Here is a 54,090-nt window from a genome sequence, read left to right on the forward strand (position 1 = left end):
CAGTCGTCTACTTTGCTGAGTTCATGTTGGATCGTCTGCATAGTACTTCGTACATCACCAATGTCAGTCTTATAGATGACTTTTAAGTCATCAGCGTAAAGGTAGGTCTTACCTGTGGTAAAGCACTTGCATATATTGTTGATATAAATTATAAAGAGCAATGGGCCCAGGACACTACCCTGAACAACACCACTGGTTATTGGTCGAGGTGTAGATGTTGTAGAGTTAAGCTTGGTTATTTGGTATCTGTTTGTGAGGAAAGACTGAATCCATTGCAATAGGGGGTCTACTAAGACAACCTTTAACATGCTAACTCGGACTTTTACATGAACACTGTGTGGCAGGCATCGGATGATGAAAAAAAACCGACTGTAAAGGATATGGTTGCTATTTTACTTAACACTACTCTCTATATGCACTCTCTGTTCTTCCTCATTCCAACCTTGACTTCCCTCCTTCATTGGAACCTACTCCACCTTGATAAATATCACAACTCATTGTTCTTTATTACTGCCTTCTCTCTTCTGGAGCCCGTAATCGCAGTTCACTCTTGCAATATGAGCTAGTATCAATTTAATCTAATAATTTGTCATACCTCCATCTGTTCCACTAATAAATGTTAAGCATTGATTATCGCTCATATCCAAATGCCTTGCTGCTCCTCGGTTTCTCTTTTATTTTTTCTCTTCAGAATCTTGCTCTGAGGGTGAAGCTATGTAACTTCGGACATCTGGAACAAGCTTGACGAACGCGCTTTCCCAAGGCCATAGCTCGAACCAGGCGCTCCACAAGCCTACTTTATAACAACTATAAACTTAAAAAGCTGCATTACATAAATACTTAGCACTACCGAAACCCTATTACACTTTTTGTCGAGATTGGATCTGGTATATAACGTGGACGCTATGCCCCTTTGGAAACTATTCTTATGAAAACACATTATATCTGAACGAATGAACTGCTATCAACTTTTATAGATTATAATTACTAAACAACCTTGCTTGGGATGCATACTGTGAACCAGTGTATGTTGTAAATTGTAGATCATCCCTGTAAAAATGGCGTGTACCTGCTAATGCAGAAATATATTATTATTATTATTATTATTACTGACTACGAATGAGATAACACAGTCCAAATCGCTGTTAGTACAACAACTAGTTACAGTAACTGTGCAACGGATAACGGTAACACTGGTCATAACAATTATCCAACTGACCACACACTTAATGTCGATATGTTCGAACCTTGCAAACCATCGCGAGCATGTTTAACAACGCACGATCCTCCCCCAAATTACGAAGGAGCCAAAATCAAACACAAACCTCAGAAATAAGCATCTAGAACATACTCAATGTTCTATTTTTCTAACCCTGAAAATTTTACAATCTAGTCTTTCATATCCCCTGGTTTGCTACTAGTCCTTACCATCTCTTAACCACATATAATCTGACATGTCTCGTATAACTTTTACCATTAGTTGTCTTCATAGCAGTAAGATATATTATATGGATGTCCAACCCATAATACTAATGCTTTGCCATCTGATTTGCTTGTAACATGGAACTTGTAGAAACAGTGCATTCCAACTATGGTCCTTGATTAAAGCAATATTCATACTGACCGCAAACTGTCTGATAACCGTACAGTAAACAGTTAGTTTGCAACTTACTTACTTACGCCTGTTACCTCTCGTCGAGGATCATAGGCCGCTCACCAGCATTCTCCATCCAACTCTGTCCTGAGCCTTCTTTTCCAGTTCTTTCCGGTTGCTATTCATCCTTTTCATATCTGCTTCTATTTCCCGGCGTAGTGTTATTTGGCCTTCCTCTTTTCCGCTTCCCTTCCGGATTCCAAGTTAGGGATTGAGTCGTGATGCACATTGGTGATTTCCTTAATGTATGTCCGATCCACTTCCAACGTCTTTTCCTAATTTCTTCTTCAGCTGGAAGCTGGTTTGTCCTCTCCCATAAAACGTTGTTGCTGATAGTATCAGGCCAATGGATGTTGAGTATTTTACGTAGACAACTATTTAAAAATACTTGTACCTAATTGATGATGGTCGTGGTGGTTCTCCACGTTTCAGCTCCATACAGTAATAATAATAATAATATATTTCTGCATTAGCAGGTACACGCCATTTTTACAGGGATGATCTACAATTTACAACATACACTGGTTCACAGTATGCATCCCAAGCAAGGTTGTTTAGTAATTATAATCTATAAAAGTTGATAGCAGTTCATTCGTTCAGATATAATGTGTTTTCATAAGAATAGTTTCCAAAGGGGCATAGCGTCCACGTTATATACCAGATCCAATCTCGACAAAAAGTGTAATAGGGTTTCGGTAGTGCTAAGTATTTATGTAATGCAGCTTTTTAAGTTTATAGTTGTTATAAAGTAGGCTTGTGGAGCGCCTGGTTCGAGCTATGACCTTGGGAAAGCGCGTTCGTCAAGCTTGTTCCAGATGTCCGAAGTTACATAGCTTCACCCTCAGAGCAAGATTCTGAAGAGAAAAAATAAAAGAGAAACCGAGGAGCAGCAAGGCATTTGGATATGAGCGATAATCAATGCTTAACATTTATTAGTGGAACAGATGGAGGTATTACAAATTATTAGATTAAATTGATACTAGCTCATATTGCAAGAGTGAACTGCGATTACGGGCTCCAGAAGAGAGAAGGCAGTAATAAAGAACAATGAGTTGTGATATTTATCAAGGTGGAGTAGGTTCCAATGAAGGAGGGAAGTCAAGGTTGGAATGAGGAAGAACAGAGAGTGCATATAGAGAGTAGTGTTAAGTAAAATAGCAACCATATCCTTTACAGTCGGTTTTTTTTCATCATCCGATGCCTGCCACACAGTGTTCATGTAAAAGTCCGAGTTAGCATGTTAAAGGTTGTCTTAGTAGAATAGTTAATCCAGCACAAAAATTAGAAACATGAGTCTTAATGGTGAGTGTAGGTGAACAATCTCAATATCACAGATCTATTGACTTGTTCTCATCCATAAAGAGCCTGACACAAACAAAATGTTCTGCCCTACAAACACGGGTGGATTGAAATCATCGCCCACACCATCAGTGCTTGCTGGTCAGTAACTCCACCCTCCCTCCTTTTGTGATGTTAGGCTCATTTACGCTTATTTTTTGGATACATATCATACCTCACACAATGCTCTGTGTTTCACATCCTGTTGGAAAACACTATTTCTATAAGTACCATGTTACAAGCTTATCAGACAGTTACAAATTATGGACTGTGGGTAAGGCTTCGATGCAATGTTTTTATTGACTATATAGTGAAGTGTAGGTTACAAATCAGAGTATAGGCATTAGGAAGGGTATAGTGTAGGATATTTGTTTACCATAGTAGGCGGAAAAGTGTAGATTTATATTAGTTACAGATAAGGTAAGATAACGAGTGGTGAAATAATATTAATGGCAAGGCAACATAGTGTACAGATGAGTAAAAAGCTGATAAAGAATAGACAAGAAGTAACTCACACTAAATTCGCGCTGAGTTTGTTTTGTTCTATGCTAACCGGTTGATGGGTGACAGGTTCTGTGGTTGTACGACAACTGGCAGTAGGCAGTCGATTGTGCGTTTCTTCTGATGTTTTAGGGTGTTTATAAGCGTCGTTTAGCGACCGAGTATTGATAGATCCAGTGAGTTGCCTGTCTACTTCAATTGAAAAGAATTAGTGAGGGGAAAGTATCTAATACAACTACAAGGTATGGAAATAAGGCGATTCAGACTATATATGTAGAGAGCCAATGATGTCTGTGTGGGACGTGGATTTGTTCGTTTGCACCAGATCTATGCAGGTGAGGGGTTGATTAATGAGTCTTGTAAACGTATGTAATTTGTCTGCCATGCGTACTTCAGAAGGCAGACTGTTCCATATCAATGCGTACTTGATAAGGAAGAAGTTTTCACGTGTTTTTGATCTGTGTTTTTCAATTTTGACAGTGGATACTTTGTCTCGAAGGTTGTATCCATGTGAGTCTTGGTAGAGAGCTATATTACATGTGGAATAAGTAAGGTTTTTAAGGAGTTTGAAATAAAGAATTAAGTTAGACCTAAGCCTTCTTTTCCAGAGGGGTTCTAGTCCTAAGATATGGCATCTGGATTTGTAGTCAGTGAGTTGGTCATTCTTAAGTATTTTGCGAGTAAAGTCTCGCTGTATTCCTTCCACCTTAAGTATATCAGATAGGCGTAGGTTGGAAAATAAGAACGAGCAGTATTCGACGATGGGTCTTACGCAGGTTTTATACAGGATGATTTTAGTTTCCTTTTGAAAGAAATTACGAAGTATGAAGTAAAACTACTTAGAGTTGAATCTATGTCAACATTCTTAGAAGGATGGACACCACCTAGATCTGGATTATTTTCTTGTGGATTTTGAACTTTGGGAGATTCAGGGTAGTTTTTCGGTAGTTGCATATTCGTAACGTTAGATGTACTATTAGAATCGGACTTAGTTTTATGACATTTAGTATTATGATACGCTTGGCAGTTTCATGCTGGTAGCCTGCAGTTAACTCTGCCTATTTTTCGATGGCATGGTGTTCTATCTGGTAGGATCATAATATCCTCGAAAATCTGCTTTTGTCTCAGCGAATTGGAGGAATTTAAAAACTCACTAGCGTTTGCAGGTGAGTTGAATTTGAACAAGATCGGCTAGTGAATATCAGGGTGAGTTCATTTTACTCTTGTTCATACACATACTATGTGTGTCATATTGCTGGCTCTAAGCAGACTAGATTTGATATTTTCAAGGGCATATGTGTACGGTATATTAAACAGAGTTGCATTGCTAGATCGTCTTTTTCTTTCAAATACCTCTGATGCAACACGATCTAGGAAGTTATTTATGTCGTTCGTTTGATCTGGATTCTCTGTGAGGTTACGGTTGATGAGATACTTGAGTGAATTGAGAATGTTCATGTCCACTTGCAACCTTTTTATATCATTCCTATGGTTGCAGTTGTGATTATCATAATTGTTTACCAACAGAGTCTTCAACACGTCTGGAATGGAGACAACTGGTAAAAGCTTGTCCGCTTCCGGACGAACGGAGTAGCTCGTCTCGTTGAAACTGTCAGTAGCAATCTTAGATTGTGTCGTTTTCTCACGTTTGGCTGGACACCTACAAGCAGGGGTCTTTATTTTCTTTTGTGGCATGATAAGGAAGTGACGCACAGCAGATGGATTGAACAAAATTTTTGAAGTAGAAATGAATGACAAAATCAATGCCGACGGCTGAATTCTAGAAATCAAAACCTATGTTTAACACAAGGGTGAGTGTATCGTGAGGATCGGTGAAAGTCTCAAAAACAATAGATGAGAATAGCAGGAAGATATTAGCGGTGATATAGTATGTTAGTGTATGTGTGAAGGAAAAACAGAACATAATGGAGCACGTTGTGTAAATTTTAACATATGTATGCACGGAAAGATAGCCTTGTAAATAAATCAATTTAGAAGTGTTGATAATTAGTATCAAACAATCAAAGTGGGTATAGTATGTGGCATATATATAAACTGAGATCCTGCATTAGTAAAAATTGGGAGGTGTAGATATAAGTAGTTTAGAAGACAATTACCATCCGAGATTATTGTGTTGCCCTATGACCAAATATATGAAACAGCCTTTTGGACAAAAAATACTGTCAAAAAACTATGACAGACGCACCTAATTGGACAGGTAATTCCGGAAATTAAGTGAGTTATAGTATCCAAGTACGATTTTAATGAAAGTATATAGAACAGTGGGTACAGTGCTTTGTCATTCACGATTATATATATTTCTTGATATTAGGTAGAGATCCAAATAGATCCTGTTAATACATAAAGTACGTGTGTTATAGCGTCCAAACACGATATGAGGAATAGAATACAAATATGAAGTTTAATTCCTCGTCGAATATGATTATATATGGTTTTAAAAATGGCAAAGGATGGTTATAACGTATAGCCAAAATAAATATGCAATTATTTGCTTATAACTTATTGTATGAATATGATCATATATACCATCAATAAATTAGACTCAGATTTTATCATATAGCTTGAAGTTTGCAGCTTAAATATAAACAGATCAGAATTGAGTTATCTTCCGTAACTCCAAGAAAAGATAGTCCATCCAGCTCAGTGAGAATCCTAGAAAAAGAAAACTGAAGGCCTCGGCCAAAAAGTAACGTACACTTCGTGGCGCACAGCAACTCTCATTTCTGAATTTACACTTCCCAGAACACAATGGACACAGCGAATTCAAAATAATGACCGATCAGTATACTTTCCAGGCTGGAGCGTTGAAATACACAGAATGAGTCTGCTTTGGTAGGCGAGCTTTCATCCTTATTAAATAAGCCTTGAGGTTATACATATTTTCTTGACTGTTAACCATCGAATATGTGTTACCAGTGGTCTGGACTGCTTGAATTGTTAACACGGTTGTCTTTTTGTGTGCTAGTTGCCGTGGGACTGATAAACCGAAAACTTTCAGGTAGTATATTGCGAGCACTGTCTTATGAGCAATTAATAAAGTTTTTTGAGGCAACTGGTACACAATTACAATTTTGTAAAAAATTGCCATTTTGTAGGAAACCGTGGTCTTAGCATAAATCCTGGACGAAATTTAGTGTGAACACTTAGCAAGACCTTCAAAATCAGCCCTAATTTTGTGCTGATTTCGGAGGAAAACCGTTATTTTGAGAAGTTCCTAAGGAAATTCATAGCATCTGCCTGAAGTTCATTAAAAAGATGTAAAACGTTTTGAGCAATATTCTCACTTCTACTTGAAGTTCTGAAAAAATGTCAAATCAAGGTTTTTATTTTATTTCAACCAAGGTTTCTGACCGACAATAAACTGACCTTAGTTTTTGATACTCCCAAGGGTAAAGTGCGAGGGTACGACCAAAGGTATTCGGGAAATAGTAATTGATTTGTGTTGTTTTAATATGTGCTCAATCTGTTCACAGTTAAACTTTCTTTCTATCGAAATAATTAACTCACTGTAAATCGTTTCCATACGAGATCTGAATAGTGAAGTTTCATGGGAAGCATTTAATTCTGATTAGATTTGGAATTCTTACCACTGCACGAGATCATTCTGTCAAAACTTCTCAGTAAGTCGTCCAACTGGTGCCTAACAATTTGTTTTGCTAGACAACTTCACATTGATACATAATTAATTGAAATCACTGTGTTGGTGTGAGAACTCCCAACCAGATTTGGTTTCAGATTTATGTAGTAAGGATGCGAATCTCACTGCCTATATTTTACCTTCTCTAGTATGCTTCTGTGAGTGTTTAATTTTCTCTCGAATGAGTCAATTGAAGGTACGGTCATCAATGCTTCGGGTAACAGGTTCCGAAAATTGATAACTAGGTGTGAAAACCTGTGTGTATGGATACTTTGTTCATTCTGGGCTTTTCTGCTCTCCTTCTATATCCTCTGAGACGTCCTGGGTAATATAAATTTATGAACACCTTTTTTACATGCTGCACAACACCCAATCATTCTCACGAAATAGAGAACAAGCCCAAGTAGGACCAGGAAAACGGCGAATCCATAGATAGTTACATCGGTACTCTGAGAGTAGTTGTTTAGCATGACACATGCAATTAACTCAGCGGCAAGAAACACTGTCCCGCACAACTATCTCAATCAAATAATATACTAAAAGTATAGTAAAAGGTCAGACCAATAAATTATTAGTGCAGAAGTAGAGTTATGAAGAGCCTAATATTTGAAGTGACTAATATGACAGCTTTATGAGAACCGGTGTGCTATGTCGCGAACTGCATTTCTGAGAAAACCGGCCAGACGAATCATTAAACCTAACATTTATGGATTGTATTTATAGGACGGAAAGCGAGTCAATATTCTTTCAGTGTGAGAAACTGTTTACTGACACTCGACCAATTAAAAAATGTTATAGTGATAAACTAAGGCTAGGGAATATATAGTTATCCTACAGTATGAAACTATTACGGCTCCTACAGAAAAATGTACAACGTTAACCATGATATGAATCATTCATACGTGAAATTCAAACAAACCGTTCAGCTCCGTCATCATAGAACCTTGTATATTTCTACCAAGGCATATCTATTTCTTATTTCCTGATAAGGAATATTTTTTAACTGTATTTTGCATAAATAAGTTCGCATCAATGCAGTTGGTTCGTGACATTCCACTTGGCATAAGGAGCCGTAATTTAACATGTTCTGCCTTACAGACACGGGTGGATTGAAGCTATCTCCCCACCATGTTCCTCATCACTCCATTATTTGCTTTTGTGTGCTCGACTTGTGCCTTGACCTTCTCTGTTCTTGTTCTATAGATGTTAACTGATGTATCCTTGTTCTTTTCTCTTGAATATTTTTTAAGGTATCCATATAGATCACCTCTTCGAGCTGGTGATACTCCCGGTTCAACACCAAACACTTTGATGTCATTGCTTTCTTGATCCCTTTTCAGTTGTTCCCCATAGTGCTTTCCTTTTTGAATAGAAACTGTAAGACGTTTTGTAAGGGGTTATCACAGACTTATTTTTTGAATAATTCTTTTTATTGTTCATATTTTTTGTGGTCTTGCTTGCTCTATACGATCACTGTTTTGACTGCGGAAGTATTGGACAAATTTGACTTTGCTTTCTCGTCAAAGTTTTTGTCTCTGCTTCAATGACGTTGAACATCGTTCGCAGATGCACTGCCGTAGATATAGTTCTCTTAGTCATTTAATAAGCAGCTATATTATTAGACCTTCAATATAATTGCCATGTTTGTTTAAAGATCACATTAGTGTCCATAGCGCTGAAAGTTGATGCAGAAATGACCACCAGTGTAATGATTGATTACAAAAATATTAGGATCGATAGTTATTATACAGGCCTACATGAATTAATGGGCGAGTATTACAAGTGCGATAGTAGACGGAATAATATTGAACTATTGCAGGATAGGAATACATGTTATAACTACGTACTGTTTATATAGATATAACACCGGTCGTGAACAGAGATATTAGAATCAATAGTTATGATCCAGAGGTACACTGTCTTTAACAATTTTACTTCCAAGGTCCTTGTTATCGTTTTTACCATGGTCTCTTCGACATTTTGGTTTACTTATTTCACTATCTGAGTTGATTCAGATTTAACTGCTGTTGCTGATCCCACAACTTACAAATCATTTTTGTTAGGGCGTTGACACTACATATAGTCTGTCAGATAACATCTATCAGATAAATTACGGGTCCATTAGCGCATTCCGATTTCGACTTAGTCTTTTTTATAGATTCCGACTGATGATTTACATCAAACTTTCTAGGTGGAAATGAACAGTTTTTCCGTCAGTAGGATACTTCATTCCACGAGATTTCCATTATGATAATATTATATTGCCATTTCAAACTCTCAGATGCTCTTTGTGGTTTATAACGCCGACCAAACTTGCAGCAGTAAAATACATACTTGTAGTTCGATTCTTGATTTTTTTACGCATTGCAAACTTCTTGACGACGTTATGAACAAACGTTCCGTGAAAACATTATGTAGTTTTAGAAGACACACCATTTACAGAAGATATAACGCTCCTTCTATATTTTTTTATGTCACAAATTTTGTAGTTTTCCAAGATTTTTTATTGTAGATGATTCTTGTAAACTGGTACAACCATAAAGAAAATGAACTATATCATATGTCATTCTTGATTACACAGAAAATGTTATAGATTCCATTACTGAGAAGTTGACCTGAAATTCGAAAGTTATTTATTCCTACGAACGAGTAATCCTGGCATTAGATTGACAGACTGGATGTAATGCTTCATTGACTAGTTTAGAATGCTTGTAATAACCTTACTCAACTTAATCCGTAATGGCTTGAAATTTTTTATTGTTGATACTTCGTCTGAATTGTGGCCAGTTTCTAGTTGACACATATGAACTCTGTGGGGTTTTCCTCGATACAACCATCGGATCACAGGTTTTTATATTAAACCTTCCTACCTAGGGTAATAAGTTGTGACAAAGTAACCATGATGATGGATAGTAAAGTTGGATCACTGAGACTTCACTTTTATTACTAAAATACATCAATGAGGACTTTCTGTTTTAGCGGAATATGGACTAACACACATATTTGGGCAAACTTTATCGTGGTTACAATTCATAGGCTCTATGTTTCCCTGTCGACAGCGACAGCCGTTTGATATTCTGCCGAGTCTTTCCAAAGTAGCCTATACAGTCACTTGGTCTGAGAAGGTAGGTGCTTCTATTATTTAAAACATTTTTTCCTTAAGTTTTTAAATAGAAGAATAAGAGTTACACATTTCCGTAATATGGAAATTCCGCTCGCTGTATAGATTTCGGTGAAAAACCAGTTCGCTATTTTTTCTTGGCAATGTTGCAAAAATCGAAAGTATAATGATAAGTGGAGACAGCTTTAATCGATCCCGCGGTATTGTCTATACGCCAGAATTCTAGATACTTGCTCACCACTAGTTTAACCGCTTCTACAGAGAACGAAGCTTGTTTTCTGCAATTTACATGAAGTTCAAGATGTCACAGGTATGTGGAGTTTGACGTCTTTACACGTAACACTATTATGATCGAAGTATATTAAAACTCGGTCAAATCAGATGTTAGAAATGGAGTGGTTTGAAGATATATTTAGGAGACTATCAATATGTTAGGAAGTGTTTGGTCTGAGCTGGGTAACAGTCGCAAGGTATGCTTAGCACGGCGTACTAACTCGTGATCTGGTGCAGATGCATGACCAAGTACTCTCGGCTAGGTGTGTCCAGTAAAACAAATGAGGTCAGAATCAATGTCTAAAGCTTACATAACAATTTATTTCGGGGATTTATAATTTCAGCTTACACTCCTCTTATTGGGGTAGTGATGATCCTAAGACGTAGCAGACCAGAAGTTTAAACTCAAACAGCTTGAATTGGTAGAAATTACTCTGATAGCTTACCACCAAACCAAGATGAGCGTGACTGAAAAGGGACTAGGGAGTCGCAAGAAACCCAAGGGACATTTGTTGTGTCTAATTATACTGGGTTTCTTTCAGCTTATAGAACTGTTTATGTTTGTGATATATTTGCCGCTACAAAGTATTGAGATCCGTTAAAAGTGTCATTCAAGTATTGATCATTTGAGGCCTATATACATGAGTCTATGTGGCATTTGTGGTGCTTTTGTCGCCATTAGGGTGCCCAGGTCCTATTTGAGGAAGATATACACTGCACTAACAACTCCGAATTGCCAAACCAGAATGAATGAATAATAAATGGCACAAGAACCAGTTTTATCTGGAAAATATAAGAAGATTAAATCACTGATGAAATGAAGATTGTTTGACAACAATTACAGTCACGATTGTCACAATAACAATTTAAAGAACAAGTGTGATTCCTACTTTCGTTGGATGCTTTCACAAGTCCTGAAATCCAACAACAACTTGTAGAATCGCTACACATATCACATACTACAATCGGAGCCGCAACAATGGGGATGTGGTGGCATTGGGCTCGAACCACATAATCCTCAAAACTGTACACAAGACAACTGGGAAAATAGATATTCAATTTTTAACTCAGAGAAAAGCCCAACGATGGAGAGGAAGGGAAGAATGAATTCAAATTCATCAAATGATATGGCTTGGCCTTGCAGGTGTGATCATTTTTGTGTAGCCTATACCTTTTATTCATATGAAGCACATTGTTCTATCTTCAACCTAAATGTGTTCTGCATCATATATTGGTGATTGTTACGATGCGATGAGTCAATGTGATGTGACTTCCACGTAAGATCTTATAAATTGAGAACTTTAATCATGACAAATCTACAACTGTAGGGTTAGGTATATTATTAGAGCAGTACCAATAATGAAGTAGATCATAATTCTGCAGATGTGCTAATACCAAAAATGGAACATTTTCGCGATTGTGTAAGACTAATGTTGTTAACAATGGATAACACTCTGCGGCTATATTTACACAGGCACATTTGGTTGCCGCAATTCTAAATGTGAGGTATGTATTCGCTTTATTTTCAAAAGAAACTCGGACTGGATTCAGTGAGATGATGAGGGAATATTTTAAATATTCTGAATACTGACAGTGTCCAGGGTTATTATGATGGCAACATCCATATCTACCGAATCTCATGATGCAAGGATATAAAGTATTGCATATTTGCCAAAACTCTTGAAATTCGGAACACAAAATAGATTTCCTGCAGGTCTTTGGATGCTCCCCGAATATTTCTTACATTTGTGTGGTACTCACTGTGCGTCACTGTGCCCTAGATAAATTATTAGTTAGATCGAAGCATCTCTACATTTGATGATGGACCACTGGTCGTTAAACAGACTATGAGCAGCATCAAGGTTAAGGATGAGTAACACGAGTTATTCAATTGCACATCCATTGCTTGACTAACCAATGCAAAAGTGGTGGCTCCCTCCTTCACTAACTTATCCTTACTAACCCGTTTCTTCAATAACGTTATGCTTGTTTTATAAGGTCATAAAAGAAGCCTCAGTTTCTGAAGAGTATGGAATGTTTATTCGCGTCAGGCATTAACCTTGAGGTGCGACATTCACGTGGTCCGGGTGACCCCGTAATTGTAGTTGACGACGATCATTTAGGTAGATAGCTTTCATTGATGATCTGTACGTTTTAGGAAAACGTGATTTAGTGAGTGAAATGAATTCGGATGGTAGTGGAGTCAGGATCTCTCAAACAGTGTCGGTTTACCCTCAAACACTCAATAAAGACCTGGTAAAGTTTTCAATTCCTCTAAGTGGGTTACGATACGAGTCTTTAAAACCTGTCAATATATGTTTTAGATCAATCATTTCCGTGGATTTTTCTGTTCATTTAGTGGATGAGAGATGCATACAAGAGCCTTATTTTCAATGATAATTTCATTCGAAGACCTAGTGTTTACTTTATTCGCTTTTCATGCTAGAAGCTCAGATACGCTATGGTCACACATTCATAGTAAACATCTGTAGATAGTTGTTAATAAGCAAAACAAAATCGCAAACAAAAGCCATACTCCAATCTGCTGCACTAACACACTAAACGAACGGAAAGATGCCCCCAAATGCTAAATATCCCACCTTTGTTTTAGGTTTGACGCGCGCGTTTCACAAAGGGCAGTGACTTCATACTTGTGATTGTCGTTGCTTTTGTGTGCTTGTTGCATCTAAAAGCATCATTGGTCCAATTTCACTTGAAGTATTTCGGTTAGGGTTTGAAGGTTTACTAAACTTTGTATTGTGGTACCTTCTTTCTTATTGACTCTGACACTTATGTTCATATTGTAATAATACTGTGTTTCAAACCATAATCTGATTGCAGTGGTTGGCAGTACTTATAAATGTGGACAGCTGAACTGCTTATTCCCCGTGGAGAAAGGAATGCAATGTGATGAGTATAAGAAGTGGTTCCATAAGATATGTACCCGTTTAAGTCCCACCGCATACAAAAGACGCTTGAAGCCTAACCCGCATTCGCTTTGCATGTTTTGCTGTATAAATAAGACGTTAATAATCCAGGAGGCTATGGGCCTATTAACTTTGACCTGTAAGAAGGAAGATGGTGGTCGCGCTGATAACAGTGTCAGTGTTGTACGTGCTGTTACAGGACGCGTAAAACTCCCGACTGTGATTGACGGAAAAGTGAGATCTCCGTTGGAACTAATGAAGAGTGGAGCGCCACTTGATATTGACATGGGTAGTCATGCATCTTTGGTGGAAATTGAAGACCCAGATGAAACTGTTACCGTTCTACATAATTCCGGTGTGGCTGTCCTGAGTGATGAAAATGGACGGACGGAGAAAGAGGTGAAAAAAATCTAAAGTAATACTCACTTGGTTGGCAAGTCACTGGGGAACTGGCACTCTGAGTCACACTACACACTACCAAACTCTGATAATAAGGCAGAACTCCATCGTGGCATGACTGAGAAGAATTTAATCCCGTCGAATATTATTGTGATTTGCTGGAGTCGAACGAGCCCGATCCCCGGATTAGACACGTGCATGATTTGGAGAAGCTTGTAGAATATATTCGTAGCATCTTATTATTATTATTAGCTTTATTCAATATTATATTATTCGGTACAGAATCGAATTCTCAGCATAAAGTATTTCAACATGTTTACGTTTCTTATTTCTTCGTTTCTCCTGATGATAAATATTCAGTGATCGCCAGTTAGATGTCAGCAGTTCAGTCAATCGACATATGAATAATGTATATTCTTTTTGCTGCATGTTCCCAGCAAACACGATATTTCTAATTAGGCCTTTTGTAACCTTTACAGCGAAAGGTTGTACAGTTTTCAGAAACGCACCTGAATAGGTTGTGTGTTTAATAGCCATAATGATGTATTAAAACAAACAATATTAGGTAACTTGTTGAAATATATAGATGACAGGAACAGGTAGCCCAGATGTTTGAGCAGGCCACCCAGATAACTGTAAAGGAGTTCAGGTCCAAAAGTTGGTTAGAAAAGGTAAGAGAGCCGACGATAGTGTTCAACCCCGACTATACAGACTCCTTATCTTAATCATAGGGTCGGAGAAACAACATAATCTTCCTTTAAGTAGCGCTCGTAGTCACGACGATTCCGACACTCAGGTAAGATTTGACAAGTCTCTTGAAAATAGAATATAAAGGGAGACAGGACCGGCTGAACTAGAAACCCGTCGACAGAATGGTGAGGAAAGTCTGCCATTAGGGGGCTTTCGAATAATCACGTCTTGGGAGTGAATGCTGCCAAGGCCTGTGTCCATAGATCGTCCTCCCTAGGAGTTTTATATGCCAACGCTCGTAGTCTAAGACATATATTCTATGAACTGGGAGTGTTAGTGAACAAATTAGGGCCACTCAGTGTAGCTGTGTCGGAAACTTGGTTAGTCCATGACTTCGACATTACCCCAGAATTATCCGGACACCATTGCTTAAGAAATGATGGATATAGATGCAGGAAAGGAAGTGACGTCTTTTTTATACATAACCAATAATATAAATTTCCGCTCCTCTGTTTGCGAATCCTATGATAATGGAACTTGTGAAGTCATTAGCTGTGAGCTCACTATCAGATGTTGTACATTTGTACTCGGTGTCATCTATCGCAGCCCAATCTGCTCAGCTAACGACTTTATTTTAGAGCACATTCAGCTATGGTGTGCAAATAACAGATACTTGATATTGGAAGAAACTCCGCCTGTAGCTCCTCTGGAGACTACTGACGGTCCCAAGCCCGGGTAAAGGAGGAGGGTTGGGCATGGGGTTAGCGACCCCATCCCGTAGAAAATCAACTCGCTAAAAAAACGCTTACCAGAAAAAATCATTCAAACCATTTAAACTCTGCCCTAGGAGTAGAAGGAATAATTATGACGTCTCATGATGAAAGCCGAGTTCCTTCGGAAGTCATGAGGCCGATGCACCTTCTTACAACCAGAGCGACAATTTTTATAGGTACATGGAATGTCCGAACAATGTGGGAGACCGGAAGAGTCTTCCAAATTGCTGCAGAAATGAGAAAATACAACCTGGAGGTGCTTGGAATCAGCGAAACACATTGGACGCAGGTTGGACAAAAACGACTGTCTTGAGGAGAACTTTTGTTATACTCCGGTGATGAAGAGGAAAATGCCCTACATACACAAGGAGTTGAATTGATGCTGTCCAGAAAAGCACAAAATGAACTTATTGGATGGGAATCTCATGGACCAAGGATCATCAAAGCCTCCTTCAAAACAAAGAGAGAGGGCATTACAATAAACGTCATCCAATGCTATGCGCCTACCAACGGCCAATTCTACGATCAAGAGCGGCAAAGCAGCGGGACCAGACAACATTCCGACAGAGGCACTGAAAGCAAATGTAGCAGCAACTGCCAAGATACTCCACATCCTCTTCAGTAAGATTTGGGATGAAGAACAAGTACCAATAGACTGGAAAAAAGGACTTCTGATCAAGATACCAAAGAAAGGCGATCTCAGCAAGTGCGACAACTACAGGGGCATCACTCTTCTCTCAATACCAGGAAAAGTCTTCAACAGAGTATTGTTAAACAGGATGAAGAATTCCGTAGACGCCCAACTTCGAGATCAACAAGTTGGATTTCGTAAGGATAGATCGTGTACAGACCAAATCGCAACTCTACGTATCATTGTGGAACAATCAATCGAATGGAATTCATCACTCTACATCAACTTCATCGACTACGAGAAGGCATTTGATAGCGTGGACAGGACGACACTATGGAGGCTTCTTCAACACTATGACGTGCCTGAGAAGATAGTCAATATCATACGGAACTCCTATGATGGATTAAACTGCCAAATCGTCCATGGACGACAACTCACCGACTCATTTGAGGTGAAGACCGGTGTTAGGCAAGGTTGCTTACTCTCACCCTTTCTCTTTCTCCTGGTGATCGACTGGATCATGAAGACGTCAACATCTGGAGGGAAGCACGGGATACAGTGGACAGGTAGGATGCAGCTTGACGATTTAGACTTCGCGGATGATCTGGCTCTTGTATCACAAACGCAACAACAAATGCAGGAGAAAACGACCAGTGTAGCAGCAGCCTCAGCAGCAGTAGGTCTCAATATGAACAAAGGGAAGAGCAAGACTCTCCGATACAATACAACATGCACTAATCAAATTACACTTGACGGAGAAGCTTTGGAAGATGTGAAAACCTTTACATATCTGGGTAGCATCATTGATGAACACGGTGGATCAGATGCAGATGTGAGGGCGAGGATCGGTAAAGCAAGAGCAGTATATCTAGAACTGAAGAACATCTGGAACTCAAAACAATTGTCAACCAAAACCAAGATCACAATTTTCAATACAAATGTCAAGACAGTTCTACTGTATGAGGCGGAGACGTGGAGAACTACGAAAGCCATCATCCAGAAGATACAGGTGTTTATTAACAGTTGTCTACGCAAGATACTTCGGATCCATTGGCCAGACACTATCAGCAAGTTACTGTGGGAGACAACAAACCAGATTCCAGCGCAAGAAGAAATCAGGAAGAAGCGCTGGAAGTGGATTGGGCACACTTTGAGGAAATCACCCAATTGCGTCACAAGAGAAGCCCTCGCATGGAATCCTGAAGGCCAAAGGAGAAGAGGAAGATCAAAGAACACGTTACGCCTAGAAATAGAGACGGACATAAGAATGAACAAAAACTGGATAGAACTAGAAAAGAAGGCCCAGGACAGTGGGTTGGAGAAAGCTGGTCGGTGGCCTATGCTCCATTGGGAGTAACAGGCGTAAGTAAGTAAGTAAGTAAGATATTGGAAGACTTGAATTTACCTGACATTAGTTGGATTGAGATGACCACGGAAGAATCTATAAAATCCTTTGATAGTAGGTTCCTGGTAGCAGTAATGGAGCATGCATTAGTACGGTATGCATCCAAACCCACACGTTTCGGTGTAAACCAACGTTCTTCTCTATTGGAATTGGTAATCACTCATGCGACTGAGGATATTGCAAACCTAAATATTCTTTCACCGTTAGTGAATAGCAATTACGCTTAGAGCTAGTGACACGATATACGATCAGGTTAACCTTCGCCCAGATTTATGGAAAGCTGACATATCAGCCATTCAGGAGTGCGCTGCTAAGCCAGATTGTTCAGTGGATACTAGCTCATCAGTTGAAGAAGAATGGTCCATATTTAAGGACAGGTTTGGTTCAGTTACATCCTCGTTCATACTATGCCTGGTACCATGCAGGCCGAATAATAGTCCACTATGGATAAATAAACAAGTCAAAAAACTTCCTAGACGTAGGAAGAAGCACTGGAATATGTTCATCCTTACTGGCTAAGAACAGTACAGATCCAGTTATTGTAAGATTAGGAATGCTTGTAATGCGTTAATAAGTAAGACCAGACGGTCATATGAAAAATAATTGTTTGGGGATTGTAAATATAGCCCGAGACGGTCATCTTAGTGAATAAAAAGGTGAACTGAGAGAAGTTATGGAATCGCATCACTTTTGGTGCAAGAAAACCCATTTTGTTGGCAAGAAATGATACTGAAAAAGCTGAAGCTTTATCGAAATATTTCAGCAACGTATTTTTATCAGTAATATGGAACGACCAACGATTCATCGTGACTGCGGCGGCTTGTTGATGGACCATGCAGTTATTGAGAAAGGTACTGTCTTAAAACTACTTCAACATCTCAAACCTGATAAGTCCAGTGGTCTTGATGATATTCATCATAAGATTATGAAAGCCCTATCAGATGTAATTGCTGAATCTTTAGCGATACTGTTTAATATGTCCCTGTGGCAGTCCAGCTTGCTCAGGGACTGGAAAGACGCAATAAGTAGTCCGGTGTATAAGGCTGGGAGTAGAGTAACTATCTACCCGTCAGCCTAACTAGTGCACTTGTGAAACTGATGGAAAAAATTATTTGGATGGCCTTTATAAACTATGTGGAAGGACATAATCTTTTATCAAGGAAACAATATGGTTTTCCGAAGGATCTATCATGTTTGACAAATCTCATTGCAAGAGAAGATTGGGATGAGGCAAAAGATCGAAATGTTCCCGTAAATTTTCATGTATCTAGGTAAAGCCTTTGATAAAGTCTCCCATTTCAGTCTTAAATTAAAACTGGAAACTTTTGGAATTCATTATGCAGTCATAGACTGGGTAAGAGACTTTCTACATGACGGGAGACCAGGAGTAAAAGTAAATGGAGCTCTCTCATCGTGGGAACCTGTGAAAAGTGGATTTCCGTGAGACACAATCCTCGGTTCTCTTCTCTTTTTATTTCATTTAAATGAATTACCAACTGTAGCTAATTCATCCGTTCTACTCTTTGCCGATGACATAAAGGTTTGGAGACCCATATACAGTATGTCAGATAGAATGTTATTACGGGATGATCTCATCTCATTAGTGGCATGGATGGACGGGTGGTCACTGGAAGCGAATCCTAACAAGAGTGTGGTGGTGCAATTAAACAACTGTGATGATTCATATTAGTACACAATATGTGGATTCGTGTTATCCAAGGTAAGAAACTATAAAGATTTAGGAGTCATACTAAGCAATTATCTCAAAGCTACCGGTCATTGTAAGGCTGCTGCCGCAGAAGGCTACAGGGTATTATGGTCTATTCGAAGATTATACCCGACTTTCGTGCGACCACATTTGGAATACGGGATTCAAGCAGCGAGTCCTTGTTTTAAATATGAGGCGGATATTCTGGGACGAGTCCAACACCGAGGGACTAAAATGGTAAAAGGTTTATCTGGCCTATATTATGAAGTCATACTGAAACACCTCAACTTATTTCCGTAATCTTACAGTAGGATACGGGGTGATATCATATTGACTTATCGTATCCTGAACGATGACCTTAATATTAATGTCTTACCTTTTCCTTCCGTCTCGGACTGATCATTTGAGAGGACATTCGAAGGAAGTTCAAAAACCTAGGTCGAATCGTCTACGTACAGAGTTTCGTTCCTCGTATCGAGTAGTGAATTATTGAAATTCTCTACCAGAACACGTAATATCAGCACCTTCTGTTGATATATTCAAAACGAGATTAGTCCTCGAAGACCAATCTGTGGATTCACAGTGTTATAAACTGAAAGGATTAATATAGGTCAGTAGACCTCCTATCCTTATTAATGAAAACTGAAGGTATGGTCATCGCGATTCCTTATAAGACCTTGTACTGAGATAGAATAATTCAAGGCGGGTCTTCAAAGTTGCAACTATGACCTTGGAGAAGTAAGTCTCGTTCGGCTTCAAAGCCTGTCTCTAGTGGCACTTTCGACGGAGTTCAAATCAAGCCTATAGTATCTGACGAGCCTGTGCTTAACTTAATTTCGCCACACCCTTTTAGATCATAGTGGTTGTAATCGGGGTAATTAAAAGAGAAGATTTATCAGTTATCGTTTTTTCAGAGTGGTAAATTACACTATAGTGCATTGAAGGTATAGTTTCATTTAATGTCAGCCTACTTTAAAGAGGGCTTAAACACTTCTTTTGGCACTTGAAGTATACCGTCCTGCTATTCTGATAAATAGTAACTTAAAATTGATCAGTTCGTAAGCTTTTCTGCTCCCTTTTCTTTCTGTCTCAAATGAGATTTCATTGTATTTCAACATGCTTCGTAATAAGTTGTTTGTCATAATAGAGGTTTGATTGAAAGTGGCCTTCAAGTAATGGTTAACAATGCTTGGTAAACTCACTGTGACCAACGTAAGTTACGGGCTTCTTGACCCTGATAACTACTCATGTAGTCATGCCTAAAAGTAGGGTGTCTAGCGCCTTAAAATTCCTTTACATTGAACCTAACTCCAGGAGCTTTCTTGTTTGTATTTTGTCCTGTTATCTTTGAATTTCTTCTGAAGAATCATTTGTTTTTACTGTCCTGGATTAATTTGCTGTGTAACGTAAACACAAGCAACTAGAATAAAATAAGGTTCCTTACTAACCATACTCTGGCCTTATTTAGAGTCCATATTCACACAATAGTGGATCTTGTCAAAGTTAAAAAGCAGGTAATGGCTGTAATTATGTGATAATTGGTATTTTTGGGTCCTTGACGGCATTCACATATTACTGACCCAAGCTTGAAAATTAAATTTGGTTATCCAGCTACAATTTCCCATTTACTTTTAAATTCATCATAAGCTTGCCTTGAACATTTTCCTCCTAAAAACCTTACCTATTACGTCCTAGTGACTTTCTTTAGTAAGTCTTGCCTGAATCCACGGTTTGCTTCCTGGCGAAAACAAAATACTTAATGGTAATTTCCCGTCATGCAGTTGAACTTTATTTCATTTCCGACTTGGTTGTTTCCAAAAAGTTGTAAATTTATTCAGCAATTTATTTTCTACATCAGTTAATAAACAAGTGAACTGTGTTTAGTCTGCTACATTCGTAAATAAAAAGGACGGCAGGGAAATAAGAAGGCCAGAAAGTTATTACTAAAAAAACATGCTGGTTAAATAGTCGGCAAATACTCTCTAATGTTGGCAGAATAATGACTGTAGTCGGGTTTACAAGCAAAAGGACTTTTATTTGTTGTCACTTTCTCGAATAGTCCACCGAAGCCTTTTTGAAACCTCAACTAACTCGCTTGTCTCCCAAATATATGCTTATAAGTCAAGTAGCAACTTGAAAGTGAAGGACTTATGTTTTGCTTTGTTTGTCTTATCTAATAATTGTAATATCATTATTTGGATGATTTTCTGCATCCGTCTCATTAATTGTGCATTTAAACTGATCTTTTTTGTAACCAAGTAATCTAAATTTCGTGGATATTCCCCTGCCGTATAAACCTCCTATTGTGGACACTAAAATATTGCTTTAATAATCAGGCTAAGCATATTGTTCTGTCAGCTTAAAATCTAAATTACTGTCTAAATATGGTCGGTCTTCATGTATAGTATGATTCTTTTAAACGCAGTTTATTTTTACACGGATTTATGTTGTTTTTTGTTTATGTCTTCTAGAACGTATCTACTCAGTCGGCTAATAAAATACCTTCCTTACAAAAGTTTCATTTCATTCCAAAGATATTTTTGTTCAAGTGCAAATTTACCAAACAAAGATCCTGCTTCTGATTCAGACAAGTTAACAGAGTTTTTAAATAAGGCTGAGCATTCAACAATTGAGGATAAAGATTTCTGTGATAATAGCCAAAGTTCTGTATACAAGACGAATGATGATTCTAAATCAACTGTTGATCCGTCTCCCATTTCTAATTTTCAGGAGAATTCTAGTGGAAAGGTATATTCTATGTAGTCAGTGATTGAATTTTCGTTTTATTTTAGGATAAGTTCGAAGAGAAAAGAGTTGTGTCTTCAGTTTCATTTGTTCCATGGACAATGAGTTTATTTCTAAAGGAGATGGATATTTCAAAGTTGCTTTCTGAACGTTCCGAAAGTCCAGAAAAGTCTTTTCCTACCTTATTGCGCTATAGCCCATTCATTCAGCTTGGAAATTTCAGGTCTCGTGAGGTGAGTTTTTTATACTTTTACTTCTGTCACCTAAATCCTGAGTCAAATATCATTCCTAACTTTTTGTTCAACTTTATTTGTTCCTTTTAAAACGTATTTATCATGCTTAGACTTCAAACAGGGTTGATGTTATTTCCTGCCAGTTGCTTCTCTTCTGGTCGATTTCCTCCCTTTTAATTCTGAAATAAGTTATAGCAAGTTAGTCCAATACACATCTGTGCCAGGTTCTATGCTGTGTGTAACTGACTGGAAACCAGATTCGGTTAAACTATGGTGGAATATTCACATATTGCATTCAAGAAATTTATTATTTATTTATTTAAACACATAAATATTGGTACAAAAAAGCACCAGATATATATGCGCCTCACAAATCTCATTCGATTTGTGTGACGGCTGTGATACTTCCCAGGTGCCCAAACTGAAGCAGGTGGTTTTCTTAGGGGGCCACACCCCGAGCCTTTGACCTGAAGGTCTAGTCCACAAGGCAGTGGAGCATCGTGAGGAGATGCAGTCCCATGGTAGCCGGTGATCAATGATTGATTCATACGCCATTTGTTCCTTCAGGATACTGGAGCCCATGTGCACCATTGGTTTGGAATCAGGGTTTTCCAACTCCCCTAAGTGGACTCGCCTTGTCCACCAACCCGGTTAAAGCACCGGACATTCGCTTTTCGTCCTCAATTTCGTAAACAACACCCCCGCCACGAGAAGGCAAGAAATGGTTGTAATGATAAAATATAATAGTGTCTTTTTGCTATTAGGTATACGACACTTTAATTTAAAAGCGTAACAATTCTACTAGCATTAATGCAAGATTATTTGCCACTTCTGAGGACACAGTTAAGACAATTGTAAACTTCTGAATAAAAAAGCAAGACATGCAATAAAATTTCCACCTCAACATTCGTATCCATTATATTTGGTGCGGGAAGAACTTAGATTGGCAGATTTTGTAGTAGGTTTTTGTGAATAGCTATGGCTTAGTGGTTAAAACACTTCAACAGTATCATCAACCTCCACAAAGAGTGTTTAACTCAAGATTGATAGCTGGTTTCATGAAGACAGTCGTCCTATTAGTAACTTGACATCAGTGACTAGTGAAATGAGAAGACGAATTTTGTGAGATAGTACCATTTCGTGCTTTCTCGTCAGTCACATACAAGCAACATGTTATTCGTGTAAATACAGTTTTGAAGATAAGGTCAAAATTTCTTATTTAGCATGACATTCACTCACTAGAACCATGGTAAACAAAGGTCAACGTACAGTTGTTTTTGAACACATAAAGTTGGACTTTTCCGACCAATCAAGATAGCTTCGAGTAGTTTGAGTGTGTGTGGGTTTTGATGACATGTCACAACTCTAAAGGCTGATTTTGGGTCAATTTGATGACCACTCATCATTAGATGTTTTGCAATGGACGAGGCTGGGTTTCTTGATCGATCTTGAGATGACGGGCTAGGTGGATGAATCATGGATTTGATTAACCATCTTGGAATATGTTCCCCTATCCTGTCCTCCAATCGGCGATCTGTCCTACCTAAGTAACTTTCTCCGCAGTTACATGTGAATTGGTAAATACAGTGGGATTTGGACTGAATCGGTCTTGGAGACTTGATAGGGTTAACTGAGATCGATTGAGTTGTTGTGATAAGCCTCAGATTAGCTGCATTGAAGGTCTTTTTTATTGCAGCTGCAGTCTGTTTGGTTGTAATTTTCATGCAATAATCACCCTTGAAAGGTAACTGTAGGCATACTGGTTTCTTGGGCACATCCGTTGCTATCAGTTTCGTCGTATTTGTGTTCTGATGACCAATAAACGTTTCAGGATATCCGTTTAATTTAAGTATCTCAGTAATAAACTTAAATTCGTCGTCCAATGTATCTACAGTGCAGATTCTACTTGCCCGAGCGAATAAAGTTTTGACAATAGAACGTTTATATTGTATAGGGCAGAAACTAGTGAAGTGGAGGTACTGTCCCGACCAGGTGGGTTTGCGATGTACTCTGCGTCTGATGGAGCAGGATGTCGAGGAAAGCTAGTTCATTATTGTTTTCTTCCTCATAAGTGACTTTCAGATTCGGGTGAATTGCATTAAATAAATCATTGACTTGATTAATATCTGTAGACTGTGGTAATATGACAAGAATATCGTCGATATATCGTTTGTAAAGTGTAATACCATCAATGAAGTGACTCACTTGCCTTTCTATCATTCCCATGAATATGTTTGCTAAAACAGGTCCAAGAGGGCTTCCCATAGCCACTCCATCGATTTGCATATATGCTTTACCTTGGAAATAGAATTTTATATTCTGTGTGCACAGCAAAATTAGATCTCGAAGATAGGTAGGAATGGGCATTCTTATGTTGTGTGAAGTTATGAAATCACAAATAAATTCCACAGTTTCTTCGAGAGGTACATTTGTGAACAAAGAGTTTACATCGAAAGAACACATCCGACTATTAGAAATATTCAAGTGTTCCAAGGTTGGGAGAAGTTCAAAAGAATCAATGACAGTATGTGTCGACAGTTGTTTACAAACAGGATCCAAAATTCCTTTCAACCACTTTGCTAGCTTATGGTATGGTGAATTTATCATGGACAAAATTGGTCTCATAGGTGTTCCAGGCTTATGCAGTTTCGGTAAGCCATACATTTCTGGTGTGCATGTACCAATGGGCTTGAACATTTTATAATGGGCCTCGGTTATAAAATGCTCAAGTTTACAAGGGTCTATCAGTGCAATAGATGTCACAGAAATCCACTGGTTTTTCGTAGCCCTTTGGTTCAAATCAGATGTCGCTTATGTTCCTACAACTGTTCGTATATCTTCCCGAGCAACATGTATGTCAGCCTCGTTTTCGAGATTGTCTAAATGTGACTTCAATTGTTCCTGGAATTTATCTTTGGCTTTCTCATCGTTGAGTACAACTCTGATGGGTCTTCGTAATGTGGCTTTTATGCATCCAGTAAGGCACAAGCAAATGTGTGCTCGTATGGGGACATGATCAAAGTCTAAATATGTACTCCAGAACGAGTGGCAGTCTTCTATCGAACCCCTCCAATGATGACTGATGGCAATATGGTCTATTTGAGTCCATCGTTGGTTTGGTGCAGGGGGTCACCATGTTAGATGCTATCTCTCCTTATGCTTAAAATTAGTGCTTGTTAAAAATAAGTGGTTGTTTGAGTACAACTGCACCATTATATGTTCACTGAGCCGAAATACTAAAATACCTGCCTGAATGTCTCTGTTTGGTTTAAGCTATCTACTTGAGCATTAAAGTCACCTGTTACAAGTACTATGTCTGAGTATTTAGCTTTTTGAAGAAGTTCAGAAAGCTTTCTGTAAAAGTCATCTTTCACTTCATCTGGGAGCGTAGGCAGAAAGGACGAAAAGGCGACGACGTGTGTCCCTATCCTTCAAAGTTCTTACAGAGCAGTTTAGCCGAATAACACATAGGCGACTGTCAACGGGGATCCATTCTAATAGTGCTTGTTCTGCCCTCGCACTTAGTGCTATGCCTACACCCGCCAGTTTACGAGAACTAGCCATCGGGTCGCTAAATACACGGAGAGTGTATCTTGTGGGCTCTCCGTTTTGGCGAGATGAGGTTAAGTGATCTGAGAGTGTGACCGCAGTGTCAAAAAGACAACTACTTGAGGTCGGTCACACACGATCTTTTCGTGAGTAATTTTAGTGTTAGCTCCGTACTTGCTGAGACCTTACCGCCGGAGATGGATGTCCGTGGGATAAGGCGATGTGTGCATTTATATGGTCAACCTTTTTTAACCCTACCCTTTCTTGTGGTAAGGTAGCATCGCTGTTATGCTGGTTGTCTGAATGAAACACCTTACTGCCGTCACACCTCTGTACAGTCAGCAGTACGACTTCGCCCTTGGGCCTTGGGTTTGCTGCTTTTAGTCTTACCGCTCTTCAACCAACCTCTTTGGCATGGTAGGACCTTGAGGAAAAATTATTCCAGCCAGCATAGCTCGATTGGTTCATCACGATAGGCATGCCCGACTACCACGTCAAAATAGCAGCAAAGGGCGGAAAAACCTATAGTGGGGTTATAGACATTTAAAAACAATTTCCGAAGTGCTTTCCCATCTGTTTATTGTGACTTGGGTTAGTAAAGGATTAGGTATATTGGTAATCGAAATGCCACATAACGCTCACTAATCAAGTTATTTTGAATCTTTTCTAACGCGTTGATAAAAGGATTCTTATCTAGCTTGCTCTGTAAGATGATAGACAATGTCCATTGATATTATGTACTTCCTCAATCTAACTCCGAATAATAAATATTTTGCTTTAAATCATCGTAATTTGTATATATTCACCGGCGTTATTATGATTTTAAGCTGTGTTTGTAGTAACATATACTTCTTAGTCACGTCAGCTTCTCATGGCATACTATGTAGCATAAACTTTCTGTGATAATTAGGAGTATTTGAATTATAGTATAAACTAGTAATCCCAGAAAACAACACAATTTAATCAAGTAGTATTAGATGAACACGAACAAATGTACTGTATTTGGAATTCAAAATCAAGAAGTCACCAATACAAAGGAATCATTGGTTCAGATAAACACTACACTTTCCTTATGACAGTAAATCCATTTGGTAAGAACACATTAAAAATCCGTATCTTATTTTATTCATTTTTGTCTTTTTTTAGTTGTAAATTTCTCTTGTAGTATTCTAGGTTTTTACTCTGTTTGTTTAGCTAATTGGTGTTGTTATTGACAACGTAGATGACACTGATCTTTACATAGATTTTGGTGGAAAATTTCACTGTGTTTGTTCTCAACCGGCTAACCAATTTTATCCACGTGGAAGCTTAGTGTGTATACGCTTAAAAAACCCTGAGTTAACAGGCAAATTTATGGTAAACACTAAGGGCGTTTCAATTTTCGAAGCAGATGCTACACTTCTAGGACCGTATAAAGGCCAACTTGTTAGGACTATACCTGATGAAGAAAAAATGATAACAACAAATGCAGATGGTGTTAAAAGATGGCGTTCCGCTACAGATGAAGACAATGTGGCTTTGGAACATTGGTGCCTCAAATAGCATTTTGTGTAATACTTTTCCTTTTGTATATACATGTTGTCTAGACTAAGTTGATCAATCATGTAATCTCACTATTGTATAAATAAACTAGTTACCCTTTGAAAAAATTCTTTTGGTAGGACTGTTTTAGTTTTCACTTCGTTTAAAGACCATTCACTTTCCGTTTAATACACTCATAATCTGCACCTCATTTAATTTCGACAATGTCCCTTCACTCAGTGCAATTTGTCATTTTAGCATGAATGACACGGATTTCCACAACTATTTTATGAGAACTATCGAATTCTATGCAAACTTATCATATTGGATCCAATCAGTTATACGTTCACACAATCATAAGTGCACTAATAATGCCAATACATCGTAGCTATAACTATCAAGAAAATAGACTCAGCTAATTCCGACAACGAATGTAGAGACAAAGGCCTTTGAACCTCACAAAATTAAGTGAGGTTCATATCATAGTCATAGTTACTGACTGTCAGGTGATTACGTGCAGTTTGACTAGTCTGTTGTTTTCTAGTTGGGGGTCCATCGAATATTCACGACTGAGAGTTTCACCCGTACTTAACACAAGCTACTATCACAAAGTTTCTCAGGGTAATTTAACAATGCTATCTACAATGGAGTTAACAATGAATGGTAAAATCGACCAACCCTTCCCAACCCCCAGTCACTGGAAACAATTGATATTATCTTCCGCGTATTTTAAGGAATTTGACACACTATTTCGAAGCTGTTATTAAACCATATGGTATGACAATAGTCAATATGTCAGACTCACTTCAATATTCCGTGATAATTCCCACATACCTCAAGCAGATTATTTTAAAGATAAGTAGTTTGTTAGCTTCACTAAAGAATCATGGAATAATAAAATATAATCCCAAACAATTCCTCTGTAGAATGACAGTCATTTGTGCTAGGTTTCTTGTGATGTTAGATTACACCTTGCTCTTCTTAAATTTTAATTTTGTTGGTTCGATTAGTAGTGGACAATCGTCTAATGAAGTATACTGAATGAATAGGTTCTCAAAGGGTTTAGCTTCTGGATGCCTTAAAATATCATTGACCAAAATTGAATCGACCTCGCAAGCTGAATTATAAACCCAAAACCTCTTGGAGCTAAGACACGCAATGTATAGAAGTTTCCGTCGAATGTTAGTTGTAACTATTGGCCGTATGTCGGTACACTACTAAATTACTGTAACTCAGTATGAAATAGTATGTTATTTGTAATAGTCGATATGGGCATTCTGTGTAAGAAATACAGCCAATGCACATCTATATTTTCTGTTAGGTTGACAGATATATTGTAATACATTTCGGTCCTGTAACTAGTTGCTATACCAAGTCTATGACTGGAGTTAGCTGAAACAAATCTTTGTACGATTATGATTCTTCATAGATAATTTTGTTTCTCTACTATGTGTCCTATTCAGAAAAGCACATGTATACAAATCTATGTATAATTATCAATAAATGACAAAACATTTCTCCACCTTGAGTTTTTAAATCACTGTTCTTAACAAATTTATTCCACTTAGTTAATTCAGTGTTAACAACCTATGGTTCATCAAATAATGATGGAGAGGAGTTGGTTTATTCGAATAATAAAACTACAACATATAAATCAGAAAACGATACAGGGGTCTATCAAGTGTTAATATAAGCAAATTACTCACTCCTGTCAACTCTCATGGTGTATAGGGTACTGACACGGAATCTCCAACCAACTCTGTCATGGGCTCTCCTCTCCATTTGTACTCAAGTGCTATTCATTCTCTTGATATCCGCCTCCAATGCTCAGCACAATATGTCCTCTAATCTGTCTCTTTCTTATTCCTTCAGGGTTCTAAGTTAGCACTTGCCTCGTGATACAGTTTGATGATGTCTGTAGTGTAATTTATCCGTTTCCAGCATCTTTTTCTAATTTATTCTTCAGCTATAAGCTGGTTTCTTCTATGCCAGAGTAGGTTTTTACTAATGGTGTCTAGCTAACAGATCTAGAGTGTCTTGCATATACAGCTATTGATAAATACCTCTACCTTTATGATGATGGTTGTGTAGGAAGCAATTTCTTACATGTGCAACTCTGCTATTCCTTAGACTGTCGAGCACAGTCTTGGTTTGGCCAAAGTCAGAACAAGTAAGCTATTTGGCTTAATAAACTTATCTGTTTCTAAAACGTAAGTTAACAATGTTTGTATACATTACAGTCTATTACATAGGAAAAAGGAGAGATATAAATAACATACCGAACAGTAACTAGAGCATAAGAAAAATGAGTCAACAAGGCGAATATTGTTTTACAGTAGACATAAAATTGTGATTGGTGGATAAACAAGACATAGTCATACAAAGTTAAAGAAAGTTAATATAATGGTGTGCATTTCACCTTATCATTGATGTGTTCGTTAATCGATCCCACTTTACAGGTTGTGTATTCATACAAGTTTAAGCTCCGTACAGTAGAACTGTCTTGACGTTCGTATTGAAGATTTTGACTTTGATGTTTGTTGACAGTTGTTTTGAGTTCTAGATGTTCAACTATAGGAATGATGCCGTTGTTTTACCAATCCGTGTCTTCACATCTGCATTAAGCCCTCCTTGTTTGTCAACGATACTGCCCAGGTACGTATAGGCTTCCGCCTCTTCCAGAGCTTCTCCATCAGTTTTGAATTGGTTGGTGCCGACTGTATCGCATTTGGGGACATTGTTGTTTTTTCCCTTGTTAATGTTGAGACTTACTGGTGCAGAGGCTGGTGCTACACTGTCTGTCTTCACCCGGATTAGCTGCTGTGTATGTGATAGAGGGACTAGGTGATCTACAAAGTCCAAACCGTCTAGCTGCATGCTAGCTGTCCATTGCATTGCGTGATTTTTCGTAAATATGGAGATCTTCATAGTCATGTTGACCACTTGAAAGAAGAGAAAGGGTAGGAACAATCAGCCTTGTCTAGCACTGACCTCCACCCGGTATGTATTCGTGAGCTGCCCTTCATTCATGACTTAACAGTGCAGTCCATCGTATGAGTTCCGTATGATGTTGATGATATCAGGTACACCATAGTGTTGAAGAAGGTTGCATAAAGTCCTGTTGTTCACACTGTCAAATGCGTTCTCATAATCAAGTAAGTTGATGTATAGTGATGAGTTTCATTCCGGTGGTTGTTCAGCAATGAACCGTTGGTTACGATATAGTAGGTACGAAAGCCAGCCTGTCGATATCGATATTATGGGTCTTCTAAGTCTTCCGTCCGGTTTATTTACACTATTGGAAACTTTACTTGGTAATAATAGTAGTCTGATGCCCTTGTAGTTCTCACACTTACTAAGATATCAGGAAATATCGTGAATAAATTCGACCACAGACCAACTGTCCCAGATAAGGAGGAATAGACTATGGAAAGTCAAAATGTACTATTGGGATGGGAAGGGATATCTGTAAAATTAAACTGGGATTATACATGGATGACATAAATGGTTCATTTTGACACGTTGCTGTTCGCAAACGAGATAAATGGCTGGATGTAACAAGCTACTTACTAGTAATAGGTAGTATCGCTACGATAAAGTTAAAATGAGCTTAGACAATGAGGAGCATGCTAGTATAAACCTTACAAATTTTATAAATAGTCAGTGGTTGAGGGGGAACTATTTGTATTCAGCTTGGATCACAAATATTTCATCGCAGTTCACAGCTATTTCTCTTCACAGACTGAAATCAACAAACAAATTATTGGAAATCATAGAATAATAAACATCTGTCTCAATCTAGTAGTATGACGTAGAGCGATGAGATTAGTGGATTCAGTGAGTTTTGTTCCCCTCAGTTTACTGTTTTTGTAAACCTCTTTAGGATAATTGTTTGTAAACAACGTTTTAGGTCAATTTGTGAGCCTCTGTCTAGGTCATCTGTGTTGATACTTTATGTAATAACGCATCATCCATTTGAATATTGAACAGTAGCACAAAGGTAGATTTTCCTTCCAAATGTACCCCTGTACTAACAAGCTGTCGAAATCATTATATGGATATGCGAACATGCTGACAGTCAAGTTGTGAACGGTTGTTACTTTATAGTCCATATGAATCACCCCATCTGGCCGTGGGGATGCACAACATACTGCTGGGTGCTTTCAAGTTAACACTTGTACATAATTTTATGATCTGAAGTCAAACTAAAGAAAAACAACTCGTAGAACTGTCTCACATCCATGGGATACATATACATTTTTAGCAATCGTACTTATTGCTAGTATCGAGGGAAAAAGAGAGTCTAGAATGATCCGTAGTACTTTGTGTAATTAATAAAGCAGAAATCCTCATATTGCTTTGAATCATATTCTAGTAGTCACGAACTGACTAGCTCTTGAAGAGAGAAGATGATCGTGAACTCACACACATACTTTATAATAAAATATTAATAAGAGGAGGCAATCATATACAAAATATTTTTCATTTAACACGAATACCACATACTGTTCAAATAGTAGTTACACTACATCTACTTTTCCTACAAACCCATAAGCTTCAATACGGTGCTGTTTACTCTTCGCTTACTTTGTGATAGAGGAGTGGATTGTGAACCTGGTCTTTATCATGTTGGGTACAGTCTCTATGGGTTGGACACCTTTTTCGCAAGGTTCTAAAACTTAATGACTTGAGGGATTAGCAGGCATTCTGAACAATAATAATTTCCTATCATATTTAAAATGACCAAATTTCCTCATAGAGTGGAGTTCATTCCAGTTGCGTTCTACCTGATTCTATAGTTTTCATTATTTTCCATACATCTCCCATTTTGTATTTCATGATTATCCCATTTCTATTGCGTCACAATAGTGTCGTTTCGTTTGTGCAATAACTGTCTTCGCGTCCTACTATATCACATTTTTTGTATAAGATAAAAGGTCGAGATCAAGAGGATATTTATTGTTTGCCATTATATTTAAAATATTAGGGATTCCCATCGTGAAAATTAGAACAACACATGTAAGCGAAAACAATTGTTCGGTTACATGTGCCATTATATTTAATTTGTCAAAGAATAATCTGCTTCACTGTTTGTATACGATGCTGTCTATTTAGACACAATATCAATACCTATCCTAATCAATACACTGGAATGTCAAACATGAAGTAGTTTTATAATAGAAATGTTTTTTCGATTTCCCAATGAGTAAAAAGAATTACAATTTCCGACTTTTCATTACTCAGTGTAAACTACTACTGAGAATAAATAAATCAACAAATTAAATTGACCCAACCTTAAATAGTACAAGGTAATAAAACAAAAATATCTAGTACAATTAATTAAAAACAGGTTTGACCAAGTCATTGTTATGTCAAGGTGATTTATGTAAGACATGTTTATGTATGCATGTGTATGTTAATGGATGAAAAATGTGACATTTATGATGTGAAAGGATAGAGTTGAATTCTTATGTGTGATAATGGTGTGAGACATGAATGGAATCAGATGTGGTTGCTTGGATAGTTAATCCGAGTTAAAAGGATGTTAAGGCCTTCTTTTTTATTGAGGGCAGTAGGATTTAGCAATATAAGGAAGGCTTCAGCTACTAGCCTATTTTGTAATTGAAAAAAAGCCTTTTTGCACTATTTATTATCGAATTGATGGTTATTAAATGTGTCATGGATTTTCTATAACGACTTAGTGTTTGAAGTTCTTAAGGATTATTAGACAATCTTTTGTATAGCTTCGATACTGTTTAGATCAAGTCAAGATTTAAAGAGATGTGTTGGTTTTCGGTAGATGGCTAGATATGTGGATGATACTTTTATGATCATAAAAAAGACTTACCTATGATCTTTTTATAAACTGATCAATAGACTCTCATCCCACATTAAATTCACTTCAGAAAGTAAAAATAAGTACAGTAAGCTGTCATTTTTAGATTGTTTAGTTGAAAAAAAAATCTAAATGGAACTCTAAATCTAACCATCTACAGAAAACCAACACACTCAAATCGGTATATCGACTTCGAACCAGCCTATTCATTCAGTGCAAAAATCTCTTTGGACTTAAATCTCTTCAGAAAAGCAAACAATATTATTACATCTGAAGAGGACAAACAAAATAAACAAACGCATATAATTAACATCTTACAACTCAATAACTTTCTTATAAAGACTACTAAAAGTACAACAAAACGAGATATTTTACTTCTAAATAGTAATCCGAAAGAAATACCATGGATTAGTATTGTAGTTTTATCATACCGCGACGGTACAACAGAACTCCAAAGAGTCTCAAGCACAACACAATTAAAGCATACTACAAAGTTACTAACACCGTCTTACAAACGCTTTAGTTCGTGTAAGAGATAATAAAAATAATAATTTAAATTCACTTGGTATAGGGAAGATTCAAGTAAAACAATAATAAGCTTTACTCCGATTGCACAAGCAAGTGGCTATCAGGATTCAATAGCTAAGTGGACAGCTTGAACGGTACTGGGTTCGAGTTCCAGAGTGAACATCAACTTTGAGATGCAAATACATCCAGCTAACGAGTCCCAAATAGGACGAAACGCGTGTCCTGGATTCCACTGCTAGCCATTATCCATCTTTGGTTATAACTATATCAATATTTGTGAATTTGCTAAATTTTGTTTCTTGTATGAAATTTATCAGAATAATAAATTATATTAGATGTATAAAGTAGTGTTCTTCAGAATAATTTATACTGGTCAATCGATCAGTAAATGACAATTGGGTGATCTTTTACATTGTCTTTGAGTAATTGATGAAACGTCTAAGCAAATTTAGTTCATTTAAAAATGAGTTGTACTTTATTTTATGGAAATTTAATATCTACATTTGAATTGTAAAGATATAAAAAATATTGTCCGTTTACAACCATATTACATGTCTGCAGTTATCACATAAATCAGCTCAGTTACCTACGGAGAAAACCACTATACACTAGTGTTTTGAAGTTTGTATTTAAAATGTAATGCTTAAGTTTGAATTTCAAGAATAAAATGTAACTAGTACAGTGATTTGATTGCTCACGCTTTTTTATTAGAGAATCACAAGGCTAAATGATATAGCAGATATCTTCACTTGAAAATCTTATACAGATTTGTTTATCTAGCCCGGCATATTTAGAGAACCTGGATCTGTAACAGAACAATTCGGTTAATCATCCATTATACTAATCTAGGTATTCCAGAGGGAAAAGTTATCACTATCCTCAGTCCATCATATCTTAACCGGTTAATTGAGCATTATTCTTTGGGTATCTTCAAGAATTCAGTTAAAGTGAGTGATGGTTCTTCGTACTTTAATAGATCATTGATTGTCTGTATATCCAATGAATGAAATAAAGTAAGGCGAAACCAGTAATACTATATAAGGAAATAGATCATGTAAATTTAAATTTACTTTCAAAAGCACCTGAATTTCAGAGAACAAATAAGAAGAATCAACACAGAATATATTGGACCACAAATAATTTATTACGCATTTATTGGGAAATGGACTTCATCAAAATCAATCAGTTACATTGAAGTACTATAATTTGATTACTTAACGTACGGTTAACAATATGTATTTCAGGACACCGCAGTTCATTATTAGCCGGTAAATTTGGAATCGAAGGATATACCAGTCGAACACTAACTGAAGAACAAATATATCTGAAGTCCAGAACGAAGTTAGATGTTGTGTATCGCATTAGTACAATGACGAATGTAGGAAAACCTGGAGCTCTTCGTACGAATACACCATAGTAGTACTTTTCATACTAGGAAGAAAAGAGTAAAATAATTGGCTCAGTACTGTTGCAAAACGAAAGACAGGTAGGGACAACCAAATAAATCATGAGACAAACTTACACAGTATCTTGGTAAAATATGAGAAACATACATTAATACTTCATTTGAAAACTCCCATCATTTGCCTTTCATATTCTGTATCATTCTTTAGATTCACAATTCCTTTCTAATTCTGTTTCTATTTTCTTCAAGTCGACCTTTATAGCCTCCTGCTGCCAGGTTTTCCACTTCCGATCGGTGTTACATACTTCTTATGTCTGTCGACATAAGTAGCATACACCATAGTACCACTAACTTTATATTCATCTCAAGGAGACAATAAATAAAATGATAAGAGTCCCGTATGGATCCTTTTCTCAGTTGAAATATCTCAGACATATAAGCTAAATGTGCTGTCAAGCACATTCGACCAAAAAGTTTACAAATATTCTAAGCTTCCAAGTGTTATACTAAGGAATTACTCTCTTCATTTAAACCCATAGCTCAATACAACTGATTATTTCTATGTATATATGTATGTGGTTATAATCATATATTTGGTCTGGTTACAGACTACATTTCTCAGGCAAAACACCCAACTAGGTAACAGTACAGTCTCAATATTCATTTATAAACTCCATTGTAAGAATTTTCTGTCGAATAGTTCAAACACGCACCTTCATCACATTTTCGGTACACAAATAATGCTACAAAATATCAGTACTTTTTATCATGTCTATAAAGTTTTCAATGGAACTAATCGATCACATTTGAAACTCTGCTTAACATAGTTTGAAATAAATACTATGAAAGAATAATAAAGTGATGATAATGGTTTACAGTATTTCATCATTGAACGATCTTCGTACAAATATTTATTTAGTGAACACTGTCGAAAAACAGTTGAAAATATGTAATTTAACGAATATAAAATTTCTTGAGGGTAATGTTTGAGTCCGAAGATAGAAAAATAACTTACATCTTTAAAGCTGCTTAGTTCCTCCATTGTTCCCGATTTGAAGGTCGGATTTTGACGCAAATTGATCAGTCTTTGAACGAGATCGTAAACCGTTTGTTCGCATTGTCTACCAACTACATTCTATGAAGTAAAAGAGACTATTATGTGTGGCAGAAATTATATATTTGCTTTTAGTATTAATTTAGTAGCTGACTCAGTACAATACAGTTCAAAAGTAATGGTTTTCAATTGAAAGTAACTGATCAACACAAAATAATTAAATAATTTGAACTCTCTCTCAAAACTTATTTCACATCATTTAAGATATTTGCATTTCAAAATGGAATGAAATTACGTTTTCCAGATTGATCAAAGAAATTATTTCCAGGTTGAATCAGTTTCAAAATGTTTGAGAGTTCCAAAAATACTCCTCGGAAAAGTCAATAAGAGGCCAGAAAATGTTTGGAAACATTTCATCCAGTCAGGATTGAATAGAGTTACTTGAAAACATCTAGAAGGAAAACAGATCACTTGCCACTGTTTTGCTTGGGTGATTACCTCCTTACTGCTATATTTAGTATGCTACTTGAGCCTTCTCAACGATCAAAGTCACAATAAATAGTGTAAATATGCACAATTTGTTGTACACATCTCAGCCTTAGAGTAAAGCTTTATTTTGTACTTTCCTCCTTTTATTTTGTGTTCAAGTTACCGTGTACACTAATTCTGGGGTTAATAGGAGCGACTAGGAAACAGGATAATAATAAATAATCATAAATTACTTAAATTATCAGTTTATGCAAGTCTAACTGGACGGTTTGGCGATTTACTTACGTATATCATAAAGTGCAACTCATAAAAAGTTGGAACATAGACCGTAATCATTCGTTTTTTGTTTATAAGTAGAAATCTTCTTTCATATGGTTTACTAGATTTCTCTCAACGATGAACTTGGATATGAGATAGCCCACTGTTGAGTTGCTTTCCTTTTGACACATAACAATAGCTATTTCACTGGTAATATGACACCTTTACAAAGTGTAATCACAAAATCTGGGGTAATGAACAGATGACAATCTGAAAGTAGTCACAACCAAACTTTCTGTATTCGTACTTTTCAAATTAAGATATCAATAAATATAACCAATATCATCGTCTAAATCAGTCAGTAATTCATTATGGACTTATCAAATAAACAGTTAAGAAAACTAATCAAAAAATGTGTAAATGCATAAAGGTTTATTGTATACTTACCTCTACAACCTCACTTTTAATATTTTTTTTCACGTAATCTTTGAAGCTGGAATCGTTTATTGCTCCTGAAAATCTCTGTCCACTTGTATCCCATGGCATTGGTTGGTGAGATAGTATTGAACCATAATCGAGTAGATCCTCATTATGGTAGCTTTTTCCTTGTGGATACAACTTTTCTGGTCGACGTCCTCTATTTAAACTAGCCATACCAAGCTCAGCTCCATAATAAATTATAGGTATTCCTGTAGAGTCAACAGAAAGTAGGACAGAATGTAATTTATACTAATTAATGAAGACAGTGTTTATTTCAATATGAAGTTTTTTAATCCATTCGTTATGATTTACACAATGAATACTCCATTCCGTCAAGTGAGCTGAATCAATGGAGTTAAGACAAACTTCAAAACTCAAAGATAATCATTATGGTTTCTGTCACCACAATCCAAACTAAAAATATAAAATATTTAAGCATGGTTTTAGTTCATACAAAAGTGTTACAGATGCTTCTTATGATATTTCGTCAGGATTTTGATACTCTTCAGTATTACTTGGAGTACTAGTCGGTCGGTATCGATGATTCTTGAGATTTATTAAAGTGTTGTCCGTTAATATCTTAGTTGTTTCAAATTCCGTTTTCGTTTCACTTTTCCTGAAATATTAACTTTTCGAAATCTATTACTGGAAGGAAAGAATGCTAAGCTAGTCTTTGAAATTTAAATAAACATTCATTGTAGAAGAATTCAAAGGTCATTGTAAGAGAGTTTGAAACAACACTTTTTTTCTTACACAACTGATCTATTAACTGAATATGAAATATTATTCTACTAATGAAAGATAGGTTTTCCATTTTTTAACAAAAATGAATAATAAAATGGTAAATGTAAATCATAAGTTAAGGAACTCTGTTTAACTCATGTCGAAAAGGATGAGGTCTTAAGGCTGGTTAACGAGTTGATTTAAAAGAAATCTCGACAGAAGTTTTACTGTCTCTTCATTTTTATAAGTTTGAGTATTCTAAAATGAGTTTTGATAATCACACAATGTGGGTTTTAAATATGAGTAATGTTATGCATTTTCTTCAATTAACTTAACAACTCTAAAGTGAGAGTGAATTTCACAAATTGTAGTCCCCGAACTGTAGACCCATTTTCAAAGTGAACTAAAGCCTCTTCAAATAATATCACTGTAAAATACGGATGGAATCTTATTTTTTGAAATACGTTATTTCCCAGCATGTAATATATATCTGTTTCTTTGTTCTAATAAATATGTAGGTGAACTGTATTTTATTGTCAGGGATCGAAACAGCTGTCTTTTAACAACAGACATTATATAAACTTCTATACTAGAACCCTATTCATACCAGTTAGCCTGGTATTCAGATATTCGTCCCGAAGAAAAGCGTTGATGTATAACCTGGGAATATTCCTGGAGAGAAACGAATTTCTGAGTAATGTGATAAGGAGTGGGCACTTTTGTAATCGGAACTTACCTGGTAATAATAATGAGGCAGCTAGGGACAGCACGTCTTTTCTGGAGGGGAAGCTTGAAGTGGATACAGTTAACCCTAACTTCTGCTTATAAGCATCTTGGTAACTGTGATACTTGCATGTTAGGTTCTTCGTTGTAGGAAAGTTTTCTTTACAACCCCTGTTTGGTAAAAATTCACGGATGATTATCACATCTGCTACTTCTCGAAAGATCAACATTGGATCAGGTCTGCCGGTCAAATCACACCACGTATCTCCTGCGTTTACACCCAGTAATCTATGGAAGATATGTTGAATGAAACAATATCGTTATGATAAATGTTATCTAAAATTAAACGGGCTATCGCGCGTGATTTACAGCGTAAAGACTGACATTCCTTGTTTACGAAATAAGTATTTTGGTTTTTCAGTACATTTCTCAAGCACATGAAGAATTATTTAAATTTCAGTTCGGTGGTTCTGTTTTTATCCAAGTTGAACCATAATTCCTTCTTTGTTAGTCCTCTCAATATGATGAAACATGTATGTTGAAAACCGTTAGCGTGAAAAGAAAACCGTTACAACAATAAGGATAAAAAACTCACACTTTTTTTCCGCTGGTCTTCATCCACTTATCGATTTCTTGTCTGACTTTTCGATGAACTCACAACTTCCCATATGTATATGTTTCTTCTGCTTGAGGACAGGAAAATACCTGGTAATATGGAGAAAACAGAGTTAAGGGAATGAATATTACCAATACGAGCTTAAGAGATCTACCTTCTTTTGTGTTTCTTGTCGCTCCTCTTGTTCAACAAAATATGCAGCGTTGTCTAGCAGAATTCCGTCAATTCCCTCTCTCATCCAATAATGAACAACATCCTAGAGATAAAATGATTGTTATAAATGTAATAATTAAAACCTACAAATATGGCATTCTGAGTGTTAATATCAGTCAAATCAAGGTCTACACTCGGTGATCCGAATACCGAATAATACTTCTGAGCATAGATATCTACACTGGGTGATTTTCCATATCTTGATATCTTCGTGCAAATAAAGTGCAATAAGAAAATCAAACCAAAACAAAAATGTTACTTTATTCTTTAAACTATTGTCGAATAATTTTGGTTTGATACGGTCTTCTTTGATCCACTTATGATCGATAGATACTGAATTGAAATCGAAAGTCAAAACAACCTTCAAATCCTTCTCATGAAATCGTCTTAGGAGATGACGAAAATCGTTTATTGTACCAACTGCCTCATCTAACTCCTCATAATCCTCTACCAATCCGATCATATTATGTGGATTACTATAGAATCCTTTTGTGATAGGGCCCAAAATCACAAATCCCGAACCAATCACACCTTTTATATAATTCACTTCAGATAAAAAACCTATTGAGGGAAGTAGAAAGACTGATAAGAATGGCGCTTTAGTTCTGATTACCATTTAGATCGCCAACTAAATCCCCATTGGAATCTTTGAAAGCAAATACATCTACCCAGTAGCCAACTTCAGAGTTCCAGAACGGTAATTTCGATATAGGTGTGGATTTCCTCCAACCAGTTATGTAAAGAGTCAACCAAACCAATAGGCCAAGGCATAATAAAGATACGACAGTAGATAATACAATCACAATGTATTTCCATGTTGAATGAGTTTCATCTAAATTCGTTAGTTCTGAACAACTCTCCACCTGAGATATCTTCTCAAATGACGTTGATGTGTCACTTATTGATTGATTATTTTCATCTTCCGAATCTGGTTCAACCGGTACGCGTTTGCGTATTTCTTCCAACAGCCTTTCTCTTGGGGACTTAAAATTATTTTTAAAATTCTTCATTTTCTTGACTCAATTCTGTAGTTTATTTACAATTTGCTGCATGAGCTATTACTACAGTAAATATTATTTGTTACTTCTTACTCCTGGCATTTCTTGTCTGATTCTGTACAAATATATACAACTATCATCGTGAAAAAATGCTGTAAATATGTTGAAAATAGTGAAACTGTGCCAAACAACCCAATTGACTACTTGTTTTATTGAACATCTCTCTCTAGTAATTGGGTCGTCAAGGTATGTAAGAACTAAACTAGTGAAGTAAATCAACTTATTAGTGAAAATGAAGTAGATATGATTAATTAGACTACATTGTTTTGAAAATGCAGAGTTATTTTCATTAAAACAATAAATATTTTTGTCAGCTTTAATTAAGCAAGACTACCTTTGTACCAATCAGACTATTTTAACAGACAAATTCTACCGATTTGTTTATAGATCGTGTTCTATATCGTATCACTTTGTCAACATAGTAATTTCTTATCAATGTGTATCGAACGATTATTTCTGGTTACACTGTGGTTATATTTTTTCTATATGAATCAAGTTTTGTTTCTCATAAGATGATTACGTGATCATAACAATCTTTATCCAAAGATGTTTATTAGGAAACGTAGAAAGTAATTAGGAAGTAGAAATTGTTCTTTCACTGTAGATTAACAGGTAAAACTCATTTAAAGACAAAGAATATTTAGAGCAAATATTGTTCTCAATAAATTCTTCAGGTTCATGAATAATGGATCATAATAGACATTATACTACGAGATACATAAAGAACCTTTGGTTGAAGTATTCAATACCACAATTTGAAACTAATGAGTCTCATATCGATCGATTCCTAAATATTTCCAGAATAAATAGTTAATAAAAGTGAAGGCTAAAATAAGTTAGGTTAGAAGTAAGTATGTCTGAAGGTTCTAGTTAGTAGATTAGATTAATATAAAATAATAAACATTGGAAGAGATGTGTCTCGATTATTTTGAAAACAATAATATGATGTGGAATAAAGAAACAAATATCCCATTAAAAATGTCATAGGAAGAGGTAGATCAATGACTAACATATAAAAGAGTTGATGATAATAGATTATATTGTTTAGTCAGCTATACCAATTAGATTATGAATATGATAGCTAATAAGTGTACATGGTGAATTGTGTTGTATTTGCATTAGAGCCATGGAAGTTTGAAAAGATTTTTTGACATCACGACAGGACTTTTTTTGAAAATCACATTATGTGTTGAGCAGTTTCAGAGTATAAAATATTAAGTAGGTCAAAATTATCCTCTTGGATATATGGTGTGGCACAATATTTGATGATGGAAAGAATGTAAAAATACTTGTGCGGTGGAAAGTGTATATATATATATATATATATATATATATATATATATATATATATATATATATAAAGTGCCCTCACCAAAAATAAGCTCATAAAACACAGGTTCTGTAGTGAGTAGATGTATTCAGAACATATGATGTAGTTTAGTTGAACTGAAAAACTTGACGATTGAGTAGTGAAGCAGCACTGATCAGTCTATCGCTTAGCCTAAGTAACATGTCTTATTTAACGAAGTAATTTCACTAAATTAAAATTAGAAATTATAACCAGTGCTAAAATATATACATGAAATCAGTGATAAAAACAAAACTGGTTTATTCAGATCCAAATACAAATACTCAAATTAGTCCAAGAATTGACTGACCTGGCTTGGTAGATCTAACCACAACTAGTAATTGGTTGGTCCCAATGAAATGGGATAAATTTGACATATCTATGTAAGAAGTCTGAACCGTCCTAACTTATTCAATCATCTGACTCGTTCACTTACATTCTGATTCTGGTCGTTAATTAAATTTGGTAAGGCTATAGTAAATTGGATCAATGGGTGCCTCAGTGCTTTCCTCTTTTCGAAGCATGTATTATGAATGAATTGTGCTTTAAGAAGAAATGTTGATGTCGATGTAAAATGACTCCATACAACCTAAAATTACAATTATTAATATAATTATTAAAAAATATTTGATATGCTTTATTTGGTGAGGTTTAGATGAGTGTTGAAACCAACCAAATCAGAATAACATAAAGAAAAAGATACGAAGAGTATAAATGAATATAGTTAAGATCGATATGTACTTATATACTTGAAAGTAGTACGGCTGTGTAGAATAGGTGTTATAGTTCCCAGTATTCATAATCAAGATGAAAGAGGTTGTGAAAGAGTAATGAAATTAATAAGTGACTGGATACATACTTAACATGATAAAATAATAAATATGTGAACATCAATAAGATTATGTAACTATCAGAAGACGTAAACAGAGGAAGAGGGTTGGGAAAAGAATTAATAAAGATAATCTGGTAAAAATCCAGTTACAAAGACAAAGAAAGGCTAGTCACCCATACCATCTGTACATATAAGTCAGGTTGGAAACGTTTAGTCATGATTGCTTTTGAAAAACGAAGTTGGTGCTCTTTGTCTGTCAATTATTTTGAATACATTACTGGATTCACATCACTTTCACTAACCAAAAGGGTATCCATTAGAAAGGATGCGAGCAAAAACGTGTATGAGAAAAGTGTGGTTATAACGGTAGCGGCCATCAAAAGGACGACTACCAAAAGGGTGTGTATTAATAAGAGTGAGCATTGTAAGGGCAGATGACATTTTTAAACGTAGGATATCTGTTTAACTTACTCTCTGTCCCTCTGACTCTACGATTAATCGGAAACGTAGTTGCATGAATGTCTAATACAAATACTATAACTGTTCGAATTTGATAATGATTTGTTATTCTTGTCACCTAAGTCACATTATCTCGTACGTCCATTTCGAATAGCTAGGGGATAGCTTATTTAGAGGGATGTTTCAGGTGCTTGAGAAACGTTTGCTGAATTTTAATATGGATGAGTTTCAATATATATTTCTTTTAAAATTACAAAGGTCATATTCGGTATTTTTTATTACATGCATTCCCGAAAACATTATCTTTTATCTTTACGGAGAAACTAAATGAACTTCCACTCTGTAGGTTATCGACATCCGTGATAATTAGAGCTAAATGACTGGGTTTGTTTAATATTAGGTAGATGAACAGATGGAACTTATTAGACGGGCCTGATGTAATTATTATTAAGTGTTTCTACAGGTTAGACTATAGTCTTTTCCAATTAAAACCATACTCAGATTTAAGTTTGATAGGCAGAAACGTTGACATAGTTTTTAAAGTTAGTCAGCTTAATTCACAAATTCGTCCATATTGTAGCAGTATCTTATTGATGATTTCTCTGCTAAGGCGTTAGCAATTCATCATTTTAAACTTCATATGTGTATGAAAAAGCATTGCGTGGAAGCTATCCTCATATTATGACTCTAACACCTTATTTTTCATGCATAGTCTATTTGTTTTTGATACTTCATTCTAATGTTTTTAATGTTTAACCATTTGTTATTACCACCCTCATGCTTTTAATTTATTCATTATCTTTCTCATACTCGTTAAATAAATGATAATAATCCTTACACTCGAGTTTATTTTATTATTTTTCTTTTCGATTGTTATACAACCGTATTTTGATCCTTGAAATTATGGTTTACTCTTCATATTTTTCAACGGACTACGAGAGGTGACAAAAGTAAGTATGTAAAAGGCATAAGCATTTGAAATTTGAACTCTGACTCTTAGAGTTGATATCTCCTCAGTTTAAAAGGGCGATTTATTAATACAATAAGATATTCCCAACAATTTGTTAACTGACTAAATATAATAAATAAAAAGAGCATCTTAAAGGGGTGACATCAGTTCAATATAGGTGTAAATGGTAATTATATTATAAAAATTTCGTAACATAGTTTAACATGGTCAGATAAATAAATTCAAACTATGTGCTACTCCATGAAAACAGTCTATTGTCTATCTGTTTCCGTAATCCTGTAAGACTAGTTTGATACGTACTGCTACCTCCTTATATACATTTTTAGGTGATGCCATTGGATTCCTGCAACAAACTGTTCGATTTTCAATACGTTTAGATTCTCTTCTTTTTTTGGAGCATTACTAAATTTCCATATGCTTGGATAAGCTGAGCCATTAGTTTGGATAAAGAAGATTTGTAGCTCAGTTGGATGAGTTTGATGGAGTTTTGTTCTCTGAGTTGGATGGTGAATTGGACGATGAAAGCTCCACGACCTAACCATCCAGATCAAAAAACAAAACTCAATCAAAATTTGGATAAAGCCTCTTTGCCAACCATTCACAGAAAGATTGTGGACATTTTATAAGGTAATTTGAAAAACTGGTTTACTGTGACCACCATGTTATCCTGATCTTCGAAATAGTTTGTTAACTCTTTGATTTCCTCTTCAGTCTCTATGTAGAATATCAACTCCATTAGACTACCAAATGCAGCTATGATATCGGCGACTGGTACGAAAGCCGACGCTTTCGAATGATGAATCCGCAAAGTAGAATTTTCGTCTATCCTATGAGGTTGTTGAGGGTTCGTTGATTGTTGAAGTCTCCGCAGTCAGTCATGATAACTGATGCATTTAAGGCTTGATGCAGTCCATTTAATTTGTTAGATATGTGAACATCTGAATTCCTACTTTTGTCATTCAAAGGAATGTAAAGCAATGGAAATACCGTATCGAATTTCATACCATGAATTGTGTAGAGCTGTTTAACTAAAGGTGGGGAGATCTCGAATTTCTCATCAGCATATCACTGAGGACACTACAAAACAATTTAAAATCCCTAGATATAAAAAATATTGAAAAGTTTTCCACTTGGTTCACTGTCATGAAGCAGGAAATTCTCTCTCCCCATAGTTATTTCATTTTCAGAGGGTGGCTTTAATACATTCAGGGGACTAGGACTTGGTAAGAACGCCTTATTGTTATATCACACTCACCGAGTGATCTGTTTCATTAGGTTGACGGCTGGAAATTCAGTTGATACTGCATACGATAAATCGGTTGACACTGTATCCACTGTTTAATGAGCAGCTTCTGTTAAGAAAGCTGCTAGGTCTTTTATTCCGTTCGCTGCTTTTACTGCATCTACTTAAGCTTTGTCTGGAACAAGATAGTATACCGTTGGCTATTGTGTGATATGACAGCGCGACCTACCTTCGAAGTACAATATTACATATACTTTTAAATACTCTTGTTGTTTATTACTTTCTAGTAATAAACTCAAAAATATCATTTTTTTTAGTCATGAAACGTTACAAATACACTCTGGAGTACCACAAAAATATAGTTATTTTATTATTATTAACCTTCTATCTAGTGCACAATTTATCTGAAACTATCGTGTCCAGCTTTAGTATTTATACCTACTTGATTAATTTTTCTTTTTTAAAGATTCAACCATTCACTACTGAAACATCCACGCCCTTATTACTCTTTACATATTCCAACTGCATTCTACTAAGATGTAAAACATGCAGCATAGGATGTGGCAGCGAAATTCTACGCAAGCCATTATCGTGATGCTGCTGGGTAATGGGGATAACCTTGTTAGGTAACTTGGGCGGTCGGCTGAGATCGAACTGATCTACTACTCTTTCATAACACAGATTCTCGAAGACCCTACTTTGAGGCCCCAAAAATCTATTAGGAATGACGTTTGTGAAGGATACTCTACAGGCTCGACCGAAAAGAGCCAGAAAGACAGTTTGCCTGTGTCAGAAAGAGAGGCCTGACCACAAAAAAAGAAAAACAGGTATTTAAAACAAAAGAGGGGTAGCTAATGCAATTGAAGGGAGCGGTGACCATCAACCATCCGACGAGGCGAGTGTATATATATATATATATTAACTTTATAATGATAATCATTATGTCCGTGACCAGTGGAGTTCAGTCCTGTCGGGTGTAAGGGTATTACCCATTGAAGATATCGTGGACTGCTTGAAGTTGGACATTAACACCGTTGGATCGCGGCCCAGTTGTCTTTTGGTTAGGAGTTCGTCTGCAAGACCGAAAGCCATTGGTTCGAGTTACGCATGTGAGATCGCGAATAGGCAGTGGTGAGTGGTCTCATACTAGAACGAAATCGACGTCTCAGTGAAGTTATAATTATTGTCATTGTGGTCAAATGCAAGTAAAATTTCAAATTAAATCAAGAAAATGACTGATTTAGTGGCATATATGGAAGATAACTATCAATAATAATGAATATTAACAGAAATGCATGAACGATGATCAATTAGACAAAGAGATGTTGTTAGGTCTATAAAATAAAACAACTCTTCGAATAAAATGGTTATCACAGAATCAAAGAAAGGTAATGGCTAACAAATCGAGTTTATCAGTGGCGGCACATCAACTAAAGAATTAAAATGATGGTAAAAGCTTAAACATAGCGGAATTTAAACAGAAACTTTTTATAATTGTGTTATCACCTGTTGTATCATTTGCATGTTCGTTTGATTGCATTGGAGAAAATAATGTACAGCAGATGACATTTGTAAGTAACTATAGGAATAGAGCAACATCACACTTCGTTCAATTTTCCTATATTAACTTATTTGGATAAAGATATCAATGTAAAAAAAGTCATTAAACATGGAAATCCATTATCAGCATCAGCCAGTGTAGACATGAATTTAAATGATTTTGACACTTGATGATATCGATAATAAGTTGATCAAATTCTTTTGGACAACTTTTCATTTTACACGAAAGAGGAAGTAGTAGTCAAGGTAGATAGATCTATTAATATATATCTTTGAATATCTGCAATATCATTGATCTTTTTATGTACTAACTGGAAATCATGAAGTATGAATAATCATTCAGAAATTTAAATTTAAATGTATTTATTATGATAGGGTAGTCTGTTCAAAGTAGACCATAAAAATTCATAAGGATGAAATAAACATTTATTTAAAATTATTTTTTCAGTTAACAAATACACATATACTTACTTACTTACGCCTGTTACCCCCAATGGAGTATAGGCCGCCGACCAGCATTCTCCAACCCACTCTATCCTGGGCCTTCCTTTCTAGTTCTATCCAATTTTTCTTCATTTTTCTCATGTCTGTCTCCATTTCTCAGTGTAATGTGTTCTTGGGTCTTTCTCTTTTCCTCTGGCCTTCAAGATTCCATGTGACGGCTTGTCTTGTGACGCAGTCGGATGATTTAAATACACGTATACCTAAATTAAAATGCTTTAATAATGAGTTTTTAGAATAAAGTAATATGATAGAATGTATTATTGATGTTTTGTTAGACCTATTTCACTGATCAATTTGTTTTGGTAATGTATGTTACACTTTGTAACTTAACACCATCATTGATTGTTTAAATCATTAGATAATTTTAATGGGATTTCATTTGTTAAGAATGTAAATTGTAAGTTTTATCTAGAAATGTTAATTGAATCAATCCAAATTTATTTATGTTCTATTGAATTTTAAGATTTATCAATTCACAACATTTTAGAGCTTCTTTTATGGTGAAATCTAGGAATATGTTAATCAACTAGTAATGAATCTGATTATTATTTTGTATTACGATAGTTTACTGTTCATTTTTGTGTCGGGCTTGTCAATTAATATTGTAATTTTTAAAGACATTGTTATAACGCTCAGTTTTCCTCGTCTACGGGAATGAGATGATAATTTACCTTAGACAAATATCTACACTGGATACTCTTCTAGTGTCTATGCTACAGGACTTCAACACAACTCAGATCAAGAACATGTGACTAGCCTGACTAGAACATAAGTATATTTCCACACTAAAAATTGACAACAATCACAATAATGATAAAGGTAGGAGAATATATAATTCATCTAACACCTGTCAGACTATCTACTAATCTGACTAAGCAAAAAACCAAACATTATTCTTCTCGCTCATACATCAGACATAGAAATCACAAATCAATGTAGTATTCTCTTTATATTGTTTTCTTAATAAGCGATCATTATACAAGCAATGTATTCTTCTTCTTAGGTCTTTCAATCAAATCGTAGCTGAAAGTGTGGCTACGTACTTTCTTTCGTTGTTGACTGAATTAATGACAAAATTATTTTGATTTTGTTTTATTCATAATTCATTCAAATTCCAAATTTTAATTTAATCATCGGTCACTAATGACAACATTATAATTATGTCATGTATGATCAAGTTATTTTTCGAATAGTTAATTATATTAATGTACAAGTAACAGATATGATAACTGAAAAACAATGAATTCATAAAATTCTTGGAATGATATATTCACTATTTTATTTGATAAATTAATAACGTTCAGTCTTCTTTATGATTATATTGTTGATCTTTGGCGGCCTACTTGAACATCCGGACTACTGTTCCTGCCATCTACATATTTCAACAAGTTATCTAATTTTGTTTGTTTTAGTACATCATTATGATTATTAATCGCATAACTTATTCAGGTACGTTTCTGAAAAGTGTACAACCTTACGTTGTATAAGTTACAAAATGTAAGGACGGCTCGTCGGTAAACTCTAGGAAGCCTTAAGAAGCCGAGAAAGAGCTGCAGACTTTCCATCCAATCACTGCTAGGGGAATATTCTAGAATGTCGACGCGTAGCTTCCCCATTGGATGGATAAGAATGACCCCTATGTGCCTATTGGTTGACCGAAATGATGATTTACATTCAGCTAATAACTATAAATACATGAGATTTCTGTGCTATATTTTGACACTGTTTTGGGGAATAAAAGTTCCTACTTACTAGTCTTCTGTCTTCTATCTTGCGACGTTGCAGGTTCTATCGTTCAAGTAGTCTAGTAGTACGCGGCATAGTAAGAACCAAAGCTCTGGCGACGGGGTTAAGTTATCAAGATGTCTATTACCTTTGATCAATTCGAAGCTTTTCTACAGCGTCATGAAAAACGTTTCGAACAGTTCCAGATTCGCATACTTGAAACACTAACCCAGCAAATGAACCTCAACAAGAATGGACTCACAGATGGTTCTGCTAAATCACATGCCGATTATATCATTGATTCCATTCATGAATTTCATTTTGATGGTTTAGCTGGTGTAACATTCAAATCCTGGTACAAGAAATATGAAGATGTATTTAATGTTGACCTAGAAACGTTTGATGATGCCGCCAAGGTCAGAGTACTACTACGAAAGCTGGGGACCATTGAACATGAACGACACACTAATTAAATTCTTACCAAGAACCCAAGAGACCTTTCATTCGAAGAAACAGTTAAACTTTTGTCGCAAATTTTCGGTGAACAGTCTTCCTTATTCAATATTCGGTATCAGTGCCTGAAGATAGTAAAAGCTGCAACGATGGTTGGGTGCAACATGCCAGCATAGTAAATCGTGAATGTGAGCGTTTTAAACTATCAGCAATGACAGAAGATCAATTCAAATGTCATGTTTTTGTATGCAGCTTACAGTCTCCAGAAGATGCCGACATCTTGCGACGTTGCGGGTTCTATCGTTCAAGTAGTCTAGTAGTACGCGGCATAGTAAGAACCAAAGCTCTAGATATAACACAAAAGGCCTAATCAGAGATATCGTTGTTGCTGGCAATATGCAGAGAAAATAATGTACATTATTTCGATGTCGATTTTATAAACTGCTAATTTCTAACTGGCGACCACTCAAGATTTATCGTCAGGATCGACCGAGAAGTAAGAAACGGAAACTTGCTGAAATACTTTGTTCTGAGGATTCCATATTGTACCAAACATATAATATTGAATATAGCTAATAATATTAATAAAAATTTCATCAAAACTTTATGATGAAGAGATTTCGTTGGACATTTAGTTACTAATATGCATTGAGCTAAAATAAAAGTGGCAATTTATGATGCATGAAAATTGTTATTTAATCATGTAAAACCTATGTAAACTTGCAGGTCTCAAAACCTGGAAGCACTGGAAGGCCGTTTTCCATGGTGGTCTAGCTTCAATTGACTCATGATCTCAACTATATAAAAAATTACTAAAATCTCCACAAAACCCCCTTCTGTTAACATTTCTACTCTATTCTGTTACTTTATTATTATTATTATTTTAGTTTCTACACTCATAGTTTTTTCTTCCTTATGATGATTTTAACCAGATCTGTTTGAAATAAAGTCACATCATGATATTTTACCGTAAAGTTCTGTTTTGGAACTTTAGTCTTTTATACTTCTCAAACATCTGGGTGAATTTAGCAAGTTACTTTTTCTAAATGATATGAACTGCACCTCATGAATTTCATTCATTTTACACATAAATACCAATAAATTAACGTTCTTATCTTTTAAAACGGTTCATGTAAATAGAAGTATATGGTTTTTGAAGATCCACTTAATTGTAATGGTTTTGAAGCATAATTATTATTTTCAACTCTTGAGATACAGCAATACTTATTTAAATGTTTACCTCATAGGTTTTCTAAGAAGCAAAGTTTATTATGGTTTGAAATTTGGAAATAACTTGACGCATTACATTATAATTTGTGTTTCCGCTAAAGGCCAGCAGAAATTTATTGTCAACAACTTTGATGAAATCTACAGGTCTGTGTTTTTCAATATAACATAACTTATGGTACAGGGGTGCTATCTTTCACTGTGATCATATGAGACTTTCATTGTTCTGTAGTTTTAATAACCTCATGGTTCAAGTGTTTAGACATTGATAGATCAGTTGTTGGTAATTTGAATTATTTTATGCCTTATAGTTAGAATGAAATAAGATTTTTGTTTTATTTTAAATGCCGGCATCTTGAGATTAATATCCATGCTTAGCCTATCGAAGTTCGGCAGATAAATATATTTTAAACTATGTTCATCTTCCGATATTAGGAGTACGTCCAGTTGCTCTAGAATCTGTTTAAGAATGTAATCCCTGGATTTTAGCATTCAGGAATGAAGTAACACGATATTTTATAGATTTCAACAAGCTCGGGACAAATTTTGATTTCCTAACTGTCAATCTAGAGTGAATATCAGGAATTATGACAAGCGAAGTGAACATTGTTTACAAATTACTAGTAGGGATTCGTAAGCAGTTGCACCTAATTTGTTGGTAAGAAGATATTTTTAAGGCTGATGATCGCGTCAGTAAATGCTAGTCTGACAAATGATACGCACTAGTATCTGAATTTAAATTTTTTTTGGGGTTGTATCCTGTGTAACTAGAACTCCTCAGTATTTGCGTTTATGTGTCCACTAACAAGAACGAGTTTTCCCATCTCTGGACTAGGGATCATACGAGCTTAAAGTAACCAAAATGCGTTCTGATTACCTATGTATTACTTAAAAATCAAATAATTACTTAATGATTTCTATAATTATTCGTGTTATATGAATGCTGAGTTGAAAAACCATATATATGGTCAATTAGAATATAAGTTAACCTGTTAGATTGAAATCCAAGTTTTTCAACCCTATATTTTAAGATGACTTACTGTCATCTGTTGTTTGACTCACTGATAGATTATGTTCCAGTAGAAACTTTTTATACTTTAGAATTTCTGTAAAGGATCTTCATTATTCTGTACTAAACATGTTTACCTAAATTATCCTATCATACCTATTCACTTGATCATATAATGGAGAGTGAATTAAGGAAAGAAACCGTATCCGCAATTCAATTGTTAGTAATTACTAGACTGTTGTGTTAAAACTAATCATTGTTTAAGATTTATATGCAATAAGTCTAGACTGAAACAAATCTTATTCTTTGTTTTCTCATGTTTAAAAGTAATTACCTATTGAATTCCATAAGAATGAACATTGTATAGTCATGTATAGTCAGACGATTTATGTAGATTTACGTATACATATACATATATATTCCTTTACTTTTATAAATTCAATGAAAATAGGTTTATAGTTTCTTATTCATCAGTTAAAGTTCTATATAAATATTATATTTCAATGATAAAGCCTAATTCCATTGAATACTCTTTTCTTAACATTATTGGAAGGAAACATTGTTTAACTTTTATAACTCAGTAATTATTCTACGATTCTTATCGAATTACATCGTTTTCTTCAGTTATTCAGCGCTTATAAGTTTACACATGTACACATACACACAAATACATAAGTTCATACGTATAAATACATTGTAAAAATAATAAAATAGGAGATGTAAGTTACTGTAAATGATCTTTCCTCCCCATAAATTATATAGTCGCGTATTATCTTTAGGTTAAGAAAGTATCCTATTTTTCTAAAGTACTTGTATTCACTAATTTTTGTACAAATGTACATTTTGTAGAATATTTTTCTTTCTCCACTTCTTTTTTCTTTTGTTCACTGTCTTTCATAAGAACACATATACGTAACAGTAAATCAGATGAATGAGGTTCAGTATTCATTAACTAATTCACAATATATTTCTCTTATAAATTTACAAAGAAGAAAAACAGTATAGGAGAAAGGGATAAAAATGTGAATATGTATGTCAACTAGTAAATACTTAAGTCGTAGATCAAAATAATGTTACTATTACTTACTACGGATTACTTTTGTGTTATCATTATTATTATTACCAAGGATAATATTTATCTCTAATGTTAAAATGGAAAATCATTGTGTAGACGACATACAAAAAAAGCTGGCAAAATCATGTTATATTCGAAAAAATGCTCAGTAACTATAATGTCAGAATTAGAGAAAGTAGAATTACTAGTAATAATAGCCATTATTATAGTTAACACCGAAGTGGATGTAATAGTAGTTCCATGGACACTAAAATAAGAATAACAATAAAATCTGTTTTTCTTTTAGTTCTAAGCACATTGTAGATAATATTTATGATAATCCGTTTATAAGTGTCTTTTAAATAATAGTAACTAACATGTAATGGTTTGTTTTTTAAAGAAACAACAATAAATATTATACTCAGTTAACAAGTTCCTAGATGGTCGAGATAATAATAATTATTAGAGCTTTCATACAAATAGTTCCCTTTATTATCTTAAAGAGAGCAAGAACGAAGATTATTAAAGCCTTTATTATGCAATAATCTGTATGAAATATATGTGAAGTTCAAAAAATATGATCTTTTATTTGAAATTTGACTTGTTCCATAGTACTGATTACTTATCAGTAAAATAACTTCGGTATAATTACTACTTTTATGCAGTTCTGTATATCCAAATGGTTGGTATGTAGTAGTTGACTTTTCAGAGGAGATCATGCTCAATCAGTAAATCGAAAGAATAAAATAAGTGATTGGAATAAAAACAGGTCAAAACTCATTACATATGACAATAATTGTTTCGAAGATGTTCATGAATATCGAGTCATTCGGCAATGGCAGTTAAAAAAAAGAACAATTCTGAAATTTAATAAGCAAAGATGGATAGTGGCTAGCAGTGGAATCCAGGACGCGCGTTTCGTCCTATTTGGGACTCGTCAGCTGGATGTACCTGCATCTCAGAGTTGATGTCCACTCTGGGACTCGAACCCAGTACCCTCGCTTCAAACGCCATCGCGTTATCGACTCGGCCACTGAATCCTGATAGCCACTTGCTTGTGCGATGGGGTGAAGTTTAAATTCATTTAGTGTTGTTTGTTTGAATCTTCCCATCAATGTGTTAGGACTGCAACTAGTCAGTCTCTAATTGGCATATGTGCATACTATGCGTATTGCCTCGATATAGCCTTGATTCACA

At 35.7% G+C, this 54,090-nt stretch overlaps 2 protein-coding genes across 2 annotated transcripts; one reads left to right on the top strand and one right to left on the bottom strand.

Annotated features, from left to right (window-relative positions):
* Positions 1 to 19,802: 19,802 nt before the first annotated feature.
* Positions 19,803 to 27,147, top strand: Smp_154330 (hypothetical protein; the record flags this gene model as incomplete). The annotated part of the gene is made up of 4 exons (XM_018793442.1): positions 19,803 to 19,816; positions 21,613 to 21,826; positions 21,871 to 22,056; positions 26,800 to 27,147. 4 exons carry the CDS (start codon positions 19,803 to 19,805, stop codon positions 27,145 to 27,147), a joined length of 762 nt encoding a protein of 253 aa, XP_018647153.1.
* A 7,525-nt stretch (positions 27,148 to 34,672) lies between these two features.
* On the bottom strand, positions 34,673 to 40,461 carry Smp_156550 (alpha-amylase, putative; the record flags this gene model as incomplete). The annotated part of the gene is made up of 8 exons (XM_018793453.1): positions 34,673 to 34,921; positions 35,911 to 36,030; positions 37,144 to 37,385; positions 38,636 to 38,910; positions 39,388 to 39,494; positions 39,539 to 39,658; positions 39,711 to 40,012; positions 40,065 to 40,461. 8 exons carry the CDS (start codon positions 40,459 to 40,461, stop codon positions 34,673 to 34,675), a joined length of 1,812 nt encoding a protein of 603 aa, XP_018647154.1.
* Between the last annotated feature and the right edge of the window lie 13,629 nt (positions 40,462 to 54,090).

Source organism: Schistosoma mansoni (assembly GCF_000237925.1).
Source record: "Schistosoma mansoni, WGS project CABG00000000 data, supercontig 0203, strain Puerto Rico, whole genome shotgun sequence".
NCBI classification, from domain to species: domain Eukaryota; kingdom Metazoa; phylum Platyhelminthes; class Trematoda; order Strigeidida; family Schistosomatidae; genus Schistosoma; species Schistosoma mansoni.